At 37.9% G+C, this 72,089-nt stretch overlaps 3 protein-coding genes across 8 annotated transcripts; 2 read left to right on the top strand and 1 right to left on the bottom strand.

Moving 5' to 3' along the window:
- The first annotated feature begins 3,243 nt into the window (after window positions 1-3,243).
- Window positions 3,244-3,828, top strand: LOC148587554 (uncharacterized). The gene has a single exon (XM_088512683.1). The coding sequence runs from the start codon at window positions 3,244-3,246 to the stop codon at window positions 3,826-3,828; it is 585 nt and encodes a 194-aa protein (XP_088368809.1).
- Window positions 3,829-36,193: 32,365 nt separating this feature from the next.
- Window positions 36,194-69,414, top strand: LOC132179465 (chromosome-partitioning protein, putative (DUF639)). 6 transcript variants are annotated; one of them, XM_059592213.2, is made up of 12 exons: window positions 36,194-36,603; window positions 40,373-40,601; window positions 42,009-42,156; window positions 44,068-44,166; window positions 46,721-46,878; window positions 48,371-48,536; window positions 50,638-50,774; window positions 58,949-59,636; window positions 62,380-62,492; window positions 64,561-64,816; window positions 67,574-67,861; window positions 69,324-69,414. In XM_059592213.2, exons 1-11 carry the CDS (start codon window positions 36,414-36,416, stop codon window positions 67,841-67,843), a joined length of 2,454 nt encoding a protein of 817 aa, XP_059448196.2. In that variant the 5' UTR covers window positions 36,194-36,413; the 3' UTR covers window positions 67,844-67,861; window positions 69,324-69,414. The 6 variants fall into 6 exon arrangements, with proteins under 6 accessions (XP_059448196.2, XP_059448190.2, XP_059448203.2 ...); XM_059592207.2 differs by having other exon boundaries at window positions 69,321-69,405; XM_059592242.2 differs by lacking the exon at window positions 69,324-69,414 and adding an exon at window positions 38,769-38,848 and having other exon boundaries at window positions 36,520-36,603; window positions 67,574-68,062.
- Window positions 68,547-71,079, bottom strand: LOC132179513 (pathogenesis-related thaumatin-like protein 3.5). The gene is made up of 3 exons (XM_059592252.2): window positions 70,735-71,079; window positions 69,309-69,975; window positions 68,547-68,925 (listed from the first exon to the last, which is right to left on the bottom strand). Exons 1-3 carry the CDS (start codon window positions 70,865-70,867, stop codon window positions 68,790-68,792), a joined length of 936 nt encoding a protein of 311 aa, XP_059448235.2. The 5' UTR covers window positions 70,868-71,079; the 3' UTR covers window positions 68,547-68,789.
- Between the last annotated feature and the right edge of the window lie 1,010 nt (window positions 71,080-72,089).

Raw genomic sequence — 72,089 nt, 5'->3', positions numbered from 1 at the left:
TATCCCAAATAATTAACCAACAGCTCAAGCTAATATGGACCTTAATCACCTCACCAACGAAAGATAATTACAAGTAGCATCTCCCATTAGATTAGGGTGGGAATAGAATTCTAAGTCATTAGAATTATATTATTTAAAATTAGGATTATGATTAATTAAGAGTTTTTAACAATTTATGTGTCATCTTATTGTGTCTATTTAAAAATCAGCTTGTGATTAATAAAAAAAAATCAAAAAAAGTACTTGGCAAATTGTAGTATTCTCTCTCCCTAAGTGTGTAACGCCCTCAAAGTTGGACTGCTTAATTTGATCCATCTTGGTAAGGTTATTGGCAATACCCTCAACCAATTAATTAGTAGTTTGTTGATGGTATTACTCATTAAACATAACAGAATAAAATAAGCGGAAAGAGGAATTACATGATCTAAGGTTTCTATAATTATAAATATTCAATAGTATCATCAATTATAGACCTAAAGCCTTCAACAATATTCTAAATATATACAAACTTGATAATGTGTAATATTCACTTAGCGTTTTCATCTTAGTGAACTTTCTTAGTAAGTAAACATCACATGAAAATAATCTATGAAATAAGTCATTGATAGACTTAAAATGACTTTTTATAATACCATATCTAGTGGAAAATGTATAGTAACGAATTCATAAAACGAGGCATGGTTTCATGATAATTTCACTTTGAGATATTTAAAACATAACATCTTATTTACCGTAAAACTATAACTTTATCTTATTATATCATTTCCTATATCATAATGCCCGTATCTTACCATTATACGGTAAATGTCACTTTATCAACCTTTCCATACGTTTTCATACCAATACACGAGGTACTATATTGTTGGGTCATGTTTCCGCTGGGTTGGGCCCAGTTTGAACCTACCGGCCCATTCCCCACACTTGGTTATTTTTACTATTCAAAATAAACTCATGTTCGGCAGACTTAGGCTTATATAGATTATATTATCAACACTCGGTTATCAGGCTCGATTAGCCGAGCCTGAGGTAAGTACCGAGTGTTACCATCAGGAAATAATAAACATATCAGAATAAATATCCTATTTGATGTTCTCCGATATATTGTTGACATGTGGACCCTCGATGAAAGTCCACAGTGTTAGATGAACAAGTACAATCTGATGCCTATAAAAGGGGGGTCCCCTTTCACTATTTCGGTAACTTCTTTTTACCCTCAAACTGAATACTTTGCTTATCTTTTCTCTGATCCATAATCTTCAGGTTCATCTTTCTTTTGAACACTTTAACTAACTTAGGCATCGGAGCTTCCACCGGCCGGACAACGCCGGCAGCTTTGATCCCTTTTTCCTTATCCTTCACTTTCAGCTCAACACTCGGTTATCAAGTATTGTGCTGGGCCCTTTCCCACGTCATCATTCGGAAAACTGCTTCAACAGTTTGGCGCCGTCTGTGGGAACCGACTTTTATCGGTTCTTACTAATCTCATATATTCCGATATGGTGAACACACCCCCACACCCCAATACATCTCCACATCTTATCCCAAGCATCCAACCAGATGTACCCGGAACCTCACACGATCCAAATCCCCAAACAGCCATCATGGTAAATTTCATGAAACGAATAGCCAAATCTGTTGAGGCTATGAGAAAGCAGAATGAAGAGATCGTCTCTAGGTTGCCTCCTCGAGAAGATTCGGCACAGAAGAGAAGACGAGAAGAGTCCTTTAGGGACCCACCACCATCAGCTCGGCATCAACAACCCAACAAGACGCTGGAAGTTCAATACGAGGAAATCCTCATACTATTTAGACCAAAGCAAACACTCACCGACGAGAGCACGCCAAAAGTTCACAGCTTGGTGGTAAGTCACACCATGGCGAGTTCAGTCACGCCAAAACTCACCATAGTCATTCCCAGTGTAGCCATTCTCGTCATGCTCGGTCGCATTTTGACAAGCCTGTAGAGGCTGCCGTGCATAAAGACGTTAAAGATCTCCAGGAGAAGTTTGAAAAGATGGCTTTCTTAATCGAAAATGGGAAAAATTGGTCCGCCACTGAGGATCTCATGCAACATACCAATTTACCTTTTACTGATCGGGTGATGAGATTTCCAATGCCTAGTAGTTTTAAGGTTCCTCGGATCGGCGAATATAACGGAAGTGGAGATCCTTCCGACCACATGGAAAGCTTCCGAGCTCACATCATCCTTCATGAAACTCCTAATGAAATCGCTTGCCGAACCTTCCCGTTAACTCTAAGGGAGTTGCCAAAGAATAGTTTGGAAGTTTGAGTCCTAAATCTGTTGATAATTTTGATTATCTTGGGCAGCAGTTCTTAGGACAATTTCTAGCCGTTCGAAGAAGAAAGAAGAATCCAGCATACCTATTATCCCTAGTGCAAGGGAAGAACGAGTCCTTGAAGGATTATTTGTTGCGGTTCAATCGGGAGAAGCTGGCGGTGGAGAGTACTGACGAGCAAACCATTCTCTTAGCATTGATGCACGGAATACAAACTGAAGGGCCTTTGATGGCCGAGTTGTCCGAAAGGTCAAAAACAGGAACTTTGCGACAGTTCAACAACAAGGCAGAGGAGTTCATCAACGAGGAAGAGACTATCTCAGCGTTGCTGAAATCTAAAGCTGTTGAGAACAAACCTGCTGTTGATCCAGGTATGACGAAACCGAGGGTCTTTATCGAGAAGAAAAAGAAGGATCGCCAAAATCCTAAGATTCTGGAAAGAAAGGTCGATCTACCTCCTCGGCCAAATTAGCATCAACAATATGTGGGATGGCCACCCCTGAATACAACTATTTATAAGGTGTTCATGGAAGTTAAGAAGGATCCGAGCTTCCAATGGCCAGGTAGGATGTAGTCTCCTCCCCAGAATCGTAATACTCAGAAGTTTTGTGAGTATCATAATAATCATGGGCATCAAACCGAGGATTGTATCAGTCTTCGGTTCGAGATTGAAAAATTTTTGAGGAATGGAAAGTTGCTGAATTTCTTAGCTGAAGAAAATGGCAAGGGGAAGAGCGCCCAGGATGGTCAGGGTCAGAATTCGGGACAGAATAATGATCGATCACGCAATCAACGGAAGAGGTGTGAGGAACCGAGGGTTTCGCAGAATCAGCAGCAGAGTCCCTAGAACCAAGCTATTATTGGCGAGATTCGTACCATCTTGGGAGGCCTTGCTAGTGGAGGAGAATCAAGCTCGGCAAGGAAGGCTTATGCCAAGCAGGCGAGAATGGAAGAAATCCTAGTGCTTGAAAAACCCTCCAAAATTCAGAAACAAGAACCGAGTATTCTAACATTCTCAGAGGAAGATGCGAAAGAAGTCTCAATGCCACATGATGATGCATTGGTGATAACTCTAACGGTGGCTAACCATGTCGTTCACCGAGTGTTGATAGACAATGGAAGCTCAGCTGATATTATTTATTGGACAGTTGTTCAACAATTGGGCATTAGCCAAGAGAAGTTAAAACCCTTCCTATCACCATTGATAGGGTTTGCAGGTGAGCGTGTCCAACCCATTGGGTTGATTACTCTTCCAGTCACAGCGGGGACCGCTCCCAGGCAATCCACTATCATGGTAGATTTTTTGGTCATCGACCGACCATCAGCTTATAACATGATCATCAGTCGTCCAGCTTTGAATCAATTGAAAGCAGTTACTTCTACCTATCACTTGAAAGTGAAGTTCCCAACCATTGAGGGAGTGGGCGAAGTTAAGGGAGACCAAGTTGTTGCCAGAAGGTGTTACCATACGTCTTTGAAGAAATGCCCAAAGTCAGCACTTTTAATGATCGGCAGTCTAGGTGATGAATGAAAGATGCAGTTGAGAAAGGAGCCAGCTGAGCCATTAATTGATGTATCTATCGCTGAGGGAAAAGTTGTCAAGATCGGTTCTCAGCTAACTTCTAGGGTTAAAGAGGTCCTTGTTCTGTTTCTCCAGCAAAACCTTGAAGTTTTTGCATGGTCTCCTGAAGACATGCCAGGGATTGATCCCAAGGATATTGTTTATCACTTGAACATTAATCCAGAAGTTAAACTAGTGAAGCAAAAGCGAAGGAAATTTGCTCTCGACAGGAACATGGCAATTGCCGAGGAGGTGGACAAACTTCTGAAAGCCCAGTTTATCGAAGAAGCACATTACCCTGATTGGTTGTCCAATGTAGTGATGGTTAAGAAGTCTTCTGGGAAGTGGAGGATGTGTGTGGATTTTACCGATCTTAACAAGGCTTGCCCAAATGATAGTTTTCCACTACCCCATATTAGCTCTTTAGTTGATGCAACGGCAGGGTATGAGCTGTTGAGCTTCATGGATGCCTTCTCGGGTTATAATCAGATTTTTATGCATCCATCTGATCAAGAAAACACAGCTTTCATCACCAACCGAGGCTTATACTGCTACAAAGTTATGCCATTTGGTTTGAAAAATGCCGGTGCAACTTACTAGAGGCTGGTAAACAATATGTTTCAAGAGCAAATTGGGAAGAACATGAAGGTTTATGTCGACGACATGCTGGTCAAAAGCAAGCTGTGGATAGATCATGTGACAGATTTGCAAGAGGCATTTAGGATATTGAAGCGTTTCAAGATGAAACTTAATCCTACGAAATGTGCATTTGGAGTTTCATCTGGGAAGTTCCTCGGTTATATGGTGTCTAGCCGAGGAATTGAAGCTAATCCAGAGAAGATCCAGGCGGTGTTGGATATGCAATCTCCAAAAAATGTGAAGCAAGTTCAACAATTGACAGGAAGAATCGCAGCTTTAAATAGGTTCATCTCTCGGTTTACAGATAAGTGTCTCCCATTTTTTAAGATTTTACGCAAAGCTTTCGAATGGTTTGAAGAATGCGAGCAGGCATTCGAGCAACTTAAGAGGTACCTGGTCAGTCCACCTCTTCTTAGCCGAGCTATCCCTGGAGAAGTATTATATTTATACTTAGCCGTATCTCCAACTGCGATCAGTGCAGCCTTGATTCGCGAAGAAGAGGGTGTTCAGAAGCCGGTTTACTTTATTAGCCGAGCGTTACATGGGGCCGAGGAGAGATACGTACGGATGGAGAAACTTGCTTTCGCCCTGGTAGTTGCTTCCAGGAAGCTCCGACCATATTTCCAAGCTCATACAATCAATGTTTTGACCGAGTATCCATTGAAAAAAGTACTTCAAAAATTGGACTTGTCTGGTCGGTTAGTCAACTGGGCGATTGAGATTAGTGAATTCGACATTCACTTTGTTTCACGCAATGCTGTTAAAGGACAGGCTCTAGCAGACTTTGTGGCGGAATTCACCAACTTTCAAAACCAAGAGGATTGGCCGAAGGAGAGAACATGGGTAATTTATGTAGATGGTTCATCCACCAAAAGAAATGGCAGAGCTGGGGCTGTAATTATTATACTAGACGGAAGAGAGTTGAAGAGTTCATTGAGATTGAAATTTAAAACTACTAACAATGAAGTCGAGTATGAAGCTGTAATAGCTGGACTCGGTTTAGCCCAAGAGCTGGAGGCAGAGTTTGTAGAGGTGCGGAGCGATTCTCAAGTTATTGTCGGCCACATTCGCGGCGAGTTTGAGGCTAAGGGCAGCAAGATGAAGCTCTACTTATCCAAAATTCAAGGTATGCAAAAAACTTTCAAAAAGTTTTGCATTGTTAAAATCCCAAGAGAAGAGAATGAGAAGGCAGACCATCTAGCCCGTTTGGGCTCTTCAACCGAGTGTGAAGTGTGGGAGACTGACCAGATAGTACAAATTCAGCAACAACCTTCCATCGTTGAGAATGTTTTTATTTTAACTATCGAAGTCATGCCTGCTTGGGCTGAAGAAATTGTTAATTACCTCGAAAAGGGAATTCCGCCAGGAGATAAGAGGAAGGCAGTGCAGTTAAAAAGAAAGGCTGCTAGGTTCACGCTGGTCAATGGAGCTTTTTTTAAACGAGGTTTTATGTTACCTCTCCTTAAATGTGTCTCTAAAGAAGAGGGTGATTATATCCTTTGTGAGATTCATGAAGAAATCTGTGGCAATCACTCGGGAGCCCGTATTTTAGCACACAAAGCGGTGAGAGCAGGGTTCTTTTGGCCGAGTATGAACGAGCACTCCATAAATATGGTCAAAACTTGTGACAGTTGTTAGCGCTTTGCCAACGTTATCAAGCAACCTCCTGAAGAACTTAGCTCGGTTTTCTCGCCATGGCCATTTTCACAATGGGGGGTGGATATAGCAGGGCCATTACCTACAGGCAAAGGAGGAGTGCGGTTCGTTGTAGTCGCTGTCGATTATTTCACCAAGTGGGTAGAGGCTGAAGCTCTTATTACCGCAAAGAACATCGAGAAATTTCTTTGGAAAAGTGTCATTTGTCGATTTGGGATTCCTCATGCCGTTGTTACAGACAATGGTAAACAGTTTGACTGTGAGACCTTTCGAAATTGGTGTGCCGGACTTCATGTTCGGCAATACTTTTCATCCCCAAGACATCCCCAAGCAAATGGACAAGTAGAAGCAACTAACAAAACTATAGTCAAGATTCTGAAGAAGAAGCTCGATCAGCACAAAGGGGGATGGGCGGAAAATCTTCCTGAAGTTTTGTGGGCATATCGCACAACCAGAAGAACTCCGACTGAGGAAACTCCTTTCGCCTTAGCCTACGGAACCGAGGCTGTCATCCCTGCAGAGGTCGGATAGGGGAGTTTTCGAGTGGACACATTCAACCCCAATCTCAACGGCGAAGGTTTGAAGCTACATTTGGACTTGCTACAAGAGAAACAAGATCAGGCTCAAGTCACAATTGCAATATACCAGTAGAGAGTTGCTCGGTATTTCAACCGACGGGTGAAACATCGTAGTTTCCAAGTTGGAGATTTGGTTCTGAAAAAAGTCACCCTGGCAACTAAAGATGCAACCGAAGGAAAACTCGCACCGAATTGGGAAGGACCATACCAGGTGATCAAATGTGGCAAAGCGGGAGCTTACCATCTTACAAACTCTGAAGGAAAACAACTCCAACGACCATGGAATGCTGAACATCTTAAGAAGTATTTTGTATAGAATTGTAATTCTCAGAGCATCACTTTTGTTGTATTCTTTTTATGGTTAAATCGATGCATATTAATGAAGGATCCTCTGAGGTTACAATCATGCAGAAATCTTAAGCATGCGGCAGCCCATGTCTTCGGTTAACGTTCGGAGATTAAATTCAGATAAAAACAATCTTTAGAAAGATGCTTATAAACACTTTCTGAAAACCTTCAGTGAAAAATGGCCATAGAATTCTCGAGCATCACTCGATATGTTCTTACCGAGGCGCTTTCACTAAACGAACGTAAACCTTTTTCTGAAAAGGTTCTACCTCGGCGAAACATAGCCGGAGAATTTACCGAGTTTTGCTCGGTCAAATGTCGCTAAGGCGCTTTCCCGAGGAAGAAGAACATGAGCAGGCCAAATGCCCAAGCATGCCAAAACGTGCCAAGCTCAGCATCCAATAAAATTCTCTATTCTATACTCGAAAAATGTAGCTGAACTAAAGCGCTTTTCCGAGAGTCATCTTTTGAAGAAATACTTATAACACTTTCCAACCCTTCGGCGAAATATAGCCAGAGAGTTTCCCGAATCTAGTTCGGTGAAATATTGCTAAGGCGCTTTCCCGAGGAAGAATTCGGAAATATAGCTGAACAAAGCGTTTTCCAAAACTTAAACCTTTTGCTCAAAGGTTCCCCTTCGGTGAAAGATAGCCTGAGATTTTCCGAGCATAACTCGGCGAAACGTCACTAAGGCGCTTTTCCGAGGAAGAATTTGGAAATATAGCTGAACAAAGTGCTTTGCAAAACTTAAACCTTTTGCTCAAAGGTTCCCCTTCGGTGAAACATAGCCTGAGATTTCCCGAGCGTAACTCGGCGAAACGTCACTAAGGCGCTTTCCCAAGGAAGAGTTCGGGGATATAGCTAAATAAAGCGCTTTCCAAATTTAACATTTACTCGAAGGTTCTACATCGGAGAAATATAGCCGGAGAAGTTCCCGAACGTATTTCGGCTAAACATCACTAAGGCACTTTCCCGATGATGAAGTTCACAAACATCCTTGAAACTACAACACCCACCAAGTGTTAAGCCTTCATACCAAGCACTTTCCTCAAGCAAAATATACAGATATCATGGTTAAAAATGGTTCATTTACTAGCAGCGCATTCTCGGTCAACCATGCAGCATGCTACGGTATTAATTCAAGTTTTACACTCGGTTCAAGTTTTTTTTTTAAGCTTCGTTAAGATTCCCATTAGTATAAATGAAATTTATAACTAAAAGGAATCGGGGGGGAGTTATACATAGCATGATTATGAAATTATTGAGATCTATTGGCATACAAAGTTGACAAGGTTGATGCTAATAAAAACAAAAATTCCTTTCATTTACAAGTAACTTCTTTCAGTTAAGATAAATAGATACAAAAAAGAGGGTTGTTCTCTCGGTATTTACACTTGAAAGAATTAAGAAGAGGCATGGTCCCATTCTTCATCAGAGACAGTTATTGATTGTTCCTAGTCTACAGATGAAGATTTTCCAGCCTCAGGCTGTTCGGCCACAGCGGAAGATTCTCCAGTTTGGTGCCAAGCAAACGGATTGAAGCCAAAAACAGTAATGCCTTTACAGTCGGGCATCTACTCCTTACCGAGTATGGAAATTTTTGAGATGGCTTCTTCAGTGGGAGGAACATCTTCAGGTTTGATGGTGTTAAGGTCGACACCCTCAGGAGGATTCTTCAACCAGCTACGAAAGGTTTTGAAACCTGAGATGAAGCCTGTGCCCCAACCGTAGTCTCGGGCCCAGGAAGCGAAAGAGAGCTGCTTATAGAAATCCCGAGCTTTGTTCCTGTATCTGAAGACTTGCTCCTTAGCTCGCAGGAATTTCCCCTTAAAACCCTCAGCCCTCTTGTCAGCAGCTTTGGCTTTCTTGTTTGCCGACTTTCTTCTTTTTTCTGAGGCCAGAAGCTGCTCTTCAGTTGTTTTCAGTTTTTCCTCAACCACTTCGGCTTTGGTACACTGAATCACCGAATATCTCTGAGCTTTTTCCAACTCTTCAGAAACTTGATTAATTCGAGACTCAGCGGCTCGACATTGAAGTTTGGCCTCAGTGTGCTTTTCTTTATAGGAAGCCACCTTATCGACCAAGGCTGAATTATCGAGAAGCAATTGTCTATTCCTGGCTCTCTCAGCAATCCCCTGGATTCCTTGTATTCGAATTCGGGAAAGATTTTGAGAGCACCGAGCCTCCAGATCTTGAATTTGCTGTTTAGCAAGGAGGAGATTGTTCCCTTGCTGAGCAGACATCTCTTGAACTCGGTTTAGCTCAACCTCGGCATCTTCAAGCTTCTTTTTGGTACTTTCAGGCTCCAATGCCGAGATTTTGTCAAAGCTCTTTTTGAGCCGAGCTGCTCCCTCCTCAAGGGTCGAGAAGTCAGCCAGTAAACTCTCGTATTTTATCCTCCCGATAGCCAATTCAGATTCCAACTCCTGAGACCGAAAGATAGCCCCAGCACTTTGAGCTTCCAAACGTTGTATCTCGGCTTCAGCTTCCTCAAGCTTCTTCTTGATTTCCTTGGTTTCCCGAGCCATACTCTCAGCGGACCTTCTAAAACGAAGGTAGTAGTTCATGCTATTCATTGACCCTTGCAAATAGAAAGAAGTTTATTAGAACAAAAATATTGCTATCAGAAACCAAGTAAGTGGGAATATATTTACCTTTAGCTGATGGTACAACATATGCTCCATCACTTCCTTGGGGAATTGAGCACTTATGTCCACTGGATTAGTGGCTGGGATCGCACTGGCCAGTAAAGCGAAAGGATTGTCGAGCCATTTGTCACCTAGCCGAGAGAGAGGCTCCGCAATAGTCCAAAAGATTGGGTCAGGTGTACGCTCTGCCGAGGAATCGGCTGCCCTTGAAGACCTTGCAGGTTTCTCCATGTAAATATTTGTCGGAGGCTCAAAAGGACTCTCCGTAGTCATGCTCGGTGGTTCGCTCTTCACAGGTTGGGACGATTCTCCAAGTTGTGGCGATTCACCTCCAACTGGAAACTTGAAGCCCACTTCCTCTTCAGCAACTCCACCAGCGGTTGCTGCAAGTTCCGCGTCCAGTTGCTCTTCATCCTCGGACACTTCAACCACCTCTTCGACAAAGGTTTGTTCGGTGTCCATTGGCTCGATAAATACTGGCACTTGGTCAGCAACCTCGGTGACCGAGGGACCAGAAGTGGCCAGTTCTTCAACCTCAGGCCCACTACCTATGATCTCTTCAACTATAGGCTCAGTTCTGTCAACCTCGGGGCATGGGAACGAAGGCTCACCTTCGGTTTGTCCTAGGTGGATAACCGCCAAGGGTACTGCAGGTGTTGTTTTGGAGGCCAAGAAGGCATACACTTCATCAACCTTTATGGGATCTTGTTCCTCGGATTCAGAAGAACTTATTTGTATGGCCTCAGTTGGAATAGAGGGACGAGGAACGGCTGAGGGGGGTGTGACTTCCAAAGCTTCAGAAGTTGAAAGTTCGGCTCTGGTAGGTTTGGAAGAAGAAGATGGAGGAGTCCGCTTTGCAAGAAGGGCATCCTGAGCCGACTTATCCTACCTACTTAGGAACTCCCTGACTCCGCCAAGGACATTGGAATATGCCCTGATGTGGAGATCAGTTACTTCAGGCTCAGGGGCACTCGGATCGTTGGCGCCCCCGTTTCCTGTTTCTCCATGTACATCGACCGGGTGTGCTATTACTTCTTCCGATGCGAGATCAGCAACGAGTCCAGCTGTCTGCGAGCTATCCTCGGCAGCCCTAATTTTCTTTTTAATCTTCCCCGTAGTGGTCTTTATTCGTTTCTTGCTCTTCTTTGGAGAGGGGATTTTGGGACCCTCAGGCTCGCCAGCAATCGTCAGCGAGACTCTTGCACTAACTGGCGGCCTCGCCGAGTGTTTCTTCAGAGGAACATCTTCAGCTTTCCTCTTTCCCTTCCCTTTGGAAGACTCGGCAGCCTTAGCAGTTGGCCTTCTCGGCACCTCGGTAGTTGTTACTCTCGGCGTAGTAGCTTCTACTAGCCTCGCGGGTGCGGGGGTCCACACATATCACCTCAGGTTCTCCTCAACCATGATGACGTCATAATCCATCTTCAGAGGATTAAGCTCAGCATACCTCAGCACATCCTTCACAAGTGTCTCCTTTGCCGGGGTTAAACGAGGTTCTTGTTGACCTGAAAAACAGATGTCAGAAATAGTTTTGCCGCAAGAGAGAAGTAAAACGAACAAAGTGTGAAACTCGGCTTTACCTCGGTTTGACGGGGTAGTAGTTTCTCGAGGGACGCTTGGGTCCCTGATTACTTCGGAAGGTGAGAATTCTCAGTCACCTTGTACAAAGAAAAACTCATCCTTCCACCCGTGGTTTCTCGAATATGTGCGCCTGAAGGTGAAGAGTTTCTTTTTCTTTATGAGCTGGAAAGTGTACAGAAACTCGGTTCTGGAACACTTCGTCAGTTGGTAAACCGAGAGAAACTCCGCAACTGTGAGTGGATAATCCACCCCGAGGATCATTGGCCAAGCAATCATGGAGGCAAAGAATACTCTCCAACTGTTCGGCACCAACTGATGTGGAGCTATCCGAACGTAACTCAGCAACTCCCGAACTACCCTCGGGAAAGGCAACCTCAAACCAATCTGGAACATGTCCAAATAAACGCAGGCTTCTTTACTATCGACATCCACCATAGCCCCAACTTTATCGTCGTCGAACCGTAGCTGAACCGAGTCAGGAAGGTGACAAGCTTCACGGATTTGCTGTTCATTTTCCCTCGACAGTTTGGATCTCCATGTAACTGGGTGTGATTCACCCAGTTCCTTGGGAACGTCTTCAACCTTGAGACTTATCAGGTATCGATATCAGAGGATTACAAGATAGGAAATGGAGAGGGAGGACGGAGTCAAGGTAAAGGAGTACGGGGTAGTTTAGATGGATGAGAGGTTCAGACACAAAAACAGACTCAACCGAATTTTTGAAATACACAACTTGTAAAAAGGGCTTGTACGAAGAAAATACCAAGTTGAGAAGAAAGAAGAAGATCGATAGAACTCCGAAAGAGCAACAACGGCGTCTGTAAAGTAAAAATGAAGCATAAACGAAGGGGAAGGAAGGTTTATAAAGACCTGCGAAAGAAGACCGAACGACGCATTGAATACCCTAGGAGCTAGGGTTCGGCGGAGCGACGTCTCTGCATTTCTTTCTCGGTGCAGAAGCTAACGCGTGGCTATTACAGAAAACGTGAAACCACCAGAAATCCGACGCGTGGCTCGCAAAAAGGCGGAGGTAAGCATCCCAAACGCTTCAGTTTTATTTTTTGAAATTCAAAATTCAAAAATTGAAATTCAAAAAAATCAATCAATTCGCGTCATTTTGCCAAAAGTCAAAACCGAGCTTATAAAAACTGACCTACACTCGATTTTCTGCATGTAATTTCCTTGTTCTATTAGAAAAGGAAATTGGGGGGTAATTGTTGGGTCATATTTCTGCTGGGTTGGGCCTAGTTCGAACCTACCGGCCATTCCCCACACTCGGTTATTTTTACTGTTCAAAATAAACTCATGTTCGGTAGACTTAGGCTTATATAGATTATATTATCGACACTCTAACCGAGCCTGAGGTAAGTACCGAGTGTTACCCTCAGAAAATAATAAACATATCTGAATAAATATCCTATTTGATGTTCTCCGATATATTGTTGACACGTGGACCCTCGGTAAAAGTCCACAGTGTTAGATGAACATGTACAATCTGATGCCTATAAAAGGGGGGTTCATTTTCACTATTTCGGTAACTTCTTTTTACCCTCAAACTGAATACTTATCTTTTCCCTGATCCATAATCTTCAAGTTCATCTTTCTTTTGAACACTTCAACTAACTTAGGCATCGGAGCTTACACCGGCCGGACAACGCTGGCAGCTTTGATCCCTTTTTCCTTATCCTTCACTTTCAGCTCAACACTCGGTTATCAAGTATTGTGCTGGGCCCTTTCCCACATCATCATTCGGAAAACTGCTTCAACATATATCATATTAGTAAATTAACCCTCAAACTCTATACAAGTTGGCAAAATATACAAGATTCCATATAGGTAATTTGTATTGTATTGTTTTCCTTGCCACAAGGAACCATAAACAGACTGATTAGACCGTCATACTAGCACCCCATCACAAGGTAATTACTGCGTCAAAAAAATTACAAAACCCAAGTACAGGCTATCGCAAATAATAAATTCTCGGTAAGACCGAAGTCAATTCACATGGAATGGTAAAAACTAGAATAAAATTTATATCATGGTGTAGAAAAATTTCCACTAAGAAGTGGAGCAATTGAGTGATTAAATTAACAAGACTCCTATTCTTGTATTCACGGTTGGCCGGATGAGACAAGGATTTTTGCTTTTCTTCTTTTTCATTTTGGGCCCGCGTAGTACAGATGAGATAAGAGAGATTGTCTTCTTTGTTGCTTCTACACATGTAACACACTTCAGAAAAAGTAGGAGCCTCATCTTTCTTTTGTCAACTCTACAGCTTACTTTTGTAGATGAGCCATTGTCTTAGGGATAAAGGGTGTGTTGGCACCACTTTTTTCTTTGTTATTGTAGCTGAAAATGATTGATGTAGCATAAAATTTTAAATTTTTTGTATTAAAAAATATAAATGTTTTGTTTTGTAATTTTTTTTATTTCTATAGTAATAAAAATGAATGATTTAATATAAAAAGTAAAAAAAATTAAAATGTTTTTATGTTGATTATTTTGGAAAAAATGGTGTATAAACGGTAACAAAGGGATGAAGTGGTTTCCCGGGATTTCAGCTGTTGAAAAGGCCATGCATTGCAGTATTTCAACACAAAGTTGCCATTTTTCTCTTCTTTCTCCCCCACAGGATCCATATCCCCTCCAATTGAGGGGAAAATTGGAGAATCTCCCATTGTGAATCCTAACCGTCCATTTTTATCTAACAGTCCACATCATGGCACGTGTCCCACTTAAATTAAATAATAAAATATTAATTAATTTTTAAGAAGAAAATAAAAAAAATAAAAAAAATAAAAATAAAAATAAAAAGATAAAATCAAATAATAAAAAACTGGGGTGGCAGATCCACCCCCAAGGGCCATGAAGCCACCCCCAACCGGGTTCGGCCACCCTGATAAAATCAAATAATAAAAAACTGGGGTGGCCAGCCACCCCAGTTGAGTTTAGGGGTGACTTCGGCCACCCTTGGGGGTGGCAGATCCACCTCCAAGGGCCATGAAGCCACCCCCAACCGGGTTCGGCCATCCTTGGTCGAACCACCCCCAAGGGTCATGGGGTGGTTTCGGCCACCCCTAGACTCAACCGGGGTGGCCGGTCACCCCAGTTTTTTATTATTTGATTTTATATTTTTATTATTTAATTTTAATATTTAATATTTTTTTATTTTCTTTTTAAAAATTAATTAATATTTTATTATTTAATTTAAGTGAAACACGTGGCGTGTTGTGAGCTGTTAAATAAAAATAGACGGCCAAAATTTACAATTAGAGAATCTCCAATTTTACAGTCAATCGGAGAAAATCTGAATCACTCCCACAATAGCCGGCTAAACTTTGTAGTTTAGCCCAGCATTTCAACTCTTCTTCACGTTGCTGCAGACGTGACCGAGTATACATTTCTTCTTTTTATTATTTTTTTATTTTATCACAAAGCAGCATCCCACGTTTTCACCATTTAAACCCTTTTGCACTTCTGCTTTTCTTTCTTTTCCCACATTGCCGATGCTCTTCCTCTTTTCAGCTTTGGTTTTGTCTTTTCTTTTTAACCCTGCAAATATTGGAAATGCTTTGTTGTTCAGCAAATGCCACGTTACAATGTAAAAGTAAATAGACAGAAATTTTTTTCAAATTAATCTGAAAGAAATATCTTCTAACCTATTTAAAATAGTGCAAAGTATCTATAAATATTTAAAAGACACATTAATAGCAGTTTACTAACTTAGACTAAATTTAATATACTTTTTAAATATTTATAAACATTTAACACTATTTTAAATGGGTTGAGAAATATTTCTCCCGGAATGGTTTAGAAGAAATTTTCTCTTCAAAGTAAATTGCTCTCTTTTTCAAACCATAAGTAGTAATGACAATTTAATGCAATGTTTGACAAAACAAAAGATGCACCCACGTGGGACTTGCCAAGAATGAAAAAAAAATATAAGCACAAGTGGTGAAAACTTGACCTTAGTTCTTGCTAGAGTTAAAAATGTGTAAATAATAAACATTCAAAGTTAAACCTTAAAAAGAAATTCAGTTGCTTCCTTTTTTTTTAAGAATTTTATTTTAACAATTTATCAATTCCTACAAATGGTACTTTCTTACATTCATACATCATTTAAGCTCAAAATTAGTTATTGAACGATATTACATAATTAAATATAAAATGAAAAAATCAGTATAAAGTAAGGTATGATAATGCTTACTATTAATAAGAAAAATAGTCACATTTAATCTATTATTAGTAAGTGTAACTCATATCAAAGACATGTCATCAAGTAACCGTAATATATATTGATACTCTATTAGAGCATCTCCAAAAGAGTAGTTAAATGGCTCAAAATAGTTAGATTCATCTAGTATGAATAGTTAATAGGCTAACTAGCTTATTCACTGTTCACACTAGAGAATAAAAAATTGATAAAAAATAATGGGTTCCTTTGTTTATTATATTCTTTTTTCTCTCTGCTATTCCCTTTAAACAAACAAATGACCTTCAAGTATTCAATCTCGGCTATCCTCTTTCTCTCTACGTCTTTTTTTTTTTAAAAAAAAAAGATATTTCCCTTTAGTTTCCTTATTTTTTGGCTTTCATCGTTGTTTTATGTTGCTTTGTTTTTATGATGCTTATTGTTGATCAGACTTATGGCTTTGTATTTGTTAGTTTAATGAGGTTGTTTGTTTACATGATCCTCCATTGATCACACGTTTTTTTTTTTTTTTAATTTTTTTTTTTATGCATGAAAATAACTTCATGATTTCAATGACAAATGGATACTTGAAATTGATTCAATATTTTTCAATATGATATTTGGCAAGAATAATTTAATGACTTCAATGTATACTAACAAAAAGATTATAACATTTAAATGCAAGGATATAATGTCAATTTAATGATTTTAATTAAGTGTTGGCAAGGATATAATAAAAAAAAGAATGAGAAATAATATTTAAATGCAAGTAATGAAAGAAATAGATAATCTGTTAGAGAGAATAGAGAAAAAGTAGTAGCTAAAGTAGATAGTTGTACTTTTTCAGTAGTTATTCTGACTATTATTGCTGGAGATGCTCTTCCAAGATAATTGTATTCCTATTAAAACTCATTACTGAGTGATTTGTACCACGTATCAATTCCCTTTTTAGGGTAATCATAACTTGTTTCACATCTCATAACATATTCATAGCGTTTCATCATCTTTCATAGTTAAAACATGCTTATTACGTAAAACAGAACTTAGCATTTGAAATATCATCATGCAAACAAAATATGATTAAAGCTCATATCATTTCAGAAAATTATATCAATTCATGATGTAAGAATATCTTCAACTTTCATTTGCAACATCATGCAAGAAAGTTTATTTATAATTCCATAGTGAGTTTACTTACCTCGAACGTTTATCCATAAACACGGACATAAAAGCTCAACTTCACGATTCTGCAAGCCACTATAATATTAGACAAAAACCATAATGAAACCTTAATCAAGCATCTAAAAACCCTAAATTGGAAAGATTAGACATTCTATCACAATATCGAACGTTTGGTATTATTGTCGAACGATCAGCAGTGATCGTTCGGCGGCCTGTTGAACATTTTGTCATTGGCGAAACCCCATCTAAGACCAAAAGTCCTAACTGAACCTCAATCTACATGATCCAAGGTTTTCATATCATTCCTAATACAGTTCTAATCACAAATATAACCTTCATACACATCTAAGTTCGTCAATTATCATTAAATAACCAACCTTATCATTAAATCTACCATAAGTCCTCAATATAAGATTCTAAATCACAAGCCAAGAGACTAAGCTATGAAAATGAAACTAAACAGTATGTAAGCAGTAAGACAACAACCTAATAATACTAATGAAAACAAGGTTCGGCTAAGAAAGTTACCTCATTTGAAGAACAATGGACTAAGGGAGCTCCTTCTCCCTCCAAATCACTCTCTCTCCCACTCCAGGAACAAATTGATAGAATGGGTAGAAATATGGTGAAAGGATGCTGGTGGGGGTATTTATAGGTGCACATAGGTTGAAGATAGGGCTGAGATGTTATTTCAGTACTGCTAGTCATCGAACGTTTGTGATGTACCATCAAACATTTGGGTTTAGGATACAAGCAAACGTTCGGCTATCCAACTTTGAATGCTCGACCATACAGGAAATTTTTAAAAAGTCTAAGAGCTCATACTTTACCAACTGAGGACCAATCATAGCATCCTTAAGTTATAATTAAGGCAATTTTAACCCTAATTAAAGTTCGAGGTAATAAAATAACCAAGCTGGAAACAAAGAAAATCGTGTACAAACCTACAATCATGAAACAACTAGCCCTTCACTGACACACATTCCGTCAAACCTCAACCACAAAACAACCCAAACTAGCACACATTCATTCGTTGTTAGCCACCCACCATATCATCCATTTCTTCCATAGAGACAAATATGTCGGACTCGCAACTTCTTTGTTTACTTGATTGTTGGGCCTATCAATTGGGTGCTCGACACCAAATCATGAAATGAATCATTAAAAAATAGGATACATACTGAGTGCCATCAAGGCAATGGTTAGGGGATGAAAACAAAGTCATCCACTATTCTCCTTCAACCAAAACTAGGAATTGACAATCCAGTCCGCCCACCGAATAACAACCCCATCTAGATCACAGAAGCACAACACCACAAATTTTTACACATCGAATGACCAGCTCCATCGCTCAACTCTCTCAAAATAGTTGTAGTCCACTGTAAGCCACCTTCAGCCAACGAACCATAGAGACTAGGGTTGGCAATTTAACTCGCTAACCCAACACAAACACAAACACGTAGTTTTAGCATTAGTGTTTAGGTTAAACGGGTTAGATTCGTCTCACAGCTTACATCTCTCACGGGACAAGACTCAAGGATCTTAATCTCTCTTAAACGAGAGAATACAACGGAAAACTTTAAACTACAAGAATATAAAGCAATAACTAAACACCACAAGTGCTAGTCAATAACCGATCATCAAATATATTACAAACTATAAGATAATTGTCTAAAAATAAGATAACAAGATCAACGGCTAAGTTTAAGTAATGCCAGCATGATGACAATCTCAATTATCTCCGCCCGTGTAGTTCCCCATCGTCCCACATGAACGTTAGCCAAACTGGGTCCATATCCTCAAAAATAACCTAAATCAGATCCTAGGCCACCACCAACTGACTGTCCGTAGGCATCCTTCTCTATGCTAGCTAAACCGCGCAATAATACATAATGGAGGGGGAAAAATAAAGGGATAAGTCTAAAGATTTAGTGAGTAAAAATGCACATAGTACTTATACCATTTAGTGATGAACTCCATTTAGTAAAATATGCAACATTTTAAGTATGACAGTTCTCTATGAATGCAATATAGGTATAATACATGCTATAATTGTAACATCCCCAACCCGTTAGGGTTAGGTTTGTTAATCACTTTTTTTATTCACAAAGACCCATAAGGTTTGTCAATTATAGAAGACTAGTATAAAATGAATGCATGACAGTCTAAAAAATATCGTCCTTTAAAAATAAACTGAAATATTCCTGTTTAACCAAAATATGTCTCACAAACGATAATAGTGTTCCTTATTAAAATAAATTCATCAATCTCTGAAAGAAAAATCATGCCAACGCACTTATTAAATTGACTAATATGAAATCACATGAAATTCCTAAATACGCCCGCTCCCATTCTGGCCTCCTAATGCAACTTGATCACCACTTGAAACAAGAAATAAAAATTAAGAGCCTAAAGGGGGCCCAGTAAGTGAAATCCACAACCATAGACAATTTTACTCCTTGTCCTGTTTTGAAAAGTGGAACTCATAACTATGTATGTTCCCAGTATATTTGTAATTGTTAAGAAAAAATCAGAAAGCACATAAAATATATTATCATTGATAAAAAGGTTGATAGTCTTTATCTCATTCTAGGGCCAATGTATACTGTTACCCCCGTATATTAGGGTTGCGCGGCCCTTGCGACCTAGGATGAGATACTGTGGCCACAACCCCTTCCCCTGGCTGGCCGATTAACTCTAGGTGCACTCCGCATGGCAAAAATGATGGAATCACCTTCTGGCAAAGCCTTTTTCAGCGGTTGTGCCTCCATCCTTAGTATCGGTAATGAGCTTCTCTCTTGTTTCTCATGGGCCAAAAATACACTCCTCCCTACATGTGCCCTCATTTTATAACACTCTTTCCTCATTTCTTGTACTTTCTTTATACTTCTCAAGGTACATCTTAGGACAACATGTAGGAGGGTTTATCATCATTTTCTCAAAATTTCTTATAAACATCATTATTTTCACAAAGTTTCTTTTTCTCAAACTAGTCATGCATGCATCATAATTCCATAATATAAGCAAAATGATCATTTGCAGTTTGAAACAAAATTTCATAAAGAGCATGACATGATAATTTTTGGAAGGGATAATAAATTCACTTACCTCTTGACTGCAGCTAAGAATTTCCTCTGACTGCTAACTAATCTTCTAAAGGAAATACAAACACATTGCTACCCTCATACATGTCACAGTATTCTATTACTACTATGAGTTGAGCTTACTAACCAATTGAGATTGAACTTATTAAAGTATTTAGGTATGTTTCCCAATAAAATTTCAGAATTTATTTTATTTCCTAGTATATATATATATATATATATTAAGTATTCCTCATGTATATATTTATAAATCCTTCAAAATATTATATATATCTATCTCTTTTTTTTTTTTTTAATGAATGAGTAACTTTTATTAACAAACATCTAAACACCTTACAAAGAAAAGCTAAAGCACTAAGGTACAGCTGAAAACACTTAAACAATCAGATAAAATCTCTACAAAATTAAACCAATATCTCATCTATACCCCAAGCCCTATAAAGAATATCATTTCCTCTAGTCTTTTTAAATCTACCTTTTGTAGCAAACCGTATCCTCACCTCGCATATAATACGTTGAATAAGCTTCTCTTCGGTACACGGATTATTGCCATGTGTCAAAGCATTACGATTCTTCCAAATATTATATATTGTAGAAGCAAAAACTAGCCGACACAAATAAGCCTTCATAGTTTTGCCCCTCCACTCCTCCAACTTAAAAGAAACCACATCTTCCCATTGAGTAGGCGGATTAATCATGCCACAGAGACTCATAACCTGTTGCCAAATTCTACTACTATAACCACAAGCAAAAAATAAATGATCTCTATCCTCAATTACATGTCTACAAAAATTGCATTTCACATCCCCTTGAAGCCCCCAAATTAGCAAATTTGAGGGATAGAAACTTGCCAAAAGCTCACAAACAAACTCCAAATGTGCCTCATCATGGCAGCCTGATTCCATTCCTCAAGCTTTTTAATGCCATCTCCCTTCTGTTTTTGGAATTGAAAGCACACTCCAAGAAACTTTAGGTCTAGCATTCCCCTCATCATTACCATTCCAAAGAAATCTATTAAATTTTTGTTCAATAGCTCTTATAATTCGCTTTGGCAAAATGAAAATACTATTCCAATAAACTTGCACACTATACAACACAGAGGAAATAAGCTGCAACCTCCCAGCAAAGAATAAATTCCTAGATAGCCAAGAATTTACTCTTACAGTAATTTTCTCCAAAAGAATATCACAATCAGCTGCACATAGTCGAGAAGAAATCAAGGGAACTCCTAAATAATGAACTGGAAGCTTACCTTCACCCATCCTCAACTTAGAAAGAATCTGAGATTGAACCAAAGGAGAGACCCCAGCACAAAAACAAGTACTCATGCCAGGGTTTGCCTTTAGACCAGAAAGAGACTCAAACTCATTAAGAACTTTCTGAATAGCACTAACATAACGCACACTAGCCTCCGAGAAAATGAGAAGATCATCCGCAAAACATAGATGAGTGAGACCAACCTTAGAGCAGCAATGATGATAACCAAACCCCTCCTTAACCACACATTCTGCCAAAATACTAGATAAAACTTCAATAGACAAAATGAACAAATAAGGAGATAAATGATCACATTGCCTAAAACCTCTCTTCCCCTAAAAATAACCAACCAAAGTACCATCTACAACCACCGAAAACTGAGGAGAAGTAATACACTCCTGAACCCAAGAAACAAATTTTCCAGGCATACCAAAACAGTAAAGACTATAAAGAGCAAAATCCCAGTTGACAGAATCATAAGCCTTCATAAGATCCACCTTCATTGTACAACAAGCCGTACCACCACTCTTATGATAATTCTTCATAACTTCTTGAGCTAATAACACATTTTCAGCAATACTTCTATTAGGAATAAAAGCTATTTGGTTAGGACTAGTTAAGTCTTCCAAACAAGAAACCAACCGATTCGCCAAAATTTTAGTAATGCACTTATAGATAAGATTACAACAGGAGATAGTACGAAAATCACCCATTTTTAAAGGATTTACTTTCTTCGGCACCAACGTGATAATTGTAGCATTTGTTGCTTTTAGAAGCTTTCCAGATTGAAAAAAATTCCTAATAGCAACAACAACATCCTGACCAACAATAGACCAAGCCTTCTTAAAGAACTCAACGGGAAAACCATTAGGACCAGGGGCGCTCTCACTTTTCATAGCAAACATAGTAGCCATAATTTATACATCAATAACCTCAGCCGGCAGCATAGCACACTGAACATTAGTAATTCTCTTAGTGATAAGTTGTGAGACTCGGTTAGCTTTATCTTCATTAAAAACAAGAGACTCAGAACCCAAAAGCTTCTTATAAAAATCAACTGCAACTTGCTTGATTTGATCCTCCTCAACTACTTTACCTCAATTATCATCCCACAAGTGAGTGATTAAATTCCTAGAAGCCCGAATTTTAACTTGCTTGAAAAAATAAGAGGAGTTTTGATCCCCCAAATTCAACCATTTAACTCGAGGCTTTTGTTTATAATAAGCTTCCTCGGCCTTATTAATCAAAAGAAATTCATGAAGACATTCTTTCTCTTTTTTAACACAATCAGCATGCCCACCATACATTAAAACCTCTCTCTAAGCTTGCTCCAATCTTTCTTTAGCTTGAACAACCTTTTGATGGATAGCCCCATAACAAATCAAAGTCTTATTCTTCAAAATGTGTTTAACAGCCTTCAACCGAGCATATAATCTAAACATATGAACTCCCTCAGCATATAACCTCCATCCCTCTTCCACCCAATTTTAAAAATATGCATTTTCAGTCCAAAAGCTAAAAAATTTAAAAGGACGAGGACCAAAATTCTTTTAACTTACTCATAGTAATCACAGAAGGGGAATGATCTAAAATCCCTACCTCAAGAAAATCAACATGAGTATTTCCATACGTCCCCATCCAAGCTGAATTTGCAAGGACCCTATCCAACTTCTTGGCCACAAAACAAGTACCCTCTTGCTTATTACAAGAAGTAAAAAAACATCCAGAAAAATTCAGATCAGCAACCTCTAACTTATTTAAAGAGTCTTTAAAATCAATCTCATAAGAATTTAAATGATCTTGACTCCACTTTTCCTTTGCACACAATACTACATTAAAGTCACCCCCAATCAACCAGGGAGAAGAAGCTACAACAGCTTTAACCAAAACAAAGAATGCCATAACTGCCTTCTGTCAATGCCTTTGTTAGCTCCATACACAAAAGAATGAACCCAAATCAAATTCTCTTGAATAGCAGCAATTTTACAACTTATTTCCTAAGAACTTTTGCTAACAATATCCACTTTCAAAACATTAGGGTCTCAACAAACCCAAATTCTGCCCAAATGATGATATTCATTATTGGAAATAAATCCCCAACCAGGGAAAATATCTCCTTGGATCTTCATAGCCTTATCACTTTTCACCCTAGTTTAAATTATACAAATAAGATGAATATGAAGCCTTTTAACCAAACTCCTAATCTCCCTTTGTTTCAAGAGGTCATTAAAACCTCTAATATTCCAAGTAACAATCTTCATACTGTAGGTGAAAAACCCCTACTGTCATGATCAATCTCCTCACCCACTTGCTCCTTCCCTTTAAGCTTCTTCAGCTTAGAATGTTCTTTATACAAAGCATCCTCAATAATTTTTTGAATAGCATTAATCGCCACTCTATTACTCTAAATTTCTCCTTCCTGAAACTCAACATCCTTCTTATTACGCAATGCATCAAAAGAATTAGACCAAACCTTCATATCAGTATGGTTCACTAAAACTTGCTTTCTAGGGCTATCTTTTGAAGAAATACTCCCACCCATATCCCCGTTCCTTATGCTTTCTTGTTTGAGAAGCCGAAATCTCCTTTCATTCATTAATTTTATAATTTTGAATCTTAACAGACGGAATCACTTCCTAACCTTTCCCCTCTACCACTTGGTTTTTTGAATTACGAGCCTTAGGCACCCAGATTTTCTTTTCCACCTTAGAATAAGAATAAGCTGCATGACCAAATGACTTGCAATTTTTACATTGAACCAGAATCCACGGATATGCCACCCCAACAGACACCAATCGACCACCAACCCCCTTTAATCACAATTTCCTTAGGGAAAGTAGAATTAGAATTAACTTCCACAAGGACCCTAGCAAAACCAAGACGAGTTTGGTCTACTCTAATAGAATCGGCATAGAGAGGTTTGTCAACCCCACTAGCCACATAGCTCAAAGAAGTAGGAGTCCAAAATTTCATAGGGAGATTCATCAATTTAATCCAAATCAGAATTGAATTAAGAGATAACTTTAAAATTTGCATACCTAGTTCCCACCTTCGAAGAATAAGGGGTTTATTGGAAATATGCCTCAATCAAGCAAATAATACTTCATCTCTAGTAGTTTCATCAGCAAATTGGAAGACATACATACCATTATCCGAAAGAAACACCTCTATATTCCCAAATTGCTTTCAAAGAATATCCACTGCCTTCTTAACATGATAATAAGGAACAGGCTTATCTAGGAATTGCCCTACTAGACTAGAGGTCCATTTGAAAATGCCTTCCTCAATAACCTCAAATGGTGGCTCACAACAAACTTCCCATCAATAACCTCCGGCTCAAAATACTGTAGAGAAACCCCTGCACTTTTAGATTGAAAAAGCCCACGCCAATCAGGTTTGGCAACCTCTCCAACCTGAAAATTACCCCCGTTGAGCCCAACATCCCCTACCTTTGCATCAACTAAATTTTATTTTGGATTTGCTGAAGAAAGAAATCCCACTTCACCTACCTCCGCAGAGTCTCTACAGCCCTTTATGCCCAAATTTCCTTCAAATTATGCAACAATCTCCTCATCAACCATCTCTTCAATCTCATCTTCAACCACATCTAGACCACCCATAGAAGCAACGACCTCCTCACCAGATCTACCCACAAAATCCACTCCCTCCACCACCTTAGCATTCTTCCCTTTCCCACGCCCACGACTTGTATGCGGGGCCATCCCAAAACAAACAAAGAATCATAAAATCCAACCAAAAACCAGCTAGATCCATTCACCATAGTGTGGAGGCACGTTCCACGCGCCTCCACACTCGCAAAATGCCACCTTCTGTATAGCCAAACACCCAAAGGATTTCCCTAACTGCCTCAGAGCAAAAATCGTCAGCCATGTCAACAGTCTTGGGAAGTGTACTTCTACTTGTTCATCTATATTTATCTATCTATTTTATATATAAATATAGATGACAATGAGTGTTTGTAGGTCTACAGCTAGAGTGAAAAAAGAAAATTCATTAATGTTTTACTGGGAGAACCCTGTTTAAATGCTAACAGAGAAGGCTGGGTTCAATATATAAGCATGGCACATGATAATAACTTATTCCCACAAGAGACAAAGTAAGTGTGAGATATGGCTGCACGTGAAGAGTTTAAAAAAAAAAAAAAAATCTCTCTTTCCCACTACAAGACAACACAGCAAGCAAGGCAACAATACTAACAAAAGAAGCTTTGACCCACTTGTGTTCTGAATGAATATATGTAAGAAGGAGGAAAAGAAAGTTGTGAGTCCAAGGAGTCATACCTGACACGCATGTTGAGGAGGGGAGAGCAGTTAGACTTGGGGTGAATGAAATACAGAGAGAGAGAGAGAGGCGTAAAGGAGTATGAGAGCGGCTATCTCCTCTAAGGTTTGTCTGATTCAGTTAAATAGGTTGGAAAGAGACACATAAGGGTTTTAAGGAGCTTAGGGTTTCTTTGATAGGCAGCGTTTAGGGGTTTTATTCTTATATCTTTACTTATTTTATTTTTATTATTTTTATTCAGAGGTCCATTCTCACTGTTAACTTAAGCGAACCCTTTTTAAAACCTATGATTCAACTAAAATACCTTAAAGGGACTAAGGATTGCTATAATAATCATGTGAATCAATGATAGTTTAACTGTATGGTCTAATCAGGATATTACCCATTTTGAGCAAGGTTGGCGCTGTTCCGAAGAATTTGTAATACAATGCTGGTGCTCCGACCATTGTAAGCTACCGTCCATAACACTAGCAGCCCGACTAAGTCCAACCTTGGGTGACCCGCGCTACTAATGATGTACTTCCTGTAGTGACCTACCCATTAAGGTTGCGTCAGTCACGAACAACCATTGGATCTAAGATCCATATATCATATCCATATACAAATTTGACCATATAGTTAACATGTATAGTAAGCCTATGACCGTTATCCCGCACGTAGCGGTGTACCATTTCATACGATGCAATTAGTCTTGTCTGTATTTTACATGTATGCTATTACAAGTCTCATCGTCCTATTATCTTGTTAAGTACCACATTTTTACAAATGGTAAAGTTCATGATGTAAAAAAAGTATTTCACGAGAGTTGTAAAATGCATGTTTGGTACACAAAATAGTCGTGCAATGCGGGAAAAGAAATGGCTAGTATCATGTGAGTTTGTTGTACTCACCCGGATCGTATAAGTCCTCTTAAAACTCCTCCAATGGGTCCGAGTTCTCCAAATCTGTGGAAAACCTAACATTAGTCGTACGTCCAAACCAAAACGAACCTAGAATAGGAAAAAATGAGCTATTGAATGACTGGCCAAAATGGTGTTTCCCCTGAAGTGCTCGTGGGCGAGCGTTTGGGCTCCAGGCTGAACATTTGACCAGAGACTTCAAGTAGAACCTCATTTGGTCCAATGTTCTCCTAAGCCTTCCTAAACTGGCTGTAAGGCTACAAAAGGGTTCCTAACACTTCCTAACCCAAAACAACATCTTCATGCATAAAGAAATACGCTCAACAAGAATGAAATGCTAACCCAAGCTTAAACCAAGATTAAAGACAACAACTTAACTAGAAACTCAAACCGACAACTAAGTTATCTCGGAAAAATGATATAACAACTACGTAAGGAACACACTAAGCTTAGAAGGTTACCTTCTCGAAGCAATGCCTCCAAGGAATCACTCATTCTCCTTCAAGAATTATGACACTCACAAAAACACTCAAGCAGAGGTTTCAGAGGGCAATAAGGGCAAAATGAGCTTAAGGGTTGAGTGGGAGGAGGGGTATTTATAAGGTAGAAAAAGCTGTGAGCTCTGTAGGAGCTGTTCTGAAAAGTAGCGAATGTTTGGTACTATAGTGCCAAATGTTAGCGTACTGTTTACCCAACTGTTTTAGGTTTGCAATCGTACGCTCGGGCAATATACACTATTCAACCAAAAGTCAACGAATGTTTAGCTGGTCCCTACATGAGCGCTCGGCAAGAAAGTCCAAAATTTTCAAAATGACCCTTCAGCTGTCCCTAGTGACCCAAAAGTCTAATTAGTCCTCTAACCAAGCTATTTTAGCCTTTGTTAAGTATTTGGGTCACTAAACGCCTAAACCCGTTTATCCATTGTGTAATAATATACGAACGTTCGCCCAAATAGTACCTGAATGTTCGCTGACAACTCTGAAAAGCAATTTTAACCCATTCTCTACCTTTTCAAAGTAAGACACACCTCCACCCCCTATAAAAGCCCACCCCTTCGACCCCCAGCCTCTCCCAACCTCATAAAATCATAATCTTAGTGTAAGGAGTGACTTGGAGAGAGAATGAGGAGGTTTTGGTGCTTTTGCTATCTTCTAAGGTAACTTCTTGTTTAAACATATAGCATTTTTAAGCTATTCTTCTTATTTTGTGTCTATACAAGTTTTAAAAATGCTTTGATAAGTTCTTGTACCTATTTCCTTACAAAGACCAAGAATGTTTTAAAGAACTTTAAACCCGCCTTTTATTTCTTTGAGTTTGCATGATAGCATGATGTGTTACTTTGCATGTGTCAACTAGGAGCCTAGAATGGTATATACAACACATTAGAAGCATAAGACCACATTTTGAGCTTCTGGTCGAGAGTTCTACTCCATGGCCAAACGTACGCCCATGAGGCAAAGTGTTCGCCTAGAGAGCAGGACTTACGCCCAGTGACCCAAATATGTGAGTTTAGGGCTTTGACGACCCCTTTGCTTGGTAGAAACTTATTGTGTCACTCGGGTAGTTCTCTAGTACCGTTTATAACGATGTGTTGTATTTTGTTATACCAGAGATTTGTGATGTCGGAGGACTCAAGTGAGCGCATAAGGTAGGTAAACACTTATGACCACTTTCCTTAAAAACATGCGATATGTCAACTAACTGAACACGCGTATGATATGAGCATGCCTATATTTTTGTACAAACTCGGTAATTGCTTAATAACTAGTTGATAAGATACATTATAACACATGATACATCGGTACGTGCGATATAATAGCCATGGGCTTACTACATAGACTTGATTATATGGTCAAACTGTGTGTGGATGTGTTATATGGGCTTTGGATCCAATGGTTATTTCGTGACCAACGCAGCCTTAAAGAGCGGGTCACTACATGACATACATAATTAGTAGCGTGGGCCACCCAAAGTCGGACTGCTAGTGTTATGAACGGTAGTGTACAATGGTCGAGGAATTAACATTGTATTACAGGTCCATCTGGACAACGCCAACCCTGCAGAGAATGTGTAATATCTTGGGTAGACCATATATGATAGTTATGACCTTAAAGTATTAGTTTTCTAAATTAAAATACATAGGCGATTGCCGCTGGAAGTATACCTGTTTCTCTCAACAAAACAATATTTTATGGTGTATTAATAGAGACAACACCTTTTTCAAATCTTTACCAAAACTACATGTTTATTTCTCCTCAATAATAACTAGCTCATGTCATACTCAATTGTGATGTTTACTTACTAAGTCGTTAGACTTACACAGTTATTACATCTAGTAGGAAACCTATTTCTAGAAAGAGAAGAGTGACAATATTGCCACTACGGACTTTGCTTAAGATTAAGATCTTCACACAGTTACCAGGTTTGATCAGCTTATTATTTCTACTAGTTGCTCAGTTTCTATGTATTAAGGATTATACTTGTTTCCTTTATGATTATTAGACATCTCAGATTTATTTCACCTTTCTATGCATTAACTCTGATGATACTTAGAGAGACAGTTTCTCATTTAGCTATCAATTAGATAAACTGGGATAATTACCAATAACCCTATCAGACTAATTAAGGCCAAATTTAGAAGCGTTACAATATGTGAGAGATGAAGAGAAATTTTTGAATGAAAAATCAATTACGAACTGGGTTATTTATAGGGGTTGATAATGGCAAAGTTGTAATTTTGAATATTTATCAATATAATAAAGCATGGCAAAATTGTAATTAGATAATTCTCAATATAATAATACTAGTGGCCAAGTGGCATATGCAGGAGGATTCTTTTTAGAACCTGGTAGAACCTTGGAGAAGGCTTGAGAATAATTGAGGAATAATTGAGAATGCAAAACTTAAGAAAAACATAAATTCTAAAGTTCCCAAAAAAAAAACAAAAATCAACAATATACAATACTTTAAAACACTAAATAATAATACTAAAAATAATAATAAACCCCTATGAGCCTAATACAGAATGCTACTTCACGTACAGTTCAAACTTTGAACATTTAGATATCAAATATATTTTTCCAAATATATTTGATTTAGCTAAAACCAAATATTATAACCAAAGTATTCTTAATAAATTCCTTGGGTGTTACATAAATCACAAAAAAAAAAAAAAAAACAAAAACAAAAACAAATTTACTAACATAAAACCCTTAATTTTATTTTAATCCATAAAAATTAAAACGTGTTAAAATCTTGTTCCCATATGTGTAGTTTATAACAAAGAAAGCATAAAGAAAAAAAAAAAAGTAGCAAGAGGAAAATCCGAATTCTTATTGTTAAAGCATTATTAGAACATTATAAGAAATTTGTGATAATGTTTGTGTGATATCTATTATATTTCAATACAAATAAAACTCATATAATTTTGAATATTCAAAAATTATTATAGAGCAAAATAAACAAATCTTTTTTTATTTTTTATTTTTTTTTTATTTTTTATGAATGCAAAATAAATAAATAAAATTATTTCACTCAATATTTAATGTGTTAGTTCTTGTGTTGGCTTAATTCAGTTCTAAAATGCAGATGCTACTGTTTATAGGCTCAAACACTGATATAGAATACTCGGAATCCAATCTCCACCGTTCATAATGTAGATTCATGTGTCATGAATGTCCCTGCAAAATTTCAGCTCAATCGGACCACAAACGCCCATCGATCGGAGCTGTTGATCAAGACTGGACAACATTTCCAAAATGCCTGTCCGGACCGCCAGAAGCTGGGTCCGGACCCAAGTTTTAGAAAGCTGCAATTGAGAGTCAGGTCCAGACCATCAGAAGCTGGGTCCGGACCCAATTTCCAGCAAGTCCATTTTATATGGCCTGTCCGGACACAAGACTTGGATGTCCGGACACCACGTGGTTACGCATATGTAACCCTAGCTATGTCCGGACACCCACTTATTCCTGTTCAGACATGACTGCTGAATGGTGTTTTATTTTCTATTTAAGCAAACTGTTTTGCCAATTATATGTAAGTATTTTTGGGGAACAAAAACAGAGAGCTTAGAGAGAGATATTGTTCTAGTTTATGTGAGTAAAGATTAAATACGTGAAGTCAATCGGAGTTCCGGTGAAAGGAAATCTTATAGAAGAATTGTGCCAAATGTTCTGGAAAGGGTTACTGCGGTAGAAGTCAAGTGGGTCGCTTGTCGTGTACAAGGAAGAGTAAATTGCAAAGGTTTTGTAATTCTTCTTGTATTCCTTATTCTTCTTATAGTGAATTGATTTCCTAGGTTTGGCTGCCCCGGAGAGGTTTTACATTTAGAGAGTTCTCTAAATAGTTTCCTCTTCGTCATCAAATATCTGTGTTCTTGTTTTTCATTACATATCTGTATTTGGTTGATTATTAATTGTTAGGTCAGATCTTATTCCGCTTAATATTTGTGAATCACCTAGACATTTGAATAGGTGTCGTTTTGAGTAGTTTTTAGAATTTTCATAATGCAATATAATAAATCCATTCACATCATGTTCAAGGCTTAATTATCTCTTTGATGTTACAGTTAAGAGTGACTTCTCAGTTGCAACTATGGTTCTTAGTTATTATAATGATAAAATTATCCATGCTGCTACCAAACGTCACTCTACTATTGATGCCGCTATTGGTGAAACTCAAGCAGTACTGTTAGCCTCTTATGTGGCTTCCTCTCTTGGAATTTATTCTTTAACCATGGAGGGAGATGCCATCAATATTATTCTTGCTATTCAACAACTTGATCTTTTCTTAGACTGGAACTTTGCTTCCATTATTTCTGATATTCAGGTACATCTGTTATTTTTGTATAGCTGGAAGGCTTGTAAAGTCTCCAAGAGTGCCAACTTTCGTGCACATTGTTTAGCTCGATGGGCCGTTTCCAACTTCGTGTTTGGAATTATTCCCAACTGATCACCCATTCTCTCTTCTATTTGGATCAAAAGTGGGAAATACCCTCCCTTATAACCCTTTCCTCATTTGCTTAAAAATAAAAAAATAAAATAAAAAAAGAACAGAAAAAAGTGATGTTTCAACTTACTTGTATGTTTTCTTTCTTCGCTGTTTTGTTAGCTAACTTATTATGGCTAATTTGTTTAGAATATTAATAATGCATGCAATATCTATATGGTTCACTATGGGCTGTTAATGTAGCATGCTCTTAAATTTTGTCATTCTATAGTTTTGGAGAGTAGTAAATTATGAGAAAATAATATCGTACATTCAATTTTTGAACTTAATGAAATCTCATAAAAGGAAAATTCTTGAATAAACTCAAAAAAATAAAAAAATCTCGCCACTTAATGCTATGATGACACTTAATGACAGATCTAATTTGACGCTGATTATTTTTTATTATTTTTTTTATTTTTATTTTTGATAATTCATAGTTGCTTATATTGATCAAACATGAAGAGTACAATACTGGTAAAAAACATCCATTCAACAAGCCCCAATTTCTCCCTAGTGGCCTCGACAGACAACAGGTAGCGCCACCACAAAGGCTACACCCCCCATTGTCCCCACTAGTTTCTGCGAAGTCAGGGCGGAATGGGTTTCACAGTATACATGATCGAACTTAAAAAACTAACATAGACCGTTCCAAGCAAATAATATCTCTAAGACACTCAGGCTGTTCATTCATCCAAGAATGATCGGACCCAGTAGAAGCGGCGAGCCGGGCAAGAAGATGAGCTGCTCTATTCCCTTCCCGACCCACGAATGTAAAGTGCCATTGAGAAATCCCTTGTAGTTCATGCCGAATATCGTCTACAATATGACCCAGAGGACTAAAGTCACGATTCACCGAGTTTACAGCCTCAACGACCCCTTTCGCATCTCCTTCGAAATGGACCCTTGCTAGACCCAGGTTGCTGCAAAGTTGGACAGCCAATAGTGCCCCTGTAATTTCTGCCCCCGCCGGAGTCAATAAACCTTGCCTGGAAATGCACTTCGCTGCCACCAAATGCCCCTGGCAGTCCTGAATGACTATCCCAAAGCCCATGGATTCCTGGGAACGATTACAACTTGCATCCCAATTGGCTTTGAGCCAACCCGTTGATGGAGCCTCCCAGTGGCTTTGCTGGTGGACTGAAACTGAAGGGACTTGTGTATTCAGCCCATTTGCCGTCTGGAACTCAGTGAGAGCACTGTGGGTCAGCTTCAAAAGCACTGATGGAGGGGTAAATGAGCCCCATGCACTACATCATTTCTCTGCATCCAAATTCTTCGAGCCAACCCCACAAATTCCCGTACTTCCTCTGGAGAGCACTTACCGAAGACTCCCTCAACCACCTGAATGAAATGAGGTCCCAAGAAAGCACTCTTCTGGAGCTTTATATTGCCCATGCTCCAAACGTCCATAGCAGAGGGGCATTGCCAAAGAATGTGAAAAACCGATTCCTCCTCTTGCCCACAGATTGGACATAGAGGGTCTTGTATAATATGCCTCTTGTATAAGTTGGCTCGTGTGGGAAGAATTTCATGACAAGCTCTCCATAAAAAGTTTTTCTCCGCATTTGGTACGTGCAATGCCCATAAGGCTTTCCAGACTGCCGACAATGAAGTCCCATGAGAACTGCTAGGTTCACGACATAGCAGTAAATCCTGTTGAATGTGATAGGCACTCCTTACAGAAAAAATTCCATTCTTGGTACCCCTCCAAATCTGAATATCATCTTGGTTGTTACAGCTTATGGGAAGGGACTTGATCCTCTGGATGTCCTCACAGTGGAATAAAGTATCTAAAAGTTGGGGCTTCCACCATCTTGTGTCTTCATCAATCAATTGACTAACTGTGGCATCCTCACCTAACAGAAGAGGGGGAGAAAGAATACGGCCACTTTGGGTTGTGGGGACCCATTTACTTTCCAAATCCGGATTTGATTCCCATTCCCGACCCGCCATATCAAACCTTCCTTGAGTAAATCACAGGAACTTAGGATACTTCGCCAAGCATACGACGTGCGTTTTCCCAAAGTTGCTTCAAGAATATTGGAATCCGAAAAATATTTAGCCTTCATAATTTGACCCACCAGACTGTCGGGTTGTCGCCAAAGCCTCCAACATTGCTTTGCCAACAAAGCTTTGTTAAAACTTTGAAAATCGCGGAAACCCATACCTCCCGAATTTTTTGAGCGGCCCATTTTTTCCCAACTCAGCCAGTGCACACGTGACCCATTTGTTTGGTTGCCCCACCAAAATTTCTTGATAAGTGAATTGAGCTCCAGACAAAGCCCTTTAGGGAGCAAGAAGACACTCATACAGTAAGATGGGATCGCTTGGATTACTGCCTTGAGTAAAATTTCCTTACCCGCTTGGGAAAGAAATTTCAGCTTCCAATCTTGTAATCTCTTCCAAACTCTATCAATTATACCCCTGAAAGAAGCCGTGCGTGATTTTCCAACCATAGCAGGGAGACCCAGATAAGCATCAAAAAGCTGAGAGACAGGAATCCCTGAAAGTGCAAGAATCGCTTCTCTATCCACCATAGGAGTATTGGAACTAAAGTAGATGGATGCCTTATGATTGTTCAATCGTTGTCCCGAGGCCTTCTCATAAACTTTGAGTACATTCGACATGGAATTCCATTGCTCTATAGTGGCCCTGTAAAAGAGCAAGCTATCATCCGCAAAAAAGAGATGGCTTAACCGAGGACCCCTTCTAGAGGTGGGGACCCCCGTCAAGACCCCTTCTCCATTTGCTTGGTACAATAAAGCACTAAGTGCTTCTGCGCATAACAGAAACAAGTATGGGGAAATCGGATCACCTTGTCTTAATCCCCTCTCTGGGATAACTTGACCACAAGGGATACCATTAATCACAATTGCATAAGAAACAGTAGTCACACACATCATCATGAGATGAATCCATTTAGGAGCAAAACCCATACGTCTCATAATGGACTCAAGAAAGTTCCACTCTACCCGGTCATACGCTTTACTCATATCTAGCTTCACTGCCATAAAGCCTTTTTTACCTTTCAAACGTGAGTGCATTGTATGCAAAGTTTCATACGCCGCCAACACGTTGTCAGTAATGAGTCTACCAGGGATAAAAGTGCTCTGAGCCGGGGAAATTAAAAGATGGGGCACTTTTTTGAGCCTATTTGCCAACACTTTTGAGATCAGCTTGTAAAGCACATTACATAAACTAATAGGTATAAATTCACTGACACTAGTAGGATTTTTCACCTTAGGAATTAAAGCAATATTGGTATTATTGAGTGAAGGAGGCATAATACCCGAGTTGAGAATACCCAAAATTGCTTGGCTAATATCTTCTCCCACTATTCCCCAGTTTTTTTGGAAAAAACAAGCAGTGACGCTGATTAAACATAAGATAGTTTTTCTTCCTTTTTCTATTCAACGTAAGAGAGTTAATTAGGCATATTAAATGCCCATAGCATTAATTAAGCTAATTAATGACTAATTATTATTATTATTATTATTATTTTTACTTAAAGGACCGGTTCAGTGTTTAAAAATTATGGGTTCATGACAGTAATGACACATTTCACAATTTTAAGCCCTCTCTAGAGATGCACTCAAATATTACATATGATATGATGACTGTAGGGGTGGGCACAGGTTGGGGCGGGTTTCCGCCTTTCCCCTTACCTGACCCGCATCCTACGGGTTTGGAAAATCCAACCCGCTACCCGCTATCCAATCAAAGTGAACCTTATCCGCGTGGGTTCGGGTTTTGCAAGGCAGATTGAACAGGAAGGGGCGGGTTCTCTGCCCGTTTCTCTTCTTTCTTCTCCTCCATTTTCGTCTCTTACGCAGGTTTCTTTTCCTCCTAAACCCTACATCAGAACCCCGAGAAACAAGACTATAAACAATGGAAAAGAAAACCAAAGAATAATTCATATTAAGATAATAATCAAAGGGATCTCTTGGTTCCCATTCATGAAAAAGGTCTAGAAAGAGAAAAAAACTTGGATTGTGGTATGTGGATGTGGGAGTGGCTTAACAGCCCGTGGTCTAAGGAGGTGGAGCGGTGGTGCAAACGAGAGAGAGGCGAGAGAGACAAGAGAGCAAGAGAGACGAGAGAGAGCAAGAGAGCAGATGGCGGCAGAAATCAAAATAGACAATTAGGGTTAGGGTTTTTTGATTTTATACTTATGTAGGGCGGGGTGGGTGAGTCGGGAACCCACGGGGAAAATTTTTTCTATACTTGCAACCCGCCCTACCTTTATCCAACCCGAATCAGCAAAAAACCCTAAAAAACTAGGTGGGGCAGGGTGGATCGGGGCAGGTTTGTGGGTTGGACGAGTTTTGGCCCACCCCTAATGATGAGGTTGGATGGAAGATTATGAAGCTAGTGGTATTATTAATCGGGTCAGAATGGGAAAAGCCGCCGAAAAGGAAGATCAAAATAAATTGGAATACTGCTGTGGACAAAAAAAAAAAAAAAAAAAAAATGATGAGAACGGGGATAGTAGCTAGAGATCATGAAAGTAAAGTGATGGCATAAACGTGCACTACAAAGCCACACATTTTTTACCCACCAAAGTATCATGATAGGAGGAGATATGGTGAAATTAAATTCTTGCTTTGCGAAAAGACATGAGTTATTGGAGCAGATATGTGCATTTGATGAGATGAATAATGCCAAAGTCCTTTTGAACAGTAGTCAGTCGTGGTCTATGGGACATGTTATAAGAAATACGAATGAAGAGGCCCATAAGGTAGCAAAGATGGTTAGTTAACTTAGTTATAAGTCCTTTGACTAGGTTTGAATAAAATATTTTTCCATTTTAATGAAACTCTCCGAGATTCTATAAATAAATAAATAAATGGAGGGGTGAGAAATGAGAATGATTAAGTGGACGTACCCTTCTCGTTCGACCGTACAATGAGGCCATAATAAAAGGGGTATTAAATAATAAATCCAGCAACGGAACTCTCTAGTCGCTACCACTGTGTCTCTTCGCACAACCCTGGATAAAAGAAAAAGTTACCTCTTCTCTTCCCATCACATACACCTTTTATTTTCGTCTCTTTTCCTGTCCACTTTCCTCATCATAGCTCAACTTCTTGTTCTAGATACAATATTATACATATAAACAAAAAGGTTATTGTTCTAGCTCAAGATTGATTCTTGAAAACCCAAACAAGAAGAAAACCCAGAGAATGCTATTGAACTCTCCAATGACCCAGCTGAAAGAATCCCCAGCTGCACCCTTTGCTTCCTTGTTTCACCATCATAGGGACTTTTGCAAGTTTGGGTATTCTACAAGGAGTTTTTCTGAGCATAACCACCGGTTCAAGATTGTTGGGCAGTCTTTGGGGGATAAATGGAAGATGAATGACATAAATGCTAGTGAGTCTTTCCTCTTATGTTTTGTTTAAAAAGTTCAAATTTTTTGTTTTTTTTTTTTTGTTTCAGTTTCTGGGTATATATTCATTGATGAAGCCAATCACTCAGTTTTACTTGTAAGTATGACTAGCAATATTAAACCAAGCAGAGCGTCAGCAAAATTCTACCTGAAGACTTTAAAATCATATACAAGAAAAAAAAATATAGAAAATTTCAACTACTATGCTAAGTTTCATTAATTGTTTTTTTTTTTTTTTTTGTTGGTTTTATTATTTATTGTTATCGGTAGACAATAATACAATAAACTGGAAAAAGTTGTTGTGCAGAAATGATTGCAATTGAAATTCATAGTCTCAAAGAAAAAGCAATTTAACTCATGAAAAATGGCCTTTTAATGTGGTTTATTGAAATGGGCAAGTCTCAATCTTCATTGGGATTCTTGGTGCATCTTTACAGCCACTTCATCTCACAGCATGCCCTGATGCTAGTACAAATTTTTGTAATTTATCTCTTCTGTAAAAGCCTTTAGTTCCTTTCAAAGCGTCCTCTATTGCAGAGTGTCTTCTCGAGGTTGTGCACAAATTATTTCACTCTGTGTATACTATACCATCATAGTTTGCTGAGTGCTTAGAGAAGTTTCTTGAGGTGTCTCACAAGAAGAATTCAAGTATTAGTTGATGGATTGGAGTAAAGTTTACTCACCTGATCATGTTGGAGGCTTGGGGTTGAGAAGGATAAGTCTTTTTGATAAGGCCCTTCTTTGTAAATGGTGGTGGAGATATGCTGTGGAAATAAAAATCCTTCTTAGGCTTGTAGGGGAGCAAAAATGTGGTGGAAGGGAGGTTGGACTACTAAGGTGCCTCATGGTGTAGATGTTGGACCACAAGATGTTCAGCAGCAGATATTGGCAGAAGCATGAGCAATAGTTTAGTTGCTATAGGATCAAGATTAGGAGATTTTTTTGGAGTAGGAATTTGGTTTCATCTGCTATAAAGAGTAGAAGATTGAGACAAAATAGGCAAAGTGCGTATTTTGTAATCAATCTGTGATATTCGCCCCAAGTGGAGTTAGTTCAGTGTTGAATTATCAGTTGTCCATCAATTGTTATCAGCCAAAGATGTCCCGCTGATCGTTTGGAGCAACTCTTTGAGCATATGTTGCAGCAAGTTGCAACATTACATAATGAGGCCAGAAGTTTATCCTTAAGGAGGAAACCTGCAGAAGAGAAGACAATGGGGGAGAAGAAACCAAAGGAGGAGAAGATGAGATGATAGATGAGAAACAGCCAAAGAAGCCGGTGAAGGAAAAGAAAAAGGAAAACACGAAACCAGCAATGGCTAGAAAGAAGAGGAGGAAGCGATATTACACTCTTGAGCATAAGCTAGCACCCGTGTGGAAAAAGATGAGGTGTTATAGTATTGTGAAAGAAGACAGATCCAAGTTTGTGACTGAAGCTCTCCAAATGATGAAGAGCAAAATTCCTAAAATTACAAGATCCCATATCTCTTCTCGTCACATGGTTGGATTAGTTATTGTTCAACATGAATAAGAGTTAGCACATGTGACACAAAAAAAAATGGAACTTTTGATGGAATTATATTCCACAGAACTTTGATTGTTTAAGGACCAGGTCTCATTGAGAGAGAGAGCTGGTTAGTGAATGTAATACAATGGGGGGGTGGGGGGTTTGGGGGGGAACAACAAATATTGGTAGAAGGTTTGGAGTAGGATTTGTCTACAATAGTCTTTGTAGGAGTCAATAAGCTTTGATGAGGAGTACCAGTTGGTTGTTTTGAAGAATTCTCTTCTTGTGCGAACTTACTCTGAAAGAGATTTTTTTTTTCTTCATTGCTTTGTACTTACTCCTTTCTTGTACTGTTTTCATTTATTATGGAAAAAGGAAAAAAAATGGTATTACCTTGAGAACGGATAGGTAACGTAATTCTTGGTGGTAAAATACCTCACTTTTGGCATATGTGAATGATTTAACCATCCAATGCAAATTTTAAGGTTTCCAAGCTGACGCCTAATGCAAGTCTAGTCTGTTGGAATCTTATACGTCCTGCTGCTGATTGTTCTTGAAATAGTCACTTTATTCATCTACTTGATGTTTTTAGTTCGTTATATTATTAAGTTTCAGAGTCTTATCGCTATGATGTCGTCACCAGCTTTCTCAAGCCAATAAACTGATAAAGACCAGAGGAAAGCTTATTTTTTATAGCTGAACTTCTCTTCATTGCTTGTCTAGGTAAGAAATTGGCCTACTAGCATCGACAATAAAATGGGTTCAAATTCTTAGTTTCTGATTTAAACTTTTTGGTTTTCTCTCTCTCGTTTCATAGTGCAATATATTCATCATCAAGCAGTACTTGTCGAACTTAGAAACTTATATGTTTTACTTTATTAAGTGCATGGCAGGATAATACTTATCCAAAAAAAAAGCATGGCAGATAATAAGAAAGGAAAAACAGTTTACATGCATCTTTCCTCATCTGTTGGGGTATTTTCTGACTGTGGAACCTTTTCTAGTTTCATTGGTTGATCCTTTCTCTTTGAAAATCAAAAAATCTGTTTGCATGCTTATATTGAAAGAGAGAAAAATTGATGAACAGCTTTATCTCTGATGTTTTCAAATTGAAAAATGTGCATCCATCCCCTGCTGAGCTTTGAGGTATGAGTCTCACTGGCTGTCTTGCTTCTTTTTTATGGGAACCCACAATGACGAACAAAAATATGCTAGAAATAATAGCTCATTAGGAGAGTTCAGAAGACTCCAATTGGGGTTGGAGAGAAAGCACAAACAAGTTTTATAGCTCATTCGGAAACTGTTCTAACATACTACTTCTAGTCTACTCCTACGGATAAACCGAAGACTTAAGACTAAAGAAAACAATAAGACTTCCACTGCTGCTAAGAAGATAAATAGAACTAGGACTTCTACTACTGCTAGGACTACTACTGTTAGTTGACTATTCCTTAGAGAGTCCTTCTACTGCACGTTGGAGTCCTTCTTCTGCAGTTGGACTTCTATTTTTGCATGCCCTGTGGGACATCACTTGGTCTTCTACTGCTTGCTCTTCGGTTCCTTGAAGCTAATGTGGCCTCTTGGTCCTACGTGGCAATGAGTTGTTATCGCTTGTGATATAATCTGGCATCTATCAATTAGGGTGTGTTTGAGATTATGATTTCGCAAGAATAATCTGTGTTTTTAAAATATATCGTAAAATGTAAGGCGTTTGGCACTGCGATTTAAAAGGCACTTAATTTAAAATAGGAAAAAAATATGCGCTTTCTATAAGCAGGCTAGAAGGTACTTATTTGAAAATGCGCGAATTTAAATTAAAACCATGATTTCGCATAACAAATATTTGATAAAAAAAAAACACTTTTTAACATGTTTTATTAAATGCCTTTGCGATTTTAAAAAGTAGCGATTTAAAAAACACAATTTTTAAAATCACACTTATTAAAACTGAAATCCCAAACGGACCCTTATTAGTATTGAATGAAATAGGAGGAACCTGTATATATCAAGTAATGGAACAACATATTGGATTTGCGATTTGGAAAGACATTGCCAACTGGCCATATGGGATAAGCTACATCTGTGTTAGAGGGGATTGAGGTACAGATATCAGTGTGCCTTATAATTCTTCTTCTTCCCTTATTTTTTTGGCTCGATTTGGAAAATTTCATGATATATCTAATCTGGTTACTGTCTTTTGGACTGTGTTCAGTTCTGGTATTTATCCAACAGTTTGTTTCTTGACAGATGCAGTGCAAGAAAGATTAAGCCTATGGCTATTGAAGACCCAAAACTTTTTTAATGAAGTGACTTCTCCACTTGTAAAACCTGGTCAAAGTAGAAAGCCTGATCCTGGAGATGCTTTTGATGCTCAAGATATGGGGGACATATTTGTGGCAGAACAGACCATTCATAGCAGGACACCAAATGGGATTCTCTCTTTAGCCGCTATTGTATCAATTGAGCAATTTAGCAGGTTAATATTTTAATTTGAAGTTTCTTATATGGGTGTCTCCTATGTTATCTGTTGTTTAGTTGTAAAACAATGAAGTATGTTAGTATGACACTCGTAACTTTTTTACCTTTTACTTTACAATGAAAACTTATATTAAGAGAGGGAAAGAAAGATAAAAAGAAGGAAGTGCTATTCCCTGCAAACTAGAATGTAGCAATGAATTAAAAGAAAAAAAAAAATGCATGAAGAAGGAAAGTAATATATTTCCATCATGTTAGCTAAGAACTCCTCCTCCTCGGAATATATGATAAACTTAATTTGATTGTGAGAAAAGAACATAAAACCCAAGATCACAATTTTCATTCATGATTGCTAGTATTAAACAAGTGTATGAGAGAAGTTAAATGACAACTTTTCGGTGGTTGGAACTCATTCTGATAAAGTTATATGGATGATTTCATTGAATGGAATTATATCGAGTTAAATGAAATTACTATGCTTTATCTAAGTTTGTTATATGTAATGTCACAATCCAGAGAAAATGTTAGCCATATTTGAGTTATACCTGAAAAGTACTAGTCAAAGTTATAGCTGGAGTTTCCTAAAATCACTTATAAAGTTAAGTTTGATTTAGTATACAATCAATGTGGGACTTAGCACATGCCAACATTCACAATCCTCACATTCAATATGGGACTTAAGATACACTTTCATAATTTAGAGTATCATAGCCTCAATCAAATCTCTGACGTCCTCATCGGGGCCCATATCGAGTTGCAGTGCCACATGATATTACTTGGTTAGTTTCAATATCATTTATTTATTTTAGTAAGTATTTCAATATCATTTATTACAACACTAGGAAAGTGACAACTATATTTGTGCTATCGACAAAAGGACTAGTTGAAGTTTTAATTGAAGCTCATTGGAATCATTTATAAGGTATAGTTTCACTTAGTACAAAACCAATGTAAGAATTTACATATGCACACCTTCAAATCCATACATTCAGTATAGGACTTCAACATAACTCCTTTCACAATCTGGGGTATTACATGTAAAAGAGTTCACTAGGACTTCAAATTATGATCCGACTGAAATAACAGGGACCAAGATAGGGAGAATGAAGCATTGATAAAATGATAACAACAAAGAGAAAGCAAAAGATGTGTCAAGGAACACGTGTTGATGGGTAGCAGTTAAGATATTATTAATGAGCATTGCATTTTATTCATTGAAGTCTACGCTCTTTAATTGCTTACTGCATTAATTTATATGTTTTTATCTTAACTTGTCAACATCATTAGGTATGTGTTCATTTTGGACTTGTTGGTTACATGATCAAGAATTGGTTGGGTTTTGAGGTTCTTTTTTCAATTGGACTAACAAAGGAATTGTGATTTAACTCTCTGAAGTTAAAATATGCAGGATGAATGGATTGACTGGGCAGAAAATGCAGAAAATATTTAAAGCACTAGTTCCTGAATCTGTACATAATAATGCCCGTTATTTGGTCGAGTATTGCTGCTTTAGGTTCTTGTCGCGGGATAGTTCTGATATTCATCCTTCTCTCAAGGTTTGTGATACTTATTCCAAATTAATTTCTTATCTCACTCTTTGTTCTATGTTCATTGATTGGCTCAGATAGGCTTGTATGCTAGTGACAGGCATTACACATTAGCAAATGACTATTTATATTTTTGAACACTTTTTTTTTTTTGTTATTTATCTTTAGGGCTAAAGAAAAATTTATGGATCAACCATGATCTTGCAAGTCTAATTGGCTTTTTATTTTTTATTTTATCACTAAGTAGATCTGATAGTGACCAACCAACCTTTCATTTAATTGCTAAGATTGCACCAACCTAGCCAAAATGGAGTCTAAGTAATGGAATTTTAATTGCATTGCCTTGTTCATGGCCTTGTTTGTTGTCTAAGTAGTTATTTAATGTCCATCTTTACACCAGTGATGGAGTGGGTATTAGGTTCCGTTCTTAAACAGTTTGTTTTTGACTGATCCCAGGGTCCTTGCATTCCTTTCCTGGTTTTTTATCTTCAGCTCTATTTAGAATGCAATTTTATATAATTTTCTGTTGGTCTGTCCTAGAAATGGACAAATGGAAGCTTAGGGCTTGTTTGGGAAGGAAATCCTTCCCAACTTATCTCAATTTTTTTTCCCCTCTTTTTTTAGGTTGATTTGACATTACTAACATTCAACTCAACTCAAATATTTTCAACTTTACTCAATATTTTTCAAACCAACTAATAAAAAAAATTTAAAAATCAATAAAATTAATTATTATTTTTTATATATTTAGGGGTGATGGCCAAACCACCCCTAAGAGTCTCGGGGGGGGTAGATCGGCCACCTTTGAAATCAGTTGGGGGTGGTGCGGCCACCCCCGACTGGGTTTCAGGGGTGGATCGGCCATCCCCGAAACCAGTGGAACACCAACCTCCCCTTGAACTCTCACATTTAGCGTCTATCTCCAATCTCCACAAAGCCTCACCGGTAATAGTGAAGAAGTTATGATCTAGTGATGTTCCTTAGAGGGTAGAAGGTTTTGCAAAATAAATGTAAAGCTTAGTAAACAATGGTGTTTTATATATTTTTTCCATGAGTAAATCAAGTTAAATAGCCATACAATTAGGACAGGAGATAGTTATAGTGTCTCATGAGATTCTAAATGAGACTGGGAGATTGACTGTGCTAGATACATCTATATGTACATTCTTCAGATGCTGTACCATTAAATCTTTAATAAAGAAAAGTAAAAACTGAAGTGATCCATGGGGCTTTAGCATAAAGGGTTAATTTTTAGAAGGGACCATTATTGAATACATCATCTGAAATACAAAGTGGAGAGAAGTACCTGTTGTTTCTACCAAGATCTCTTTCCTGAATCACCATATTTATAATCAATTTCTCCATTTTGGACATATCTTTTGAAGTTTAGCATAGTACTTTGTAGCAGTCAATGTGCAGCATTGGGTGGATGGGTTGTTTCTCTAATCTGAATGGTTGTGCTAGACAAAGGTTAAATGGTCCTTAGTATAACCCAATTGGTTGGAACTTTTTTTCTCCTTGGTCTTGTGATAAAGACATGATACATAGATGTTATAGTTATCTAAATTGGAAAACTATGCTGCCTATCAATTTTGTTTACTAAAGAGTATACAAAAGTTCTGGTTTTTGGTGGTCCTTGCCATATACTCTAAAATGCTTACTGAAAAATGGTCTTCACATCTTCGCTAATTATAATTATGAATTAGAATTTAGTCAAGGAAGAAATGTGGTAAGGTTGGGCTTGAGGCTTAGTTAAGTTGAATTGAATTGTAAGTTCTGGGACTCATAACCTTACTGTTTCGTAAAACTTATCAATTCATAATCTTGGACATTTTTTTTTTCTTGATAAATGTAAGTTTTGGGTCTACTGCACTAACACATTTGCTTCTTGTTTTTGGACAAACCTCAATCCATTTGCAGGAACCAGCCTTCCAGAGACTGATATTCATAACAATGCTTGCGTGGGAGAATCCTTACCATGAAGAGCTTGCAAATATTTCGGAGAAAGCTTCTTTTCAGGTTTTTTTTAATCATTTATTTGCTAAACCACCCATATGGAATATTGCAAGTTCTGCCAACTTTTAGTGGCATTTGTGGTTTTAACTTTTGTGTCTACTTGGATTATTATACATTGCGTATGATCAATTAAGGAGTAATAGGAAAGATTACAAATGGCATGGGCCTTTATATACCGTTAGTATACATCTTTACATATAATGAAAATTGTCCTATTTTGAGATCATTGAAGAAGTAGATGATATCCTTCTATATGAGATGGTTAAGGATTGAAGAATGACGTATCAAAAGTATCAAAATTAAGGTTTTGACAATGGAGAGAGAGGCCCAGTATATCTCTGGCCCTCGCCATATGTTACTATTTTATATAAGAAAAATACATCATTTTATAGGAAATAACAGCTGCTGCCTGCTACAATATTCTAGAAATAAGGACACCTAATAGGGATACCTGCTCCTTTCTCTGTTTTTAATTTTTTAATTTTTTTAAATATTTATTATTATTATTATTATTTTTTTAATTTTAATTTTTCATTACAGTATCACTCTCTTTCTCCAACACTTGCCATCAAGTTGGAGTATATATCACATATAAGCTCAGCTTCAAACAATGTAACCTTAACTGATTACGACACAAAGACTTTTTAAACACATCAGCAAGTTGATCTTCAGTCTGAAAAACCACTGAACCGGCTGAAGTACAAACTGAACCAGATGAAAAATTACGAAACCGGCCGATAAACAATCTGAACCGCCTGAAAAACAAACTCAACCAGTTGAAAAACTACGAAATAGATTGAAAAACAAATTGAACTGGCCAAACAACCACAGAACTGGCTGGAAAACTATGGAATCGACTGGAAAACCACCAAACCGGCCCCAAAAACACGGACTTGGCTGATAAAAAAATTGAACAAGCCGGAATCGTACTATACTGGTCAGACCTCGCAGGGTGTTAGAAAGAAAGACGTGAGGTGTCCTTTGGAGTGAGTTTTTTTATCCTATGTTGTAGTGTCCATATGTCCCTATGAGTTATCCCATGGTGAGGTGTTGATTTTCCACAATAATGTATTTGTTTCTATATATATCAATAATTATGAGGGTCAGCTTGAACTGGGACTCTCTCTTTTGTAAATCCCAATTGCATTTACATTTTAAAACACCGGAATCGGTCGAAGTTCATCATAAAACACCTATACCGATCGAAACATGCTGGAAAACCTAGAGTTACCAGATAGATCATTCAATATTTCATGTACATACACAGACTATATTCTCATTGTGGTATATGTAAATGATATTGTGATTACCAGAGATGATTCAATTTTGGCAGCAGAGAGATTTCATACAAAGGATTTGGGATAACTACGATATTCTCTCATCAGGGTCTACATAATCTTGTTGACCTTGGTTGTAATGACCAGGCCACATATTTAGTTCAATGTTATTCACCCAAATTGGGTTTTCGGGTACCACATCAATTTTTTTAATATTCTTAATTTTCATGCCTTAATCTCGAATGTAAAGGCTGTTTTTGGCTTAGAATCATTAGATCTATTCTTCTATGGTCCAAAAAAAAAATGGTATCTCTAAATCTGCCCAAAAATGATCATCTTGAAGAAAGAACCTTATGCCAAAATCCTGAATTCATGGAAACCTAAATAGAAGGGCAGAACCATCCTTGCCTCTCGGTGGTTCAAGAACACTAAATTTTAGAAATGCCTAAAAAATTTGAAAATTTCTTTTAAATTTTATTTATTTTTATGAAATGGAACAACCCCCCCAAATTTTATTTTATTTTAATTTTTCCTCCAAAATGTTTTTGGTTTTGTTCTCCCCCACTAATACTCTAGTTCCACCCCTGCTTAAATACCTGATAAAAACACTATTCTATGCAATAAAAAGTCTCAAATTTGGGTTCAGGAAAGAAATAAAAATATACACAAAAAACAATGTCATTAAGAAGAGAACGAAATGTCATTGAACAATATAGCATGAAGGTTGCTCTGATGCTAAATGAAGGAAATTTAAGCATAAATATGCAGTGGAATAATAATAAATACCTCCAACCATTATTGTTCAAATGATTTAAATTTTTTACAGAAAAGAATAACTCAATTTTGTGAAGGATTCTTAATTTAAACAAAAATATGCAGTGTAGTAATAACATGCACCTCTAGCCATTATTGGTTAAATGATCTGAATTTTCAACAGCAAAGAATACATTCAATTTTGTGAAGGATTCTTCTAGCCTATGGAACTTCATTAGCATAATTTAGATGGAGTGCACAAGTTTTTTTATCTGCTAGGCTAGAGACACTTCTCAATTACATTTAAACATTGCTTCCATCAAGGGATTTTAACTACTCACCTAATGTTTGATCAACAAAAGTAACGTTTGACTATCAGTTGGTAGTTATTTTATGGGTACATATTATTCTTATCTATCACCTAAAACATTAAATTAAAATAAAACCACTATGTGGTATGTGAACCACATATAAGTCTCAAAAAGGGACGTGTCTTACATAAATAACATTTTTTTGTTGGATTGTAGGGGAAGCTTGTTAGTATATCAGCTTTTGTTCGTATAGCTCCTGCCATTTCTGGTGTATCTGATCGGTCAACAGTGCACAATTTATTCAAGGCACTTGCTGGTGATGAAAAGGGCATCTCTTTGAATGTGTGGCTAACTTATATTAGAGAACTTCTCAAGTGAGCTTCATGATTTTCTTCTATTCTTTTGAATTTGGACTATGGTTATGAGGTAACTTTTACTTCAGTATGCGCAATCGATATTGTTAGCGTCATGGTATGCTTTTTCTTTGTAAGGCATACTTCCTAATAACTTAATTTTTCGGGTTAGGATTACAGATACTTCAAAACTCCTTCTATATCAGTGTTGGATGCCTAGCTAACACAGATACAGCTGGATGCAAGTCCAATACGTGTCTGTGATTGTGTTCAAGCTCTATCTGTATCCAATACGTGTCTGTGAATTAAAGAAAACTAAAAGTTAAATCAGACCTGTTAGGGACACCGCCAGATGCGTGTAGGACATAGCAAAGAAACCACACAAATCTGCCTCTAAATTTTTTCTCTCTTAGACAAAAGTAGAACACAAATGGGGACTCGCAATGGCGAACTGCCACTTCACCACCCCCACGATTACTGAGGTCCCAAGAGAGATTTGTATGGACTGAATGGGTCTTTGCCAATAGTCTCCCTGATTGGGGAGTCTTGAGCCCTGATGTCGTTTTGCATGTTGCGTGACTCTTTTGTCATCTCTATTCTAGTTTAGGCGTCATACTTGCCATACTCTAGAGTGAGAAAGAGCTTTTGGGAAGAGAGAGAAGCCTCTTACTGGATTATGTAAAGAGCTTGAGAAGCATGTGGGTCAGAGCCATAGCCTATGCGAGCCTTACCAAAGCTCTTGTACATTTTTCAGTTTACCTATGAGAGATCCAGTCTAAAAGGCCTATTTGAGAGACTTATTCTTGGTATATAGAAGTGTTATTATTTATACACATTTTATGCCTTTTATGTATCTTTTAACCAAAATTAACATAATATGAAAATAAAAAGTTTCTATTTATAGATTAAATAATTAAGTATTCCTACCATATTGTCATGCATTTTTAAGAATTGACATATTCCTAAGTCCATTTTATTTTATGTTTGTATCCCATAGTGTATTGGTGTTTGTTTGCATTTAGAATAAGCAGTAATTTTACATAAAATCAGAGCCGTGTTTGTCTAAAGGCTCCTGTGTTTGAATCTTAGGAACCCTCATTTGCTTTAGTTTGGTGTTTGTTTTCATTTCTATTTGTGTTTCAAGGTCCATTGGCAGTTTCATCCCTGCACATGAGGAGAAAGGGTGTTAGTTTATTACTGGTGCTTGATATAGATAGTTGGTCTATTTCTGAATAGTTTAAGCTTCTGTGCTCTTTCAAAACATCCCAACACCGAGTCTAAAGAACTCATTTAGAAGTGGCGGTACCAAAGGCTTGGTCTGGGAAATCAGGGTGTATTGCTGTAAACCAGGTGGTGAATGTGATAGTAGCAGTCATGGTAATATGAGGAATATATATATATATATATATATCACATTTTTTAGTTTTTCATTCTGCATATTTACAAGTAGTACAAACTTTTGATATTTATTATCTGAAAAAATTTGTTCAAGCTTCTACTTTTTTTGGTGTAGAGTGCATGAAGGACGGAGATCATACCAGATTCGAGAATTTCCCCAGTTTTGTGAGGAGAGAATCTTATGCATTGCTTCCAGCAGTAAGCGGCCTGTTCTTAAATGGGAGAATAATATGGCATGGCCAGGAAAGCTTACTCTAACTGATAGAGCAATCTATTTTGAGGTACAGTGTTTCATGTAACATTACCTCATTGAAAAGGAATTTATAGAAAAACTGGTGTCATCCATATGAAGTCTGTTAAGTCATTGGTGGAATGTATAACATAATGCTATAAATATTACTCTCCTCATAGGATATTTCTATTGCATTAGTCTTATCATGCAAGTAGGCAGGCATAAAGCTATGTATACGTGATGACTTTTTTCTTTGAAAAATTATGTAAAGACTACTCCGCAGTTTGCTTCATTATAGGATCTAAAAGTTGATATTTTAGAGATGCCCGACTAAATTAATAATGCTGTAAATGTTCCAGTACATGCCGATGGGTGGTTACCTACTTGGTGGTGGAAGCAGCTTAATGTCAATTAGAAAGTGCTCTAGTTTTTTGGCCCAAAAGTAGATATTTTGGCCTACGAGTTTTTGTTAAATGTTATTCTAAAGCCTAGATGACTGTTTCTTTGAGAACCAATCGAAGTAATCAACCACTTATTTTATAAAATCTTCCTTCAACAAGATATCATCCACATGTAGGTATGTATTTACGTGTATTATGTACGCATATTTGTTTGTGCGTGCTTGCAAAATCCATTATGCTTTTTCCCCAGGAGCTTGAGGTACAAGCTGGAGAGGACCAACTAGAAAATAAACCCATTATCTCTAACACTGTCTTGCACATGTTGGCCCAATAATTTCAGAACAAATCCAACAAATACAAAGGCATTCAACTAGCGCAACAAAATAAAACCTGAACCAGACAGGCTTAACCAGGTCCCAACTGATGCAAGCAGCATAAGTAGGATAATGAAAAACATATGCAAATAGGCCAAGCACATGGAGTCCAAGAACAAAAAAACTGGGGGTTGATTCCATTTTTTAAGTATCCGACCCTGTTTCCCCCTTTGTGTATCGATCACCCTGTTGGCTGGGAGATTCCGGTTACTTAGACTGGGCTTTTTGCATTGTGTGAAGGACATATGTCCTATTGTGGGGATCACTTGTGGGGGTCGTGAGGAGCAGACTTTGGCTCTTTTGACAGTCATTGAAGAAGAACATTGGTGTGAGGAATTAGCTTCTTTCTCGAATCATAGTATAAAGGGCCGCAGGGAGGAGAGGAATTTGGAGAGCTCCATAAACTACAATGCCAGAGGCGATTCAAGCTGTGGAAAAGGCAAGGCAGATTAGAGTTGTGATGTGGGACATAAGGGTGGGGACGAAGTTAGGCTAGTGGGTGGGGTTTCACCTGGGCTGCAATTCTGATAGGGTTAGAAGGTTTCTTTGGGTTGAGGTGGCTGGTTGGCTCAGCTGGTGGAAACTGCTTTGGGGTTTTGGGATTGTAATGGGTTTTTTGTTTTTTGTTTTTTGTGTTTTTCTAGTTAGGTGTTTCCTTTTGTATACTCCTTATGTACTGAAGAGCGCCTCACGCTTTTAATATAATTCGTCGACTAGTTATCAAAAAAATAAAGTATACAACCTTGTCTCTATTGGATCTGCTCTGGTTGTTTTTGCTAGCACCTAAGAGTCCAACAATATAGAAACCATGCTGGTACCATGTTGGAAATTATCAATTCCAAAAGCTCAAGTTTTTGTGTTGGATTCTTTAGACTTTCAAGTGACCATTTGTTGTTGTTGTTGTTTTTTGTTTTTTGTTTTTGTTTTTTTTGTTTTGTTTTGTTTTGTTTTTTGTTTTTGTTTTTTTTTTTTTTTTTTTGTGAAAAGTTCTTAATGAAGAAGGCACAAATATGCAATAGCGATGTCGTTCTAATACGAAGAGTATTACATTTTCCTCATTTCAACTTTACTTCCTCAATTCAAATTATATCTTATTTTGTCTGTTGAAGATGTTTGAAATTAGATTTGCCAGTTCGTTTCTATTTCAGACATATCAAAATGATATGTTCAAGTCCCTTTGGTAATTGTTCAATTAACCAAAATAAATTTTGTGCCTGATCAAAATCAAATCCTGATCTTACAGTAATTTTGGATTTGATTATATATTTTCTCACGATGTATGTGTTCTAGTGTTGTGTTCTCTTCATTCAAAATGCATGTTTGGTTGGAGCAATCTTTATCTCGAATCATTGATCTTCTCAATTCTGTGTTGCAGGCAATTGGCTTACGAGGTCAGAAAGATGCCATAAGACTGGATCTTACTAGACATGGAGTACGAGTGGAGAAAGCAAAGGTTGGACCTTTGGGATCTGTTCTGTTTGACTCTGCTGTGTCCATTTCCTCTAGCACCGAGTGAGTAACCCACTTCAACCTCTCTAAAGAGTAACTTTTGTGTGTATGAAATGCTGTCTTATATAACTAATGTAATACCTTCCATGTGGAACAGATGGCTGCTCTACATAAGCAGTGGTGGTTTTGTAAAAGAATTTGCTTTGTCTTGGTTTCATTGTTGGTGCTGAAATAAGTGTTTTTGTGGATGCACCCTTTTTTTTATTTATTTATTTTATTTTTTTGTGTATCTCCTGGCTGCTTGACCTTTTAGTGTTTTAGAATATATATCTCATGTTATGTAAAATAGTCAAGTCACTTCTTGAATCGCAAATGTTGTTTGTTGTAAAGAAGTTTACAGAAGTATACTTACATTTTATAAAGGTCTTATAAAAGTGACAACACATGATTTCCCAATTTACATTTCTGGATATTTGTGCCTGTTTATGCTCTTGTTGAAGTCTCTTGACACAATGTCTTGAGGACCACATATATATCTACGTCATTTGTGAAGTTTAAAGCCCAACTTGCTAATGTGTTTGCGAAGTCTTTGTGTCGTAATCAGTTAGAGTTTATTTGTTTTAAGTTGGGCTTATATGAGATATATGCTACAGCATGATGGGGAGTGTTACAAAGGGTAGCCAGAGACAGCTATATCTATCTTGAATGATGTATTCTTTGTTTCTATATGGTAATGGATTGTGAGGGCTAGGATATACTGAGTCTCTTTTGTGAATCTCTCCTATACTTTACTAGGATTGTCTTAGAACTTTTTTTTTTGATAAGTAATAGCAATGTATTAAAAAGCGCAAGGGGCGCAACCCATGTACAAAGGAAGTATACTAAAGGGCCATAAGTACAAGCTTTAAATCGGAAATGACGCATAGAAATCAAGAAAATCTGCTCGTGTTGACGCACAGAAATCAAGGATTGTCTTAGAACTTGAGTAACCAAATATGGAAACAAAATTGAATCAAATCTAATCCTAAATGATAATGATCATCCTAATTTTATATAGTTGACAACTTATACATAGAACATGATACGTTCTATCTCACTCATCATAAAACATTTCTTCTCAACATACTCTTCTGTGTATGGTAAAAAATGACATGAACATTGTTATAATGGCAGTGAAATGCATCAAATCATTGCTGGTGTATATTTTCTTTGGGGGCCAGCTAACCACAATTTGTAACCCGGCAAACGACACGTTCACCTCCCACTGTAGTAGTTTTAGAATCTCTGACCTTCTTCTACATAGATCACCTTCACTAACAAACCTCCTCTGCTTTAACTCAAAACTTTGGTGGCTATAGGATTTCTATGGTTTGAATGGCAATGATGAAACAAGGAGAAGTTTCGAATATGCTTAGGCTTAAAAACAATGGCAAACTTCTCTCATAACAATGAATTAATGCCTCTCTAGTTGTATAGAAGTCATGGGTCATAAGGCTTATGTAGAATGGGGGAAAACATAACTTTTTAAGCTAAGTCGGCTAGGTTCTCATGATTTGCTGCATTCTTATTCGAACGAGAATAAGTTTCATTCGAACTAGATCTAGGGTTTCATAGTTTACGTGTGCAATGATCGAATGGGCTTCAAACAACACTTCAATTGAAGCTCTTTCATTCGAATGTTTTTCGAACGGCTTGTGAACAAGGCTCTCTGAAGTCCTTTTAATCCCTGGTTCGATCGGGAGTGCGATCGAGTCATTCTAGAACACGCTGTGCATTCTCATTCGAACAAGAATGGTTTCATTCGAATGAGATCTTCAACTTCTCAGTTCCATTTTTTAAGGCTTCTATTATCAGCTCCTTTGACCTAGTAAACAGCAGAATTTGAATGTTTTTGTGAAATACAAAGTTTTAGCCCTTCGAATTAGTTTTCCAATGATGCCAAGCTTGCTTTCATATGATGTTGGAATAAAAGATATGGTCATTTTTTTCCGACTCAGCCCTAGACCTAAAATTTAGAATAAAATGTTTTTGACATTGAATTTGCCAATACTAAAAACCTAACTTAGGAATTTTCAAAATCATTTTACCTGGATCATTTAGTTTTTTAAAAGCCATAAATAGTTACAGGGCAATTAAACGTCAAAGCCAGTATTTATGAAGGGCTTATTTCTCCACATGGAATTCGAGCAATTCGTTGGTCTCCCATGAAGTACCCATCCTGTTTTATGTAAAACTTCCAGTTAGTTGCTCTAAAATATTTTCTTCACCAGTTTTCATGTCAAGGAAATAATATCTTCTCTTCGATCATGGGTTTTTTTGTACTTCCCAACATATCATTGTGCCATGAGTAGAGATAAAATGTGTTATTGCTTCTTTTTGATATGTAATAAGGAGTTTTATTAAAGAAAAAAAGAGCCCTAAATATGTTATTTCTTTGTTGACGGCTAAACTTGATCATTCATAAGGTTTCAAAACCTCGGAAACTTTTGGTCAGTTTAGAGTAGGAAGAAGTATAGATTAAATTGTTCGACAACTTTGAAAGCCCTAGCTATCAGCCCATTGAAAATCACCTTGGCCCTTAGACGCATGTCCCATTGAGGTGGGTCTTTAGCTCATATGGCCACTTTGTTATACATTATCCATCTAGTTGACCACCGCTGCAAAATTTGATTGCATAGCCAACTCTGAATGATAATGTGACATCAAGAAACAATGTTGGTCATTGTCAATAATGATAAAACTTGTGAAGAATTTAGTTTGAATCCTCTTTTATTTGATGGATAATATAGGAAAGTATGACAAGGAATACTGTGAGTATGTTAGGGAGATTCGATGAATCATGTCTGGTGCATCTCATCTCAAACTTCTAGATTAGGGTAGTGGTAAGAAAATTAGGATTATCAATAGTTTGATTTGTTTTGACATGCCAGCATTTTTCTCTTACGGCTTTTAGAGTTTAATTATTATGAAAATATAAAACAAGACTCCAATAACACCTAGAAAGGGGGGTTGAATAGGTGTATGCCAATATAACGCGGAATTAAAAAATCAACCAATAACAACCAAACATTCACCAAAATATGAAAAGTAGTAAAGCAATTGACATAGAGACTTCGGAGATGAAGTGGAAATCTTTTGAAAAACTCTTTAAAAGTAAAACCATTCCGGGACAAGGTACCCAGAAAATCAATCCCCTAAGAAGAATTAAGTTGCACAAGCAATCATGCTTACTAAGCCTTTGTAACAGACTTCCTCCCGTACCAAACCACTTGTCTTCTTACTACAGTAGCTTCAGAACCTCTGAGCAATTCTTCTTCTTGATCTTCTCTATTGGAACTCCAATATGGCTTCAGCAGATTTTCATGTTTGGTGGTTAACAATAACCTAAACTCTAAGAGAGAACTAACTTGAAGCTCTAGATCTAAACCTCTCTCTTAGCACAATCAATTGTATAATATTGTCAATTGTACTGAATATCTCTCAATGTGAGGGTTGCTCGTATTATATAGAAATTGTTTAGGTAATTACAGGCTGTATCTCAGCGATTACATCAATCTAGGGAAACAAATAAGGTAACTAAAATCTACCTATTAATTACAAAATACTATAGCTATAATACAAGAACATTCCATAATTAGAAAGACTAATTATGGCTAAATATATATGATATATATAGACCGTATCTAACTGACATCCCCCCTCAAATTGATGCTGGTTGATCAAGAAGCATCAATTTGCCCACAAGGAACTGATGACGCTGTCGTGTCATAGCCTTCGTGAAGACATCAGCTATCTGGAGATCAGTGGAAACATGAGGAAGAGAGATAACACGAGTGTCCAAAGCTTCCCGAATAGAATGATAGTCTACCTCAATATGCTTCGTACGTACATGGTAAACAAGATTAACAGCTATTTGAATGGCACTAGTATTATCAGCATGAAGAGGAGTAGAATCAGTTTGAGAAAAACCAAGCTCAGCCAAAAGCCCACGAAGCCAGACAATCTCAGAACAAGCAGCAGACATTGCCCGATATTCGGATTCAGTAGATGATTTAGAAACGTGAGCTTGCTTCTTACTCTTCCAAGAAATCAAAGAATCACCAAGAAACATGCACAAACCCGTGACAGACCGCCGAGTGTCAAGACATCCTTCCCAATCCGCATCACTATAAGCAACAAGGCGAAGAGGAGAGCCAGTTGGAAAGAACAACCCACGGCTAGAAGACCCCCTAAGATATCGAATGATACGCCGAACAGCAGCTAAATGAAGATGGCGTGGAGTTTGCATAAACTGGCTAACCTGCTGGACAGTGAAGGAAATATCGGGCCGAGTAATAGTCAAATAGTTCAAGCTGCCTACCAACTGTCGGAACATAGTAGGATCAGAGAGAAGATCACCCTCCTCACTTCGATATTTCACATTCACCTCCATAGGAGTATCCACCGAAGAAGAATCCTGAAATCACCGAAGAAGAAGTCCACGCTCCACGCACCAAAACTGCACTAAGAACCAGCGACAGTCCAGCGACAGTCCACGCTCATTGACGAGAGCGAGATTGAAGCCGACAACCCCAACTCCTCCAGAAATCTCCGGCAGCCCCAAAAACTAAACGCCGGCAACGGAACCAGACAACGATGACAAAATCAGCAACGAGAGCGTCACCGACAAGAGCAAGATCGAAGTTGACAGCCCAACTCCTCCAAAAATCTCCGGCAGCCCCAAAATCTCCACGCTGACAACCCCAAATCCTCCAGAAATTTCGGTAAGAATAAATTCCCTACCCTCAACAGAATTATCGACAACTTCCCCTGAAGTTACTAACAGCCAAAGAACCAATAACTCAATCCCGACCCAACTCAAAAAACTCGAATCAAAACCCTAATTTAGATGGTTTAGGCCCTGATACCATGTCAATTGTACTGAATACCTCTCAATGTGAGGGTTGCTCGTATTATATAGAAATTGTCTAGGTAATTACAGGCTGTATCTCAGCGATTACAGCAATCTAGGGAAACAAATAAGGTAACTAAAATCTACCTATTAATTACAAAATACTATAGCTATAATACAAGAACATGCCATAACTAGAAAGACTAATTATGGCTAAATATATATGATATATATAGACCGTATCTGACTGACAAATACAAAACCCTTAAAATTTCTTTCTTAGAAGTCACCTTAAATAGACTTAAAGCCTGTTGGGGTGTTGTTAAACATGATGTTATGGCGGTTTTTGCTGAGTTCCATCGTAAACGACAGTTGGTGAAGAGCTTGAATGCAACTTTTATGTCCTTGATCCCGAAAAAGGCGGATGTGGTGGAGATGAAGGACTTTCGGCCCATTAGCTTGGTGGGAGGGATGTACAAAATTGTATCCAAGGTTCTTGCCAACAGGATGAGAACTGTGTTGGGTAAGATCATATCCTACTCTCAAAATGCTTTTATCGGGGGTCGTCAAATCCTAGATTCTGTTCTTATTGCAATTGAATGTGTGGATAGTTGCATGAAGTCAGGGGTGCCAGGTGTTCTTTGCAAATTAGACTTGGAGAAGGCCTACGACCATGTGAATTGGGACTTTGTGTTGTATTTGCTGCATAGGTGTGGTTTTGGCAAGAGGTGGAGGGCTTGGATAGAGTGGTGTATTACGTCGGTAAGATTTTCCATTCTTGTGAATGGTTCTCCGGAAGGCTTCTTTAACAGCTCGAAGGGAATTCGGCAAGGGGACCCTCTTTCTCTGTTACCTTTTGTGCTTGTTATGGAGGCATTGAGTAAGATGGTGAATGCGACGGTTGACCTAGGCTTTTTGACTAGCTTCTCGGTGGGAAATAGGGTATTATCGGAGTTGGTGGTCTCTCACTCTTTATTTGCTGATGACACCTTGATTTTTTGTGAAGCTTCTATCGAGCAAATCCGGTATGTGCGTCTCATCCTTTTATGTTTTTAAGTTGTTTCGGGTTTGAGAGTGAATTTTGGAAAGTCTAAAATTGTGGCTATTGGTGAGGTGGAGAACATTGGGGTTTTAGCTAATATCCTTGGGTGTAGTGTTGCCGATTTGCCTATGAAGTATTTGGGTCTCCCTCTTGGGGCGGCGTATAAGGATACGGTTATGTGGAATGATGTGATCGAAAAGATGGAGCGTCAGATGGCAGGTTGGAAGAGAATGTATCTCTCTAAAGGAGGTCGTTTAACTCTCATTAAGAGTACGCTCTCTAACCTTACGACTTAACTTTTTGTCTTTGTTTCCGATTCCTATGAGTGTAGCTAAAAGACTTGAGAAAGTTCAAAGAGATTTCTTATCGGGAGGGATGGGAGACGAGCCTAAGCTGCATCTTGTAAATTGGAATCAAGTCTGTCGTCCTCTTCGGTACGGCGGGCTTGGCATTCGAAAGTTGCATCAGTTTAATCAAGCTCTCCTGGGTAAATGGCTTTGGAGATATGCGAATGAGAGTGAGGCTCTGTGGTATAAGGTTATCAAAGCTAAATATGAAGACCAGGATGGTGGGTGGTGCACAAAGGAGGTTTTGGGTTCCCATGGTGTGGGCTTATGGAAGCACATTCGTCAAGGATGGAATTCTTTTGCCAAAGGTATCCGTTTTGAGGTGGGGGTGGGTTCGAAAGTTCGTTTTTGGCATGATATTTGGTGTGGAGATTCCTCTTTGAAGCATGCTTTCCCGTCCTTGTTCAGCATTGCCAGACATAAAGAAGCTTGGGTAAAGGATAACTTTATTTGGAGGAATGGGGTTGTCGAGTGGAATGTCATTTTTGTGCGGCCCGTACAGGATTGGAAGATGGATTTGATTTCTTTCTTTGATCGGTTGTACTCCTGCAAGATATCCACAGGTTCTGTAGATCATATTCGATGGTCATCGTCTAAGAAAGGCAAGTTCGAGTTTAAGTTACTCTTCAAGGCCTTGTCCAATTTTGACCATGAGGTGTTTCCTTGGAAGAGCATTTGGCGTACTTAGGTGCCTTGGCGAGTGGCTTTTTTCGGGTGGACCGCGCCGTCTTAGGCAAAATTTTGACTCATGACACCCTACGGAAGAGGAACCTAGTGGTAGTGGAGTGGTGTTGTATGTGCAAGAAGAATGGAAAGTCAGTAGATCATCTTCTTCTCCATTGCGAGATCGCAAGTGTTCTTTGGCATACTATTTTTGATCGGTTTGGGTTGCATTGGGTCATGCCTTGCAAGGTGAGGGGCTTGTTTGATTGCTGGTGGTCGGGAGGCCGCTCCCGAAGCGCGGTAGTGTGGAAGATGATCCCTCTGTGTCTTATGTGGTGTATTTGGACTGAAAGGAATGCTAGATGCTTTGAGAACTCTACTAGGACTATAAAGGAATTGACTCATTTTTTCTTCTTTACTCTGTATTCTTGGACGGCCGCTTGGCTAGCTCCTTTAGAGATTAGTTTCTCTGATTTCTTTTTTCAATTTTCTCCCTCTTAGGCACTCTCTTTTATATTTCCCGTGTATGTGGGTTGCGCCCCTCTGCACTTTTGATTTATATCATTATTACTTATCAAAAAAAAAAAGTCACCTTAAATAGACTTCAAGAAAACCTAATTCAAGTTGAAATAGGATCAAGAAAACCTAATATAAGGAGGAAACTTCAAATAGAATTCGCCCAGATTTTTGGGCTTATATTGCATGAAGATTTTGGCATGGTAAATGTCCGAATTAGGAAAATCTTATTTCACAGAGATTTGTCGCATTTTGGGTTATCTTTCTAATGCCACGACTTTCACCTCAATCGGATACTTGAGCCGAAATTTATGGTCGAAACACTAAGACGTGTGCACAATAAGGAATTGAATCAAATCCGATTTTAACGCCAATTAATGAAATTCCGATTGAGTCATTGTCTTGATTGATTAAACTTAACCACATCTTATAGGTCTTCTTTGGACATTTTGTCCGTACGTACATCAAACGAGCTTGCAGACGAGCATGTCAGTGGTCCTCATAGAACATATCGTCCGTATGCTCTTCAGACACCATTACGGATGAGCTTCTCGGGAAGTCCTTAACAACTATACCTTGATCAAATTGTCCCCAAAACAAATTGCATCCGTAATTATTTTGTCACTGAATTAGCCAATTCAAAAACCTAACATATTATATTAACATTTCTAGGTTTGTAACAATTTTTCTTACATAAGCATTGTCTTCAATTTACATTATTCTCTTATAAATGTCTCATCTGTGTACAATATTATATACTTATATTGTTTCTATGCAGGTCAAAACCATGGGTCCTGGAATTTGTTGACTTAGGAGGTGACATGAGGCGAGATGTCTGGCTTGCATTTATAAGTGAAGTTATTGCTTTACACAAGTTCATGCATGAGTATGGGCCTGAGGATGGTGATGAATCATTGTTTCATGTATATGGTGCGCACAAAGGGAAGGAAAGAGCTACTACCAGTGCTATTAACAGTATAGCCAGACTTCAGGCCCTTCAATTTATGCGGAAGTTATTTGATGATCCCAGCAAACTTGTTCAGTTCTCATATTTAGAATATGCACCTTATGGTCATGTTGTTTGCCAAACTCTAGCTGTAAACTATTGGGGTGGACCTCTAGTTACAAAATCTATAGTGGCAAGCAATCAACCGATTCAAGGAGCATGGCCTGCTGATGAGGTATTTGAAAGTAGTAATCATGTCTTTGACATAGATGGAAGTGTTTACTTGCAGAAGTGGATGAGATCTTCAACATGGGCTTCTAGTGCTTCAACTACTTTCTGGAAGAACTCTTCGATAAGGCAAGGGGTGGTATTAAGTAAAAATCTAGTTGTGGCTGATCTGACTCTTGTCGAAAGGGCAGCAGAAACATGCAAACAAAAATACCACATGGTCGAGAAAACTCAAGCCACAATTGATGCTGCAATGCTTAAAGGGATACCCAGTAACATTGATCTTTTCAAGGTTGGGCACTTCACTTGTTTTTAATTTATTCTTTTACTGCTGTGGTTTCTTGTTTAATTCTGCTTTTCCTATGAGTAGTTTTTCATTCATGTGAGTAGGACAGAAATTTCACTACAACCATTATGGCCATCTGTTTAATTACTCTACCATAACTTGCCTCATTTATTCTGACATGTTTTGTTGAGTATTATTTCAATCTTGTTATAGTTTGTATGAACGGTTTACACACAAAAGGCGGAGGTTATTATATTATTCAACTTATCTTTAACCTAATACAAGTATCCTATTATATAGGATTAGGGAAATACCATAAAGACTAAACTACCCCCAAAACCCTAATGACTCAAACCCTAACTCTTCTAACACTCCCCCTCAAGCTAGAGCATATACATCATATGAATCCAGCTTGGAAGATACAAGCAAATGAAAAACAACTAGAAAAACATACTCTAACACTCCCCCTTAAGCTGGAACAGCTTGGAGCACATAATATAAATAACAAGATAATTAAATAAAACTTCAACGCGGTCGAAAACTCGTCAGAAACTTGAACAACCAAGATTTGATCGGATCTCGCTGCAAAACACTAAGGCCGGTCGGATACATCAATCACCAACAACAATTTTTTTTTTTTTCACATGATTAACCAACAAGTGCCGAAAAACAGCTACTGAAAAAAAAAAAAAAAAAAAACTTTGTCGGAGCTTCAAAACTAGCTGGAGATAGGCAGACCACACTGGCAAAACCAAAAACAGAAGAAAAGTCAAATTGAACAGTTGCCGGAGATTTGCCGGACCTTCACTAGAGCTCGTTGCTGGAACTCGCCGAAGAAGATAGAATATTTTGGCCACTTCAAAAACAGCAACTACAGCATCAAAGTTTCAACAACAAAAGCATTAAATAGCCAGATTTTTTTTTTTTTTTTTTTTTTCGGAGGCCGCTGCAGCTTCGCCGGTCACCACAGAACACTCCGACCACCACAGAACATGCCAGCCATCACACCCAGCAACAAGAACTCGCAACCCGGCGGCAACAACAGTGATGGTTTTTTTTGTTCTTCACCGAAGGTGTTCCTCCGGTCATTGTAAAGCAAAAAAAATTCTGCTACCAAGGCACCAGGAAGAGGTAAATTTAATCACTTAATCAATATTTTAACACTATCCCTCACGTGTGGGTCATTTGACGGAGTCAAGGTTCGATCCCAAGACCTTTGGCTCTGATACAATGTTAAATTACTAATTATCCCAAAAGCTTAAACTGATAGGAAGAAATAAATTTAATCACTTAATCAACACTTTAACACTCCCCCTCACGTGTGGGCTTAAACTCTCTTTAAATTACCATGTTAAATCCTACGGCTCTAATACCATGTTAAATTACTACTTATCCTAAAAGCTTAAGCTTATAGAAAAAGGTAAATTTAATCACTTAATCAATATCTTAACACTCTCCGTCACGTGTGGGTGATTTGCCGGAATCAAGGTCCGATCCCAAGACCTTTGGCTTTGATACCATGTTATAGTTTGTATGAATGGTTTACACACAAAAGACGGAGACTATTATATTATTCAACTTATCTTTAACCTAATACAAGCATCCTATTATATAGGATTAAGAAAATACCATAAAGACTAAACTACCCCCAAAACCCTAATGACTCAAACCTTAACTCTTCTAACAAATCTAATGTGAACTGATTCCTCTTCTAGATTGACAAAAATTCATTGAAGTCAAAAGTCTAAAATTCATGTTGTATGAATCGATGTTGTTTGAGACTTCTTCTGGTATAGAGTTTCTGTTCACATTTCTAATCAACTGCATATGAAACCATTATTATAGCAACCAAACTTTTAACTAAAAATTGATATTGCATTGATTGCAGGGACCAAATGTGAACCTGTAATTTATATGTAAAACTATATATCTGATGTCAGTTTTGAATTATTCTTTTGATATTGTTTGTCATAAAAGCTATTATACCATCTTTGTATATGTATGATTCAAAGTTCATACATCTGTTTGATTGTAGGAGGATTTATGGAACCAGCAGCTAAAGATTAATTCCAAAGTTAAAGATATCATACAAAGAGTTTAATTTCCACTATTGCAACAATCATGTCAAAGTGCATACCCGTGTTACTGTTGCTTGACTTATTGATTAAAGTTTAGTTGTCTCCTCTTTGGGGTGTGCATTGTCTCATATCATATAGCTCGGTACATTTTTTTAATTTTTTTGTCAGCACCAACGCACGATAAAGTGCACAAATATGCAACTAGCTATTATATTTGACTGGCTCCATGATGGACTTAATAACACAATTTTCTGCCTTAGTGGTTAATAAAACTCATGCTGTATAATTGTAAGTGATTTCCTTGGACCCCATTGCAAAACCAGAATCCAACAAGATAAGTTTTAATACACACATACAAACATAGGGAAACAGAACGAGTTGAAAGTCTAAATTAATTTTATCCTTTGAGCTTCATTGGGTAAGATTCCTATACCAGTGGATATGAAGGAATTATAACATACTTCTTTATTGCATCGGTTCTCGATTTCAGTTGTTTAGATAGTATTTTGGAATTTGACCACATGGCATAATTCAATGTTTGGTGTTGCAGTGAAGTCTAGTGTGTTCATATTGCACAGTTGTTATTTGATATTACTTCCAGTTGTTTTATCCTTGCAATTGAATCAGAACATCATAATTAGATGACACTACTGCATTTTGCTGCTGTGCAGGAACTTATGCTTCCTCTAGCAATGGCTCTGAAGAACTTTGAAAAACTTAGGCGCTGGGAGGAGCCGCACTTGACTGTTTCTTTTCTTGTGTTCGCGTATACAATAATTTTCAGGTAGATCCATTCCTTGGAAGAATTGTTTTGAGATTAATCCTTATTACTTTCTGTAGACAATTTGCGGGGAAGTGAATCCAAATTAAGAATCTATATGGTTATTTTCCAAGATGATTATTTATAACACTTACATTATTATAAAGCAGAAGGTTTCTTATTACTGTGGAATTGTGGTACCATCCCTTTCCTTCTACGAGTTCTTTATGTATTGGGAAGTTTCTTGGTTAAATCTTCTCAATTCAAGGTGAATTTTAGTATTGGATTTTGCAGCTGTTCAGTTATAAACATGGTTTGAGGAGTGTCTAATTCCTAATGATGTAATAGTTGCAGATTCGTAAATTTCCCTGCTTGAGGTAAATTGAAAGATCATTGACAAAGTCCTTTATCATCAGTTTTCTTTTCTTGATACTCCATTTTCCGTATGTGTTAAACAGAAAGAATATGTATGTTGGAGAGATGGCAATGGGTTGAATTTGGAAAGGGTTTTTCATCCCTGAAGTTTCTGACCCTGAGTGCACCACGAGTTGGGATAACTAATTTGAAAAACCAAACTAACCCACCCCATCCTTTTTATTGCTTTGAGGTTGAGTTGGGTCTGTAGCTCTTCTTAGAGAGAGGTAAGGGGAAAGACCGCAATGTTTTAGTTTCTTATAACTCCTATTTATAGTTTGACTTTTTTTGAAAGGAGTTCAACATTTATAAAATAATTTTGTTAATACAGTGACTGCACGCCAAACACCTGATCCAAGAGATCTGTAAATAAGGAAAATGAGTCAGAGGGGACCAACGAGGACCACCTCCGATGCTTAAGTTAGTGAGGGAAGAAGGGCAAAAAGGTAGAGTGTTAGCTAAGGAAAGAATGAGTGTACCTGGATAGTGTTCTTCCCTTCTATTTATACATCATGAGGTCCCATTTTCTAGTCTTAGTTGTGGGTGGTCTCCTTAAGGATATCGGGGAAGTTATTCAACATGGTCCTTAAGGGTTACATGTCGTGCAAAGGGCAATTTCCGTAAGTTAGGCTTTGTCATCTTAGTGGTTGTAGGACATGGCTATGGGGAGGGGGGTTCTGAGTGGCTTCAGGCAGTTAGCCAATGTGTGCAATGAATGGGTTGCTGTACCACATTTTGCACGGCACTTTGTTATTTTACTCCTCAATCATGGTGCAACACAAGCGTAAGGATCTAGGCCTCCCTTTGGTCTTTGGGGGTCAAAGGAGCTCATATGGGATCCGTGATACCCCCCAAATCTTGACCGGCATGGACGTGGTGAGGCCCAATGGGCCTTCGGTAATGCGTTTCGGGTGGCGTTGGTCAGCCCAGGGATTCCATAGAAAGGCCACCAATTGCCACCCGTATATGTTGGGTTCAATATTAAATCTATATGACTCTTTATACAAAAACCTTTTTATTGACAAGCAAAGCATATCATATAACTCTAAAGCTTGTTTGTGTGTTAAGTGGTACATATCTTTTTGTAGATTTTCTAGAGTAGGTCTCTGAGAGCCTTTCTTTCTCTTAAATCCACATGAATATCTCAATTTTAAATGGGAATCGTGATCATTCAATTTCAAATTTTCAAGTTTGTAGTCATAGATACGAGATGTCTTTACAAATAGATTTCTGTTTCTTATTTACAAGGCAATGTGTGCGTGAGTTGTTAATATAAGATTGTAAAGTTTCTCACTTTGCTTTCCTACATTGGAAAGTTGTCTCAGATGTTGCTGACAGGAGATTCTATTCCCTTATAATAAGTTGCTCCACATGCATTTTTGCATGTATTGAGATATATGTCCATAGCCAAACTTCAAACCATTAATTATTTTCTTTACTTTCCTGCAATACTCTTATCACATTTTCGAAAGGGTGAAATTGTTTCTATTGATGGTATGAAATGTTTTAGTATTGATCACATTTTCTTAAAATTTGTGCATTTGTCCATTCAGCCACTCATTATGGATGGAGGAAGTGCTATGCATCTTTGCATAATGATGGTTCTTATATGATTTAAGAAACCCTTAATTTTTCCACTCTATGATGGTAACCTAACTCTGTTCTGATTTATTTTCAGAAGTTTGCTGTCATATATATTTCCCATGGCCTTGATGATTATGGCAGCTGGCATGCTAACATTGAAGGGACTCAAGGAGCAAGGTCGCCTTGGACGATCTTTTGGGAAAGTTACTATCCGTGATCAGCCACCATCAAATACTATTCAAAAGATTATAGCTGTAAAAGATGCCATGCGTGATATGGAAAACTCTCTGCAGACTCTGAATGTCACACTACTGAAAATACGCACTATTCTTCTCTCAGGTCAGCCTCAGGTACATTGTCACCTCTCATGAAAGGACTTTGTTAAAGTTATGTGATTAACTACGAATGTGTGGTTTTTTTTTTTGGTTTTTTTTGTAAGTACATAAAACAGAACAACAAATTACAACAGAGGGCTGGGCAACCCAAACAAAAAGCCCCTAAACCACCATAACATGACAGGTAAACAGAAAATAAAAGGCAACGCATCAAATGAATGACGCGGGCCTATGGTTTTTTGGTACGAAGACCAAGAAAATGAACCACCAAAAAAGACGGTTATATATTGTGTGTCAAAGAAGGTACAATCAAAAGGGCTAGAGAGGAGCACAGAATTGGAAAAGTTCCATAAACCTCTCCAAACCTCAAAGAATAGACAAGAACCAATGGTGGCAGGGACTCGAACACAGAGAAAAGAACAACACAGAAACAAAAACAACAAAAAGAAGACACAAAACCCATAACAGACTATGAGAAAACAACAAAAAAATTAACAGAAATACAAAAGACAGTAGCATCGAACGATGGAGGGGCAGAGGAAGGCCGCAAGGAGGCTGAAGGTGGTGGAAGGTGGCGAAGCAGCGGAGATTAGACGTCACACGTCGGCGTGTGGGGCCCGGTTGTGGATGGGGCTAGCGGTAGACAGTGACGGAGACACCTAGGAACGAGGTGGAGTGGTGCGTGTATGGCAGAGGCTTCCTGAAATGCATAGATCTGATTTTGAAAAAATCAAATCCAAAGATTTCAAGAAGGGTGCAGATTCGAGGCTGGGAGCGGCCAGTGAAGGTGGTGAACAAACGATTTACAGTGGAGGAAGGGACGATGCAGTTATTGGATAAAGATAAAACGCCAAAGGCGTTGGATAAGGCCTCCGGAGAAGATTCCAATATGTTCAATGGAATTGTGTCAGAAACATTTAGCGGTCACTTCTCACCTAACCCACAAGTGTGATGATTTGGGCCGTTGATCTTCACGTACTTGATCGCCTGCTGACATGTGGAGATGTCGTTCTATTCAAATGGACCACTTACCCGTTCGAACACACATTTTGGATTGTCCATCTCTTTCCATGTGTGTGACCCTCCACCATGTGGAGATTCCCTCTTGCTTGAACATAGCACTCATCCTGTTCAAATGTGGTCAATCCAAACTTAGAGACACGTGGAGATTCCTCCTGCTTGAACGCGGTTCCATCGTGCTTGAACACAACATACCTAAATTGAATTTCTAAGGCTTTTAAGTTCAAAGTTTCTCCCATATTGATCAAATACCTACAATCCCCACCGTGCTCAATCTTCTTTCACCAAAAAATATCTTCATGTTTATTATTTGTATTATTTTATTATTAAAATCTAATCTTCTATTTTTCTCTTAGCATTCAATTTTCCGGGTGTTACATATATTCTTAACTTTATCACTGATACAGATAGAAAATGTGAAGTGAACTGTTATAATAAATTTAAATGAGTGAAATGCCCCCTTTGTTATTAGAAGTTCCTGAAACCTTTCTTTTCTCCGAAACTTTCAAACTATACCTGCTCTCCCAGGCACAAGTTATAATTTAATTTTCTTCCCCTTGAAATGAAGCAACCTTAATTTGCTGAATGATAAGGCAGGATCATCAATGTACATTTTCTGTTGACAAAATAATTTGATGCGGAATTAAGTGTAATTTCAGAAAATACAAGCATGGTTCATCCATTTTTGCCAAAATCCAAAGGAAGTTGAAGCATTTTACCCAATCAGTTTCTACAATCTAGGCCAAGGTATAATTCTCAAATTTTTTTTTGCACCTTCTCTTTCTCTAAACATACAATTTCTGCTGTTTAGCTCAATGCGTTATACAGGTCTCGAATCATTGGAATTCGCATTGCTTGCTTTCCATTCTATTATATAAAAAGTATTCCCCGGTCAAACTAGTCTAGAACCAATCAGTAGTACGTCCCGTGCTTGATTGGCGAAGGAAAACAGGAATTTTGAATCTGGAATTTCAATATCAACTTCCCAGTTTAAATGATCAATCTTGGTCCGAAGTCTAGATCAATCAAGCTCTCGTTCTCTATCTGGCCAGGTGATAGGTGCTTTTGCTAAAAGCCAGACCAGTATGGTATCTCTTTGACTCCGGACCCCCATTTGTACCAACCTACATGTGTCTCTCCCCCATCCATTGGTACTAATTAGACTCCGAATCCATCAATGGTATCTCTACTATGTATACATCACCACTTTGTGGCCTGGAGCCTTTGGCTCAAGTTTCCAAGATTTCTACCAACCTAGGAAGCAGGTGATATTCACTAGGCAGCATGATGCTATGTTGCTGCATTTGTTAAAAGTAACCATAGAAGAGGTTTGCCAGATGTGAATCCATGGTTGTCAAAAATGTATATTAGGAAAAAGACATAAAACTTCTTGAAATGACTCAACCACATGGAAAAATCTTTAAAATAGAAAACAAAGGAATATTTAGTACGTAGACATTGATATAACTGCATTGGGGTGAAAAGATTGGTCATATCTTAAAAAGGCATGCTTTTAGATGCTTGTATTATATTTGAAAGATTCTGTGGTTGCTTTTTCTGGCTCACTTAGAAGACTCGTTTCTTAATTGGATTCTTGTTAATAATGTTTGAAGTGATAAATATAATAGTGGTTGTTAGTTTTTGACGTTTACCATTTTTAAGCTTTTACAAGTCTTAACTTTTGTAATTCGTCAGTCTCAACTCTGGCTTTGATCTGAGATGAATTATTATGTTGTTTTGAACTGTTGTCAGATAACCACTGAGGTTGCACTGGTGCTGTTATCTTCCGCAACCATTCTACTCGTTGTCCCTTTTAAGTATATACTTGCCTTTCTTCTCTTTGATTTGTTCACGCGCGAACTTGAGTTCAGAAGGAAAATGGTTGAGAAGTTCATAAATTCTTTGAGGGAGAGATGGGACACTGTGCCTGCAGCCCCTGTAGTTGTATTACCATTTGAAAGTGAAGAATCCAGATCAGAAACAGAAACAAAGGAAATGGTGAACCAAGCAAAACTGGAATGAAGTCAGAACAGTGACAATGTAGGTACAGTGCGATAGTTTTGTTACTAAAGATTTAGTATTAGCTTTAGAGAAAAGAACATGTGATCTCATTGCAATTTTTTTTTTTTTTTTTTCCCTTTTTCTTCCTTTTTTTTTGGTTTTTAGATTCTTTTGTATAGAAATAGAACACTATCTTCTGTTCTTTTTTTACTGTACTATTAGTTTAGTTTATTCATATTACTCGTTTGATCATAAAACACAAAAACTCCATGGAAGGAACACATGGAGTGGAAAAGAACAAAATTTTTATAATGTAAGCATCCATCAGTTTCCCATGCTGCAAAGTCATACTTTTATTATGCTTTAGTATTCACAGAAATTTGTACCTTCATATCCTTCTTAGCACTTTGCATGCACCCCATATTTACCAATGAAACCAGCTGATTTGGAGTTCACCAAGGTAAAAAAAAGTTTTCCAATTTTCCCTTTCATCTTTTTTTGGCATTTATTTTCAGCAGGCTGACTTGTATTTTGGTTATGTTCAGTTTGATGCTATAACTTCCTTATGCTTGTTCCATTTACTGCAAGTTGTTGCAATCAATTCATTTGACATAACAACATCTATAGCACTAGCAAGTGCTTGTCACTAATTTTACTAGAAGACTTTTTTGACTTGTGTTTGCCAATGTGGAAGAAACATTTTCCAGGAAGCTATTTCAGATTTGAACCTGACAGGATTTAGCTTTTGTGAGCTGTTTTTTGTTTTTGTTTTACTTTTTCATTCTCTTTTGTTGATAGAATCTTGCATCTTAGTGCTTCTCTTTACTCAAATGCCTCTCCAGAAGGCAATATTAAGTGTTTTCATATCCATTTGGCCTAGAGGAAATCATGTACACAAAAAACGAGTGAAAAGAATGGTGGACACATCCTTTTACAGCTTCATATGGGTTCCTTTGTACAGAATTTGCTAAAAAATGACCAAAAATTTAAACATCAAGGGTAAAGCAAACATTGGGACCCACCATCCCTGAGAGACTGGTCTTAAGCCCTTTGATTGGTTACAGGCAAGCTGCTTATCATGATATGAGCACACCGTTTGGTTCCTGGATCCAACAACAATAAAGTTTGTGAGAAACACCAATATTGATGGGGGACAAAGATATTACTTAAGAAGAATTTTTTTTTTTTTTGTAATTCAATAATGGGTTGAGGCTGTTTAGCCCAACATCAGCCAAATTAGGGTTAGGATTCTTGTCAATGTCTGTTGAAGTGTTACTTCTCTACTCCAATGGATACAAATTAGAACTAATAAATAAACAGATCTTGTTCTTTGAAGTACAACTCCTCTTCCTTCTTCTCGGTGGTGAGATTCCGCCAAATTTAGCTTCTCTTTGAATTGTGGGACTCAATTTTTTTTCCCCTAAATCAAATATTCTACTTGTTTTTGGAAATTTAATTTCTTTTTTGGTCTTAAATGTGATGTTACCTTGATGCACAGAAGGCTACAATGAAGTCTGCTCCAGAGCAAGTTGTAAGACTGGTAGGGTCGTCAAATGCATAGCTGTATGCTGCTGGGCACACTTTCTTGAAACTCTTGGAGTAGTTTGTAGGTAAACATGTCCCAGGATTTCCATGCATTCCTCTACAACAATACTCATCACTGTCGAACACCTCACATGCACTCCGGCAAGCAATGACCTTTCCATTGGCCTTGAGGGCGAGCTCCGACGGGCAACTTTGCCGTAAATCTCCGTCGCAGCCGACAGTGCTGCAATTGCCTTTACCATTAATAGCTTTGACAATCATAGGCAAATTAAAGCCATCTACAAGGCTAATATCGTAAAAATCGACGTCTCCAAGGCTAAACTCTGCGAGGGAGGCGGGCGGGTTACCCGGGCTTGTGCAATTGAGGGTGGTGCCACAGTCGCCAGTTTGGCATGTGCCGTTACCATTTTTGTCAAAATTGCAGCCTGTTCGAGCCCATATGCGGCCACCCCACCCTGGTGAAGCTGTATAGACAGCAGACTGGCCTGGTTTAAGTGAAAAACCACCGCCATTGAAGTTCTCACCGTGGGTAATTCCGGGCCAAATTGTTTCCTTGCAGTCATTGACTATGGTGAAACTTCTTGTGCTTTCAGACAAATTGACACTCACTTCATACAAAAATGACAAAATGTTAGGTAGCTTTTAAATGAAAGTATGATATGCCTTCAAAAATTTGTGGTCCAACTTTTTTTTTTTATTTATTTATTTTTTTTAGTAAGTAATGCAAATTCATTAAAAGCGCAAAGAAGTATAACCTTAGTATATAGCGATAACTCTTAAAAGGGTAGAGAAAGCAGAACAAAACTCAAAAAAAAAAATTAAGAACATACAAACCATTCCATACTATTCTCCTAGTATAAAGGAATTGGAACATCATCTTCTTTTCACTCTAACATCCAAGTTCCTTCATTTCCTCTCTCGCTCTTTAATACACCACATTAAACACAAAGGACCCAATCTCCACATTTTTAAAGCAATACGGTGGCCCAATTATCTCCTCCAACTCACTAGCAACTCGCTCACCCTACGAGGCATCACCCATGCAACACCAAACACCTAGAAAAGTGCACTCCGTAGTTTTGATGCCACCTCACAATGAAAAAGAAGGTGATCAATAAACTCCTCACTTTTCTTACATATACAACACCAACTCTCAATAATAATCTTTTACTTTCGTAAATTATCCGAAGTTAATAATATTTAACTAAAGCTGCCGTCCACACTAAGAGGGCCACTCTCGAGGGAGCGGTGATGGTCCACAAAAGATTACATGCAAGCTATTGTGTGGTGTTGGGACATTTTCCAAGCATGAATTTGAAAATGCATACAAACTAATCATAGAAGATGAGAGAGAGAGAGAATTAGACCTGATACAATGATAGTGAAGATGAGGAAAGTTGTGAGAAGTACATTGACATGAGAAGCCATCCTCCTATCCTCTGTTTGGCTAAGCTGAGGTGAGCAACATGAAAGTAGATGTTTATATAAAAGAATATACATACAAATATAAGAGAAAAGGAAGAATACGTGTGGGAGTGAGTGAATCTCCAAAGAATGACAGCCCAAAAAAGGTTCCTTGCTTACACAACATAAAATCAAATGATACCTTTCCTCACCTAACGTTATGCATCCCTTCTCTACTTCTCTTTCCACAACATAACAAAGTAATGTCTCTCACTCTACTGTCTTCAGGTCTAAAGTGAAGGACTTCAATGGGGTCACTTGGTAGAAATTTTACGGAGTGTTACTTAGGGGTGTAAATCGCACTATATAGGTAGATAATATCGTTATTCTGCATCTGTATTTACACTTTGTGGAAGATGGATTTTAGTAATCAGCTGCCTATGTAGTGCGGGTTGAATTTGCCCATAAGCATACACGGGTGTGCGGTTTTTTTGTACTAACTGCCCATGACATCTGCTTTGTATTTTAGGCTTCTTTTTTTTTTTTTTTCTTAAATTATTGATTTAATTTATACGGGCTTTTTTTTTAAAAAAAAAAAAAAAACAAATGAGCTTTTTTATATTGGTTTTGGACTAATACACTAGTAAATTGTAATATGAAAATATACCAAAAAAAAAAAAAAAAAGAGCTTTTTTATATGGGTTTTGGACTAAATATACTAGTAAATTGTAATATGAAAATACAAATTGAACTGTAAAGATTGGGCAATACAAGTATTTATAAACAGAATTCTGATATTAAAAAAAAAAAAATCATATATTAATAAATTTTGAGCAATATAAGTAAATTGAAAAAAGACTACAAATGAATTGGCTTCAATTGCCTTGAAATGGTGTTTATAGTGGGATGGTGAACACAAGGTCAAATTAGTGACATTTCAAACCACAAAACCAAATTAGCAAAATGCATGGAGCACACAATACTACATAATCCTTAATTACATAAATATAAAAATTATGTTCTTACATTTCAAATACACATTAAACCTGACCTAGGACACTTATATATATATATATATATATATATATATATATATATAGATGCAGGGGATGAGGGGGAGGTGATAATAGATGCAGAAAATAAGCAGTTGTAAATCAAAGCAATAGAACCGTTCAAGATGGCGGTATGACAATTGATAATCAAAATAAACAACTGAAATTTTAAAAACAGTTGATAAATATGGAAACTCAGAAAACAGATAATCGTTATAGATTATACAGATAAAAACCTTTACAAGAGTAAGCGTTCGGACTTACTG

Source organism: Corylus avellana, chromosome 2, assembly GCF_965113065.1.
Source record: "Corylus avellana chromosome 2, dhCorAvel1.hap1.2, whole genome shotgun sequence".
Lineage (NCBI taxonomy): Eukaryota > Viridiplantae > Streptophyta > Magnoliopsida > Fagales > Betulaceae > Corylus > Corylus avellana.
The sequence above is the reverse complement of the archived record's forward strand: the minus strand, read 5'-3'. Positions and strand labels throughout refer to the sequence as shown.

Excerpts from the sequence above, each read along its gene's own strand:
- LOC148587554 (XM_088512683.1), top strand. The coding sequence starts at position 3,244 with ATGGAAGAAATCCTAGTGCTTGAAAAACCCTCCAAAATTCAGAAACAA.
- LOC132179465 (XM_059592213.2), top strand. The coding sequence starts at position 36,414 with ATGCTATTGAACTCTCCAATGACCCAGCTGAAAGAATCCCCAGCTGCA. Across the intron at positions 40,602-42,008 it reads TCAATTGAGCAATTTAGCAG|GATGAATGGATTGACTGGGC; the intron begins GTTAATATTTTA and ends TAAAATATGCAG. Across the intron at positions 44,167-46,720 it reads CGGAGAAAGCTTCTTTTCAG|GGGAAGCTTGTTAGTATATC; the intron begins GTTTTTTTTAAT and ends GTTGGATTGTAG.
- LOC132179513 (XM_059592252.2), bottom strand. The coding sequence starts at position 70,867 with ATGTATATTCTTTTATATAAACATCTACTTTCATGTTGCTCACCTCAG. Across the intron at positions 69,976-70,734 it reads CTTCACTATCATTGTATCAG|TGAGTGTCAATTTGTCTGAA; the intron begins GTCTAATTCTCT and ends TTTTGTATGAAG. Across the intron at positions 68,926-69,308 it reads GTAGCCTTCTGTGCATCAAG|GAACCAAACGGTGTGCTCAT; the intron begins GTAACATCACAT and ends TGTTGGATCCAG.